The sequence below is a fragment of the Phalangium opilio genome, unplaced genomic scaffold (genome assembly GCF_054372755.1).
Source record: "Phalangium opilio isolate 3A_F unplaced genomic scaffold, DU_Popi_V2 ptg000086l_1, whole genome shotgun sequence".
Classification (NCBI taxonomy): Eukaryota; Metazoa; Arthropoda; class Arachnida; order Opiliones; family Phalangiidae; genus Phalangium; species Phalangium opilio.
The window spans coordinates 239,787-309,216 of NW_028324191.1; positions in this window are offsets into that span (position 1 = coordinate 239,787).

The window sequence follows — 69,430 nt, forward strand, 5'->3', positions numbered from 1 at the left end:
GTAGGTACTTTTGGGTACTTGTAGGTACTTGTGGGTACTTGTAGGTACTTGTGGGTACTTGTAGGTACTTGTAGGTACTTTTGGGTACTTGTAGGTACTTGTAGGTACTTGTGGGTGATTGTAGGTACTTGTGGGTACTTGTAGGTACTTTTGGGTACTTGTAGGTACTTCTGGGTACTTGTAGGTACTTGTGGGTGCTTGTGGGTACTTGTAGGTACTTGTGGGTACTTGTGGGTGCCTGAAGTTACTTGTAGGTACTTCTGGGTACTTGTAGGTACTTGTGGGTGCTTGTAGGTACTTGTGGGTGCTTGTAGGTGCTTGTGAGTACTTGTAGGTGCTTGTGGGTACTTGTAGGTGCTTGTGGGTACTTGTGGGTTCTTGTAGGTACTTGTAGGTACTTGTGGGTTCTTGTAGGTACTTGTGGGTACTTGTAGGTACTTGTGGGTACTTGTAGGTACTTGTGGGTACTTGTGGGTGCCTGTAGGTACTTGTGGGTACTTGTGGGTGCTTGTGGGTACTTGTAGGTACTTGTGGGTACTTGTGGGTGCCTGAAGTTACTTGTAGGTACTTCTGGGTACTTGTAGGTACTTGTGGGTGCTTGTAGGTACTTGTGGGTGCTTGTAGGTGCTTGTGAGTACTTGTAGGTGCTTGTGGGTACTTGTAGGTGCTTGTGGGTACTTGTGGGTTCTTGTAGGTACTTGTAGGTACTTGTGGGTTCTTGTAGGTACTTGTGGGTACTTGTAGGTACTTGTGGGTACTTGTAGGTACTTGTGGGTACTTGTGGGTGCCTGTAGGTACTTGTAGGTACTTGTGGGTACTTGTGGGTGCCTGTAGGTACTTGTGGTTGCTTGTAGGTGCTTGTGAGTACTTGTAGGTGCTTGTGGGTACTTGTAGTTACTTGTGGGTACTTGTAGTTACTTGTGGGTGATTGTAGGTACTTGTAGGTACTTTTGGGTACTTGTAGGTACTTCTGGGTACTTTTAGGTACTTCTGGGTACTTGAAGGTAGTTGTGTTTGCTTGTAGGTACTTGTGGGTATTTGTAGGTGCTTGTGGGTACTTGTAGTTACTTGTGGGTACTTGTAGTTACTTGTGGGTGATTGTAGGTACTTGTAGGTACTTTTGGGTACTTGTAGGTACTTTTGGGTACTTGTAGGTACTTGTGGGTACTTGTAGGTACTTGTGGGTACTTGTAGGTACTTGTAGGTACTTTTGGGTACTTGTAGGTACTTGTAGGTACTTGTGGGTGATTGTAGGTACTTGTGGGTACTTGTAGGTACTTTTGGGTACTTGTAGGTACTTCTGGGTACTTGTAGGTACTTGTGGGTGCTTGTGGGTACTTGTAGGTACTTGTGGGTACTTGTGGGTGCCTGAAGTTACTTGTAGGTACTTCTGGGTACTTGTAGGTACTTGTGGGTGCTTGTAGGTACTTGTGGGTGCTTGTAGGTGCTTGTGAGTACTTGTAGGTGCTTGTGGGTACTTGTAGGTGCTTGTGGGTACTTGTGGGTTCTTGTAGGTACTTGTAGGTACTTGTGGGTTCTTGTAGGTACTTGTGGGTACTTGTAGGTACTTGTGGGTACTTGTAGGTACTTGTGGGTACTTGTGGGTGCCTGTAGGTACTTGTGGGTACTTGTGGGTGCCTGTAGGTACTTGTAGGTACTTGTGGGTACTTGTGGGTGCCTGTAGGTACTTGTGGTTGCTTGTAGGTGCTTGTGAGTACTTGTAGGTGCTTGTGGGTACTTGTAGTTACTTGTGGGTACTTTTAGTTACTTGTGGGTGATTGTAGGTACTTGTAGGTACTTTTGGGTACTTGTAGGTACTTCTGGGTACTTGAAGGTAGTTGTGTTTGCTTGTAGGTACTTGTGGGTATTTGTAGGTACTTTTGGGTACTTGTAGGTACTTGTGGGTACTTGTAGGTACTTTTGGGTACTTGTAGGTGCTTGTGGGTGCTTGTAGGCACTTGTGGGTTTTTGTGGGTACTTGTGGGTGTCTGTAGGTTATTGTGGGTACTTGTGGGTGCTTGTAGGTACTTGTGGGTACTTGTGGGTGCTTGTGGGTACTTGTCGGTGCTTGTGGGTACGTGTGGGTACCTGTAGGTACTTCTGGGTACTTGTTGGTACCTGTAGGTACTTCTGGGTCCTTGTGGGTACCTGTAGGTACTTGTGGGTACTTGTAGTTACTTGTGGGTACTTGTAGGTACCTTTGGGTACTTGTAGGTACTTGTGGGTACTTGTAGGTACTTGTGGGTACTTGTGGGTGCCTGTAGGTACTTGTAGCTACTTGTGGGTACTTGTGGGTGCCTGTAGGTACTTGTGGTTGCTTGTAGGTGCTTGTGAGTACTTGTAGGTGCTTGTGGGTACTTGTAGTTACTTGTGGGTACTTGTAGTTACTTGTGGGTGATTGTAGGTACTTGTAGGTACTTTTGGGTACTTGTAGGTACTTGTAGGTACTTGTGGGTGATTGTAGGTACTTGTGGGTACTTGTAGGTACTTTTGGGTACTTGTAGGTACTTCTGGGTACTTGTAGGTACTTGTGGGTGCTTGTGGGTACTTGTAGGTACTTGTGGGTACTTGTGGGTGCCTGAAGTTACTTGTAGGTACTTCTGGGTACTTGTAGGTACTTGTGGGTGCTTGTAGGTACTTGTGGGTGCTTGTAGGTGCTTGTGAGTACTTGTAGGTGCTTGTGGGTACTTGTAGGTGCTTGTGGGTTCTTGTAGGTACTTGTAGGTACTTGTGGGTTCTTGTAGGTACTTGTGGGTACTTGTAGGTACTTGTGGGTACTTGTAGGTACTTGTGGGTACTTGTGGGTGCCTGTAGGTACTTGTGGGTACTTGTGGGTGCCTGTAGGTACTTGTAGGTACTTGTGGGTACTTGTGGGTGCCTGTAGGTACTTGTGGTTGCTTGTAGGTGCTTGTGAGTACTTGTAGGTGCTTGTGGGTACTTGTAGTTACTTGTGGGTACTTGTAGTTACTTGTGGGTGATTGTAGGTACTTGTAGGTACTTTTGGGTACTTGTAGGTACTTCTGGATACTTGAAGGTAGTTGTGTTTGCTTGTAGGTACTTGTGGGTATTTGTAGGTACTTTTGGGTACTTGTAGGTACTTGTGGGTACTTGTAGGTACTTTTGGGTACTTGTAGGTGCTTGTGGGTGCTTGTAGGCACTTGTGGGTTTTTGTGGGTACTTGTGGGTGCCTGTAGGTTATTGTGGGTACTTGTAGGTACTTGTGGGTGTCTGTAGGTTATTGTGGGTACTTGTGGGTGCTTGTAGGTACTTGTCGGTGCTTGTGGGTACGTGTGGGTACCTGTAGGTACTTCTGGGTACTTGTTGGTACCTGTAGGTACTTCTGGGTACTTGTGGGTACCTGTAGGTACTTGTGGGTACTTGTAGTTACTTGTGGGTACTTGTAGGTACCTTTGGGTACTTGTAGGTACTTGTGGGTACTTGTAGGTACTTGTGGGTACTTGTGGGTGCCTGTAGGTACTTGTAGCTACTTGTGGGTACTTGTGGGTGCCTGTAGGTACTTGTGGTTGCTTGTAGGTGCTTGTGAGTACTTGTAGGTGCTTGTGGGTACTTGTAGTTACTTGTGGGTACTTGTAGTTACTTGTGGGTGATTGTAGGTACTTGTAGGTACTTTTGGGTACTTGTAGGTACTTGTAGGTACTTGTGGGTGATTGTAGGTACTTGTGGGTACTTGTAGGTACTTTTGGGTACTTGTAGGTACTTCTGGGTACTTGTAGGTACTTGTGGGTGCTTGTGGGTACTTGTAGGTACTTGTGGGTACTTGTGGGTGCCTGAAGTTACTTGTAGGTACTTCTGGGTACTTGTAGGTACTTGTGGGTGCTTGTAGGTACTTGTGGGTGCTTGTAGGTGCTTGTGAGTACTTGTAGGTGCTTGTGGGTACTTGTAGGTGCTTGTGGGTACTTGTGGGTTCTTGTAGGTACTTGTAGGTACTTGTGGGTTCTTGTAGGTACTTGTGGGTTCTTGTAGGTACTTGTGGGTACTTGTAGGTACTTGTGGGTACTTGTAGGTACTTGTGGGTACTTGTGGGTGCCTGTAGGTACTTGTGGGTACTTGTGGGTGCCTGTAGGTACTTGTAGGTACTTGTGGGTACTTGTGGGTGCCTGTAGGTACTTGTGGTTGCTTGTAGGTGCTTGTGAGTACTTGTAGGTGCTTGTGGGTACTTGTAGTTACTTGTGGGTACTTGTAGTTACTTGTGGGTGATTGTAGGTACTTGTAGGTACTTTTGGGTACTTGTAGGTACTTCTGTGTACTTGAAGGTAGTTGTGTTTGCTTGTAGGTACTTGTGGGTATTTGTAGGTACTTTTGGGTACTTGTAGGTACTTGTGGGTACTTGTAGGTACTTTTGGGTACTTGTAGGTGCTTGTGGGTGCTTGTAGGCACTTGTGGGTTTTTGTGGGTACTTGTGGGTGCCTGTAGGTTATTGTGGGTACTTGTAGGTACTTGTGGGTGTCTGTAGGTTATTGTGGGTACTTGTGGGTGCTTGTAGGTACTTGTGGGTACTTGTGGGTGCTTGTGGGTACTTGTCGGTGCTTGTGGGTACGTGTGGGTACCTGTAGGTACTTCTGGGTACTTGTTGGTACCTGTAGGTACTTCTGGGTACTTGTGGGTACCTGTAGGTACTTGTGGGTACTTGTAGTTACTTGTGGGTACTTGTAGGTACCTTTGGGTACTTGTAGGTACTTGTGGGTACTTGTAGGTACTTGTAAGTACTTGTAGGTACTTGTGTTTGCTTGTAGGTACTTGTGGGTGCTTGTGGGTGCCTGTAGGTACTTGTGGGTACCTAAAGGTACTTCTGGGTACCTGTAGGTACTTGTGGGTACCTGTAGGTACTTGTGGGTACTTGTAGTTACTTGTGGGTACTTGTAGGTACTTGTGGGTACTTGTAGGTACTTGTAGGTACTTTTGGGTACTTGTAGGTACTTGTAGGTACTTGTGGGTGATTGTAGGTACTTGTGGGTACTTTTGGGTACTTGTAGGTACTTGTGGGTGCTTGTGGGTACTTGTAGGTACTTGTGGGTACTTGTGGGTACTTGTGGGTGCCTGAAGTTACTTGTAGGTACTTCTGGGTACTTGTAGGTACTTGTGGGTGCTTGTAGGTACTTGTGGGTGCTTGTAGGTGCTTGTGAGTACTTGTAGGTGCTTGTGGGTACTTGTAGGTGCTTGTGGGTACTTGTGGGTTCTTGTAGGTACTTGTAGGTACTTGTGGGTTCTTGTAGGTACTTGTGGGTACTTGTAGGTACTTGTGGGTACTTGTAGGTACTTGTGGGTACTTGTGGGTGCCTGTAGGTACTTGTAGGTACTTGTGGGTACTTGTGGGTGCCTGTAGGTACTTGTGGTTGCTTGTAGGTGCTTGTGAGTACTTGTAGGTGCTTGTGGGTACTTGTAGTTACTTGTGGGTACTTGTAGTTACTTGTGGGTGATTGTAGGTACTTGTAGGTACTTTTGGGTACTTGTAGGTACTTCTGGGTACTTGAAGGTAGTTGTGTTTGCTTGTAGATACTTGTGGGTATTTGTAGGTACTTTTGGGTACTTGTAGGTATTTGTGGGTACTTGTAGGTACTTTTGGGTACTTGTAGGTGCTTGTGGGTGCTTGTAGGCACTTGTGGGTTTTTGTGGGTACTTGTGGGTGCCTGTAGGTTATTGTGTGTACTTGTAGGTACTTGTGGGTGTCTGTAGGTTATTGTGGGTACTTGTGGGTGCTTGTAGGTACTTGTGGGTACTTGTGGGTGCTTGTGGGTACTTGTGGGTGCTTGTGGGTACGTGTGGGTACCTGTAGGTACTTCTGGGTACTTGTTGGTACCTGTAGGTACTTCTGGGTACTTGTGGGTACCTGTAGGTACTTGTGGGTACTTGTAGTTACTTGTGGGTACTTGTAGGTACTTGTGGGTGATTGTAGGTACTTGTGGGTACTTGTAGGTGCTTGTGGGTACTTGTGGGTTCTTGTGGGTGCTTGCAGGCACTTGTGGGTTTTTGTGGGTACTTGTGGGTGCTTGTAGGTACTTGTGGGTGTCTGTAGGTTATTGTGGGTACTTGTGGGTGTCTTAGGTACTTGTGGGTGCTTGTGGGTACTTATGGGTACTTGTGGGTGCTTGTGGGTACTTGTGGGTACCTGTAGGTACTTGTGGGTACTTGTAGTTACTTGTGGGTACTTGTAGGTACTTGTGGGTACTTGTAGGTACTTGTAGGTACTTTTGGGTACTTGTAGGTACTTGTAGGTACTTGTGGGTGATTGTAGGTACTTGTGGGTACTTTTGGGTACTTGTAGGTACTTGTGGGTGCTTGTGGGTACTTGTAGGTACTTGTGGGTACTTGTGGGTACTTGTGGGTGCCTGAAGTTACTTGTAGGTACTTCTGGGTACTTGTAGGTACTTGTGGGTGCTTGTAGGTACTTGTGGGTGCTTGTAGGTGCTTGTGAGTACTTGTAGGTGCTTGTGGGTACTTGTAGGTGCTTGTGGGTACTTGTGGGTTCTTGTAGGTACTTGTAGGTACTTGTGGGTTCTTGTAGGTACTTGTGGGTACTTGTAGGTACTTGTGGGTACTTGTAGGTACTTGTGGGTACTTGTGGGTGCCTGTAGGTACTTGTAGGTACTTGTGGGTACTTGTGGGTGCCTGTAGGTACTTGTGGTTGCTTGTAGGTGCTTGTGAGTACTTGTAGGTGCTTGTGGGTACTTGTAGTTACTTGTGGGTACTTGTAGTTACTTGTGGGTGATTGTAGGTACTTGTAGGTACTTTTGGGTACTTGTAGGTACTTCTGGGTACTTGAAGGTAGTTGTGTTTGCTTGTAGATACTTGTGGGTATTTGTAGGTACTTTTGGGTACTTGTAGGTATTTGTGGGTACTTGTAGGTAATTTTGGGTACTTGTAGGTGCTTGTGGGTGCTTGTAGGCACTTGTGGGTTTTTGTGGGTACTTGTGGGTGCCTGTAGGTTATTGTGTGTACTTGTAGGTACTTGTGGGTGTCTGTAGGTTATTGTGGGTACTTGTGGGTGCTTGTAGGTACTTGTGGGTACTTGTGGGTGCTTGTGGGTACTTGTGGGTGCTTGTGGGTACGTGTGGGTACCTGTAGGTACTTCTGGGTACTTGTTGGTACCTGTAGGTACTTCTGGGTACTTGTGGGTACCTGTAGGTACTTGTGGGTACTTGTAGTTACTTGTGGGTACTTGTAGGTACTTGTGGGTGATTGTAGGTACTTGTGGGTACTTGTAGGTGCTTGTGGGTACTTGTGGGTTCTTGTGGGTGCTTGCAGGCACTTGTGGGTTTTTGTGGGTACTTGTGGGTGCTTGTAGGTACTTGTGGGTGTCTGTAGGTTATTGTGGGTACTTGTGGGTGTCTTAGGTACTTGTGGGTGCTTGTGGGTACTTATGGGTACTTGTGGGTGCTTGTGGGTACTTGTGGGTACCTGTAGGTACTTGTGGGTACTTGTAGTTACTTGTGGGTACTTGTAGGTACTTGTGGGTACTTGTAGTTATTTGTGGGTACTTGTAGGTACTTGTGGGTGATTGTAGGTACTTGTGGGTACTTGTAGGTACTTGTAGGTACTTTTGGGTACTTGTAGGTACTTCTGGGTACTTGTAGGTACTTGAGGGTACTTGTAGGTACTTGTGGGTACTTGTAGGTACTTGTGGGTACTTGTAGGTACTTGTAGGTACTTGTGGGTGCTTGTGGGTACTTGTGGGTGCTTGTAGGTGCTTGTGAGTACTTGTAGGTGCTTGTGGGTGCTTGTAGGTGCTTGTGGGTGATTGTAGGTACTTGTGGGTGCTTGTAGGTACTTGTAGGTACTTTTGGGTACTTGTAGTTACTTGTAGGTACTTGTGGGTGATTGTAGGTACTTGTGGGTACTTGTAGGTACTTTTGGGTACTTGTAGGCACTTCTGGGTACTTGTGGGTACTTGTGGGTGCTTGTGGGTACTTGTAGGTACTTGTGGGTACTTGTGGGTGCCTGAAGTTACTTGTAGGTACTTCTGGGTACTTGTAGGTACTTGTGGGTGCTTGTAGGTACTTGTGGGTGCTTGTAGGTGCTTGTGAGTACTTGTAGGTGCTTGTGGGTACTTGTAGGTGCTTGTGGGTACTTGTGGGTTCTTGTAGGTACTTGTAGGTACTTGTGGGTTCTTGTAGGTACTTGTGGGTACTTGTGGGTACTTGTAGGTACTTGTGGGTACTTGTGGGTGCCTGTAGGTACTTGTAGGTACTTGTGGGTACTTGTAGGTGCTTGTGGGTACTTGTGGGTGCTTGTAGGCACTTGTGGGTTTTTGTGGGTACTTGTGGGTGCCTGTAGGTTATTGTGGGTACCTGTAGGTACTTGTAGGTACTTGTGGGTACTTGTAGTTACTTGTGGGTACTTGTAGTTACTTGTGGGTGATTGTAGGTACTTGTAGGTACTTTTGGGTACTTGTAGGTACTTCTGGGTACTTGAAGGTAGTTGTGTTTGCTTGTAGGTACTTGTGGGTATTTGTAGGTACTTTTGGGTACTTGTAGGTACTTGTGGGTACTTGTAGGTACTTTTGGGTACTTGTAGGTACTTTTGGGTACTTGTAGGTGCTTGTGGGTGCTTGTAGGCACTTGTGGGTTTTTGTGGGTACTTGTGGGTGCCTGTAGGTTATTGTGGGTACTTGTAGGTACTTGTGGGTGTCTGTAGGTTATTGTGGGTACTTGTGGGTGCTTGTAGGTACTTGTGGGTACTTGTGGGTGCTTCTGGGTACTTGTGGGTGCTTGTGGGTACGTGTGGGTACCTGTAGGTACTTCTGGGTACTTGTTGGTACCTGTAGGTACTTCTGGGTACTTGTAGGTACTTGTGGGTTCTTGTAGGTACTTGTGGGTACTTGTAGGTACTTGTGGGTACTTGTAGGTACTTGTAGGTACTTGTGGGTACTTGTGGGTGCCTGTAGGTACTTGTAGGTACTTGTGGGTACTTGTGGGTGCCTGTAGGTACTTGTGGTTGCTTGTAGGTGCTTGTGAGTACTTGTAGGTGCTTGTGGGTACTTGTAGGTGCTTTTGGGTACTTGTAGGTGCTTGTGGGTACTTGTAGGTGCTTTTGGGTACTTGTAGGTGCTTGTGGGTACTTGTAGGTGCTTGTGGGTACTTGTGGGTACTTGTAGTTACTTGTGGGTACTTGTAGTTACTTGTGGGTGATTGTAGGTACTTGTAGGTACTTTTGGGTACTTGTAGGTACTTCTGGGTACTTGAAGGTAGTTGCGTTTGCTTGTAGGTACTTTTGGGTACTTGTAGGTACTTGTGGGTACTTGTGGGTGCCTGTAGGTACTTGTGGGTACTTGTGGGTGCCTGTAGGTACTTGTAGGTACTTGTGGGTACTTGTGGGTGCCTGTAGGTACTTGTGGTTGCTTGTAGGTGCTTGTGAGTACTTGTAGGTGCTTGTGGGTACTTGTAGTTACTTGTGGGTACTTGTAGTTACTTGTGGGTGATTGTAGGTACTTGTAGGTACTTTTGGGTACTTGTAGGTACTTCTGTGTACTTGAAGGTAGTTGTGTTTGCTTGTAGGTACTTGTGGGTATTTGTAGGTACTTTTGGGTACTTGTAGGTACTTGTGGGTACTTGTAGGTACTTTTGGGTACTTGTAGGTGCTTGTGGGTGCTTGTAGGCACTTGTGGGTTTTTGTGGGTACTTGTGGGTGCCTGTAGGTTATTGTGGGTACTTGTAGGTACTTGTGGGTGTCTGTAGGTTATTGTGGGTACTTGTGGGTGCTTGTAGGTACTTGTGGGTACTTGTGGGTGCTTGTGGGTACTTGTCGGTGCTTGTGGGTACGTGTGGGTACCTGTAGGTACTTCTGGGTACTTGTTGGTACCTGTAGGTACTTCTGGGTACTTGTGGGTACCTGTAGGTACTTGTGGGTACTTGTAGTTACTTGTGGGTACTTGTAGGTACCTTTGGGTACTTGTAGGTACTTGTGGGTACTTGTAGGTACTTGTAAGTACTTGTAGGTACTTGTGTTTGCTTGTAGGTACTTGTGGGTGCTTGTGGGTGCCTGTAGGTACTTGTAGGTACTTCTGGGTGCTTGTAGGTGCTTGTGAGTACTTTTAGGTGCTTGTGGGTACTTGTAGGTGCTTGTGGGTACTTGTAGGTGCTTGTGGGTACTTGTGGGTTCTTGTGGGTGCTTGTAGGCACTTGTGGGTTTTTGTGGGTACTTGTGGGTGCCTGTAGGTTATTGTGGGTACTTGTAGGTACTTGTGGGTGTCTGTAGGTTATTGTGGGTACTTGTTGGTGCTTGTAGGTACTTGTGGGTACTTGTGGGTGCTTGTGGGTGCTTGTGGGTACTTGTGGGTACCTGTAGGTGCTTCTGGGTACTTGTGGGTACCTGTAGGTACTTGTGGGTACTTGTAGTTACTTGTGGGTACTTGTAGGTACTTGTGGGTGATTGTAGGTACTTGTGGGTACTTGTAGGTGCTTTTGGGTACTTGTGGATTCTTGTGGGTGCTTGCAGGCACTTGTGGGTTTTTGTGGGTACTTGTGGGTGCTTGTAGGTACTTGCGGGTACTTAAGGGTGTCTGTAGGTTATTGTGGGTACTTGTGGGTGCTTGTAGGTACTTGTGGGTACTTGTGGGTGCTTGTGGGTACTTATGGGTACTTGTGGGTGCTTGTGGGTACTTGTGGGTACCTGTAGGTACTTGTGGGTACCTAAAGGTACTTCTGGGTACCTGTAGGTACTTGTGGGTACCTGTAGGTACTTGTGGGTACTTGTAGTTACTTGTGGGTACTTGTAGGTACTTGTGGGTACTTGTAGGTACTTGTAGGTACTTTTGGGTACTTGTAGGTACTTGTAGGTACTTGTGGGTGATTGTAGGTACTTGTGGGTACTTTTGGGTACTTGTAGGTACTTGTGGGTGCTTGTGGGTACTTGTAGGTACTTGTGGGTACTTGTGGGTACTTGTGGGTGCCTGAAGTTACTTGTAGGTACTTCTGGGTACTTGTAGGTACTTGTGGGTGCTTGTAGGTACTTGTGGGTGCTTGTAGGTGCTTGTGAGTACTTGTAGGTGCTTGTGGGTACTTGTAGGTGCTTGTGGGTACTTGTGGGTTCTTGTAGGTACTTGTAGGTACTTGTGGGTTCTTGTAGGTACTTGTGGGTACTTGTAGGTACTTGTGGGTACTTGTAGGTACTTGTGGGTACTTGTGGGTGCCTGTAGGTACTTGTAGGTACTTGTGGGTACTTGTGGGTGCCTGTAGGTACTTGTGGTTGCTTGTAGGTGCTTGTGAGTACTTGTAGGTGCTTGTGGGTACTTGTAGTTACTTGTGGGTACTTGTAGTTACTTGTGGGTGATTGTAGGTACTTGTAGGTACTTTTGGGTACTTGTAGGTACTTCTGGGTACTTGAAGGTAGTTGTGTTTGCTTGTAGATACTTGTGGGTATTTGTAGGTACTTTTGGGTACTTGTAGGTATTTGTGGGTACTTGTAGGTACTTTTGGGTACTTGTAGGTGCTTGTGGGTGCTTGTAGGCACTTGTGGGTTTTTGTGGGTACTTGTGGGTGCCTGTAGGTTATTGTGTGTACTTGTAGGTACTTGTGGGTGTCTGTAGGTTATTGTGGGTACTTGTGGGTGCTTGTAGGTACTTGTGGGTACTTGTGGGTGCTTGTGGGTACTTGTGGGTGCTTGTGGGTACGTGTGGGTACCTGTAGGTACTTCTGGGTACTTGTTGGTACCTGTAGGTACTTCTGGGTACTTGTGGGTACCTGTAGGTACTTGTGGGTACTTGTAGTTACTTGTGGGTACTTGTAGGTACTTGTGGGTGATTGTAGGTACTTGTGGGTACTTGTAGGTGCTTGTGGGTACTTGTGGGTTCTTGTGGGTGCTTGCAGGCACTTGTGGGTTTTTGTGGGTACTTGTGGGTGCTTGTAGGTACTTGTGGGTGTCTGTAGGTTATTGTGGGTACTTGTGGGTGTCTTAGGTACTTGTGGGTGCTTGTGGGTACTTATGGGTACTTGTGGGTGCTTGTGGGTACTTGTGGGTACCTGTAGGTACTTGTGGGTACTTGTAGTTACTTGTGGGTACTTGTAGGTACTTGTGGGTACTTGTAGGTACTTGTAGGTACTTTTGGGTACTTGTAGGTACTTGTAGGTACTTGTGGGTGATTGTAGGTACTTGTGGGTACTTTTGGGTACTTGTAGGTACTTGTGGGTGCTTGTGGGTACTTGTAGGTACTTGTGGGTACTTGTGGGTACTTGTGGGTGCCTGAAGTTACTTGTAGGTACTTCTGGGTACTTGTAGGTACTTGTGGGTGCTTGTAGGTACTTGTGGGTGCTTGTAGGTGCTTGTGAGTACTTGTAGGTGCTTGTGGGTACTTGTAGGTGCTTGTGGGTACTTGTGGGTTCTTGTAGGTACTTGTAGGTACTTGTGGGTTCTTGTAGGTACTTGTGGGTACTTGTAGGTACTTGTGGGTACTTGTAGGTACTTGTGGGTACTTGTGGGTGCCTGTAGGTACTTGTAGGTACTTGTGGGTACTTGTGGGTGCCTGTAGGTACTTGTGGTTGCTTGTAGGTGCTTGTGAGTACTTGTAGGTGCTTGTGGGTACTTGTAGTTACTTGTGGGTACTTGTAGTTACTTGTGGGTGATTGTAGGTACTTGTAGGTACTTTTGGGTACTTGTAGGTACTTCTGGGTACTTGAAGGTAGTTGTGTTTGCTTGTAGATACTTGTGGGTATTTGTAGGTACTTTTGGGTACTTGTAGGTATTTGTGGGTACTTGTAGGTAATTTTGGGTACTTGTAGGTGCTTGTGGGTGCTTGTAGGCACTTGTGGGTTTTTGTGGGTACTTGTGGGTGCCTGTAGGTTATTGTGTGTACTTGTAGGTACTTGTGGGTGTCTGTAGGTTATTGTGGGTACTTGTGGGTGCTTGTAGGTACTTGTGGGTACTTGTGGGTGCTTGTGGGTACTTGTGGGTGCTTGTGGGTACGTGTGGGTACCTGTAGGTACTTCTGGGTACTTGTTGGTACCTGTAGGTACTTCTGGGTACTTGTGGGTACCTGTAGGTACTTGTGGGTACTTGTAGTTACTTGTGGGTACTTGTAGGTACTTGTGGGTGATTGTAGGTACTTGTGGGTACTTGTAGGTGCTTGTGGGTACTTGTGGGTTCTTGTGGGTGCTTGCAGGCACTTGTGGGTTTTTGTGGGTACTTGTGGGTGCTTGTAGGTACTTGTGGGTGTCTGTAGGTTATTGTGGGTACTTGTGGGTGTCTTAGGTACTTGTGGGTGCTTGTGGGTACTTATGGGTACTTGTGGGTGCTTGTGGGTACTTGTGGGTACCTGTAGGTACTTGTGGGTACTTGTAGTTACTTGTGGGTACTTGTAGGTACTTGTGGGTACTTGTAGTTATTTGTGGGTACTTGTAGGTACTTGTGGGTGATTGTAGGTACTTGTGGGTACTTGTAGGTACTTGTAGGTACTTTTGGGTACTTGTAGGTACTTCTGGGTACTTGTAGGTACTTGAGGGTACTTGTAGGTACTTGTGGGTACTTGTAATTACTTGTGGGTACTTGTAGGTACTTGTAGGTACTTGTGGGTGCTTGTGGGTACTTGTGGGTGCTTGTAGGTGCTTGTGAGTACTTGTAGGTGCTTGTGGGTGCTTGTAGGTGCTTGTGGGTGATTGTAGGTACTTGTGGGTGCTTGTAGGTACTTGTAGGTACTTTTGGGTACTTGTAGTTACTTGTAGGTACTTGTGGGTGATTGTAGGTACTTGTGGGTACTTGTAGGTACTTTTGGGTACTTGTAGGCACTTCTGGGTACTTGTGGGTACTTGTGGGTGCTTGTGGGTACTTGTAGGTACTTGTGGGTACTTGTGGGTGCCTGAAGTTACTTGTAGGTACTTCTGGGTACTTGTAGGTACTTGTGGGTGCTTGTAGGTACTTGTGGGTGCTTGTAGGTGCTTGTGAGTACTTGTAGGTGCTTGTGGGTACTTGTAGGTGCTTGTGGGTACTTGTGGGTTCTTGTAGGTACTTGTAGGTACTTGTGGGTTCTTGTAGGTACTTGTGGGTACTTGTGGGTACTTGTAGGTACTTGTGGGTACTTGTGGGTGCCTGTAGGTACTTGTAGGTACTTGTGGGTACTTGTAGGTGCTTGTGGGTACTTGTGGGTGCTTGTAGGCACTTGTGGGTTTTTGTGGGTACTTGTGGGTGCCTGTAGGTTATTGTGGGTACCTGTAGGTACTTGTAGGTACTTGTGGGTACTTGTAGTTACTTGTGGGTACTTGTAGTTACTTGTGGGTGATTGTAGGTACTTGTAGGTACTTTTGGGTACTTGTAGGTACTTCTGGGTACTTGAAGGTAGTTGTGTTTGCTTGTAGGTACTTGTGGGTATTTGTAGGTACTTTTGGGTACTTGTAGGTACTTGTGGGTACTTGTAGGTACTTTTGGGTACTTGTAGGTACTTTTGGGTACTTGTAGGTGCTTGTGGGTGCTTGTAGGCACTTGTGGGTTTTTGTGGGTACTTGTGGGTGCCTGTAGGTTATTGTGGGTACTTGTAGGTACTTGTGGGTGTCTGTAGGTTATTGTGGGTACTTGTGGGTGCTTGTAGGTACTTGTGGGTACTTGTGGGTGCTTCTGGGTACTTGTGGGTGCTTGTGGGTACGTGTGGGTACCTGTAGGTACTTCTGGGTACTTGTTGGTACCTGTAGGTACTTCTGGGTACTTGTAGGTACTTGTGGGTTCTTGTAGGTACTTGTGGGTACTTGTAGGTACTTGTGGGTACTTGTAGGTACTTGTAGGTACTTGTGGGTACTTGTGGGTGCCTGTAGGTACTTGTAGGTACTTGTGGGTACTTGTGGGTGCCTGTAGGTACTTGTGGTTGCTTGTAGGTGCTTGTGAGTACTTGTAGGTGCTTGTGGGTACTTGTAGGTGCTTTTGGGTACTTGTAGGTGCTTGTGGGTACTTGTAGGTGCTTTTGGGTACTTGTAGGTGCTTGTGGGTACTTGTAGGTGCTTGTGGGTACTTGTGGGTACTTGTAGTTACTTGTGGGTACTTGTAGTTACTTGTGGGTGATTGTAGGTACTTGTAGGTACTTTTGGGTACTTGTAGGTACTTCTGGGTACTTGAAGGTAGTTGCGTTTGCTTGTAGGTACTTTTGGGTACTTGTAGGTACTTGTGGGTACTTGTAGGTACTTTTGGGTACTTGTAGGTACTTGTGTTTGCTTGTAGGTACTTGTGGGTGCTTGTGGGTGCCTGTAGGTACTTGTAGGTACTTGTGGGTGCTTGTAGGTACTTGTGGGTGCTTGTAGGTACTTGTGGGTGCTTGTAGGTGCTTGTGAGTACTTGTAGGTGCTTGTGGGTACTTGTAGGTGCTTTTGGGTACTTGTAGGTGCTTGTGGGTACTTGTGGGTGCTTGTAGGCACTTGTGGGTTTTTGTGGGTACTTGTGGGTGCCTGTAGGTTATTGTGGGTACTTGTAGTTACTTGTGGGTGATTGTAGGTACTTGTAGGTACTTTTGGGTACTTGTAGGTACTTCTGGGTACTTGAAGGTAGTTGCGTTTGCTTGTAGGTACTTTTGGGTACTTGTAGGTACTTGTGGGTACTTGTAGGTACTTTTGGGTACTTGTGTTTGCTTGTAGGTACTTGTGGGTGCTTGTGGGTGCCTGTAGGTACTTGTAGGTACTTGTGGGTGCTTGTAGGTACTTGTGGGTGCTTGTAGGTACTTGTGGGTGCTTGTAGGTGCTTGTGAGTACTTGTAGGTACTTGTGGGTACTTGTAGGTACTTTTGGGTACTTGTAGGTACTTGTGTTTGCTTGTAGGTACTTGTGGGTGCTTGTGGGTGCCTGTAGGTACTTGTAGGTACTTGTGGGTGCTTGTAGGTACTTGTGGGTGCTTGTAGGTACTTGTGGGTGCTTGTAGGTGCTTGTGAGTACTTGTAGGTGCTTGTGGGTACTTGTAGGTGCTTTTGGGTACTTGTAGGTGCTTGTGGGTACTTGTGGGTGCTTGTAGGCACTTGTGGGTTTTTGTGGGTACTTGTGGGTGCCTGTAGGTTATTGTGGGTACTTGTAGGTATTTGTGGGTGTCTGTAGGTTATTGTGGGTACTTGTGGGTGCTTGTAGGAACTTGTGGGTACTTGTTGGTAAGTGTAGGTACTTCTGGGTACTTGTGGGTACCTGTAGGTACTTGTGGGTACTTGTAGTTACTTGTGGGTACTTGTAGGTACTTGTGGGTGATTGTAGGTACTTGTGGGTACTTGTAGGTGCTTGTGGGTACCTGTGGGATCTTGTGGGTGCTTGCAGGCACTTGTGGGTTTTTGTGGGTGCTTGTAGGTACTTGTGGGTACTTGTGGGTGTCTATAGGTTATTGTGGGTACTTGTGGGTGTCTTAGGTACTTGTGGGTGCTTGTGGGTACTTATGGGTACTTGTGGGTGCTTGTGGGTACTTGTGGGTACCTGTAGGTACTTGTGGGTACCTGTAGGTACTTCTGGGTACTTGTGGGTACCTGTAGGTACTTGTGGGTACCTGTAGGTACTTGTGGGTACTTGTAGTTACTTGTGGGTACTTGTAGGTACTTGTGGGTACTTGTAGTTATTTGTGGGTACTTGTAGGTACTTGTGGGTGATTGTAGGTGCTTGTGGGTACTTGTAGGTGCTTGTAGGTACTTGTAGGTGCTTGTGGGTACTTGTAGGTGCTTGTGGGTACTTGTGGGTTCTTGTAGGTACTTGTAGGTACTTGTGGGTTCTTGTAGGTACTTGTGGGTACTTGTAGGTACTTGTGGGTACTTGTAGGTACTTGTGGGTACTTGTGGGTGCCTGTAGGTACTTGTAGGTGCTTGTGGGTACTTGTGGGTGCTTGTAGGCACTTGTGGGTTTTTGTGGGTACTTGTGGGTGCCTGTAGGTTATTGTGGGTACCTGTAGGTACTTGTAGGTACTTGTGGGTACTTTTAGTTACTTGTGGGTACTTGTAGTTACTTGTGGGTGATTGTAGGTACTTGTAGGTACTTTTGGGTACTTGTAGGTACTTCTGGGTACTTGAAGGTAGTTGTGTTTGCTTGTAGGTACTTGTGGGTATTTGTAGGTACTTTTGGGTACTTGTAGGTACTTGTGGGTACTTGTAGGTACTTTTGGGTACTTGTAGGTACTTTTGGGTACTTGTAGGTGATTGTGGGTGCTTGTAGGCACTTGTGGGTTTTTGTGGGTACTTGTGGGTGCCTGTAGGTTATTGTGGGTACTTGTGGGTGCTTGTAGGTACTTGTGGGTACTTGTGGGTGCTTCTGGGTACTTGTGGGTGCTTGTGGGTACGTGTGGGTACCTGTAGGTACTTCTGGGTACTTGTTGGTACCTGTAGGTACTTCTGGGTACTTGTAGGTACTTGTGGGTTCTTGTAGGTACTTGTGGGTACTTGTAGGTACTTGTGGGTACTTGTAGGTACTTGTAGGTACTTGTGGGTACTTGTGGGTGCCTGTAGGTACTTGTAGGTACTTGTGGGTACTTGTGGGTGCCTGTAGGTACTTGTGGTTGCTTGTAGGTGCTTGTGAGTACTTGTAGGTGCTTGTGGGTACTTGTAGGTGCTTTTGGGTACTTGTAGGTGCTTGTGGGTACTTGTAGGTGCTTGTGGGTACTTGTGGGTGCTTGTAGGCACTTGTGGGTTTTTGTGGGTACTTGTGGGTGCCTGTAGGTTATTGTGGGTACCTGTAGGTACTTGTAGGTACTTGTGGGTACTTGTAGTTACTTGTGGGTACTTGTAGTTACTTGTGGGTGATTGTAGGTACTTGTAGGTACTTTTGGGTACTTGTAGGTACTTCTGGGTACTTGAAGGTAGTTGCGTTTGCTTGTAGGTACTTTTGGGTACTTGTAGGTACTTGTGGGTACTTGTAGGTACTTTTGGGTACTTGTAGGTACTTGTGTTTGCTTGTAGGTACTTGTGGGTGCTTGTGGGTGCCTGTAGGTACTTGTAGGTACTTGTGGGTACTTGTAGGTACTTGTGGGTACTTGTAGGTACTTGTAGGTACTTGTGGGTACTTGTGGGTGCCTGTAGGTACTTGTAGGTACTTGTGGGTACTTGTGGGTGCCTGTAGGTACTTGTGGTTGCTTGTAGGTGCTTGTGAGTACTTGTAGGTGCTTGTGGGTACTTGTAGGTGCTTTTGGGTACTTGTAGGTGCTTGTGGGTACTTGTAGGTGCTTTTGGGTACTTGTAGGTGCTTGTGGGTACTTGTAGGTGCTTGTGGGTACTTGTGGGTACTTGTAGTTACTTGTGGGTACTTGTAGTTACTTGTGGGTGATTGTAGGTACTTGTAGGTACTTTTGGGTACTTGTAGGTACTTCTGGGTACTTGAAGGTAGTTGCGTTTGCTTGTAGGTACTTTTGGGTACTTGTAGGTACTTGTGGGTACTTGTAGGTACTTTTGGGTACTTGTAGGTACTTGTGTTTGCTTGTAGGTACTTGTGGGTGCTTGTGGGTGCCTGTAGGTACTTGTAGGTACTTGTGGGTGCTTGTAGGTACTTGTGGGTGCTTGTAGGTACTTGTGGGTGCTTGTAGGTGCTTGTGAGTACTTGTAGGTGCTTGTGGGTACTTGTAGGTGCTTTTGGGTACTTGTAGGTGCTTGTGGGTACTTGTGGGTGCTTGTAGGCACTTGTGGGTTTTTGTGGGTACTTGTGGGTGCCTGTAGGTTATTGTGGGTACTTGTAGTTACTTGTGGGTGATTGTAGGTACTTGTAGGTACTTTTGGGTACTTGTAGGTACTTCTGGGTACTTGAAGGTAGTTGCGTTTGCTTGTAGGTACTTTTGGGTACTTGTAGGTACTTGTGGGTACTTGTAGGTACTTTTGGGTACTTGTGTTTGCTTGTAGGTACTTGTGGGTGCTTGTGGGTGCCTGTAGGTACTTGTAGGTACTTGTGGGTGCTTGTAGGTACTTGTGGGTGCTTGTAGGTACTTGTGGGTGCTTGTAGGTGCTTGTGAGTACTTGTAGGTACTTGTGGGTACTTGTAGGTACTTTTGGGTACTTGTAGGTACTTGTGTTTGCTTGTAGGTACTTGTGGGTGCTTGTGGGTGCCTGTAGGTACTTGTAGGTACTTGTGGGTGCTTGTAGGTACTTGTGGGTGCTTGTAGGTACTTGTGGGTGCTTGTAGGTGCTTGTGAGTACTTGTAGGTGCTTGTGGGTACTTGTAGGTGCTTTTGGGTACTTGTAGGTGCTTGTGGGTACTTGTGGGTGCTTGTAGGCACTTGTGGGTTTTTGTGGGTACTTGTGGGTGCCTGTAGGTTATTGTGGGTACTTGTAGGTATTTGTGGGTGTCTGTAGGTTATTGTGGGTACTTGTGGGTGCTTGTAGGAACTTGTGGGTACTTGTTGGTAAGTGTAGGTACTTCTGGGTACTTGTGGGTACCTGTAGGTACTTGTGGGTACTTGTAGTTACTTGTGGGTACTTGTAGGTACTTGTGGGTGATTGTAGGTACTTGTGGGTACTTGTAGGTGCTTGTGGGTACCTGTGGGATCTTGTGGGTGCTTGCAGGCACTTGTGGGTTTTTGTGGGTGCTTGTAGGTACTTGTGGGTACTTGTGGGTGTCTATAGGTTATTGTGGGTACTTGTGGGTGTCTTAGGTACTTGTGGGTGCTTGTGGGTACTTATGGGTACTTGTGGGTGCTTGTGGGTACTTGTGGGTACCTGTAGGTACTTGTGGGTACCTGTAGGTACTTCTGGGTACTTGTGGGTACCTGTAGGTACTTGTGGGTACCTGTAGGTACTTGTGGGTACTTGTAGTTACTTGTGGGTACTTGTAGGTACTTGTGGGTACTTGTAGTTATTTGTGGGTACTTGTAGGTACTTGTGGGTGATTGTAGGTGCTTGTGGGTACTTGTAGGTGCTTGTAGGTACTTGTAGGTGCTTGTGGGTACTTGTAGGTGCTTGTGGGTACTTGTGGGTTCTTGTAGGTACTTGTAGGTACTTGTGGGTTCTTGTAGGTACTTGTGGGTACTTGTAGGTACTTGTGGGTACTTGTAGGTACTTGTGGGTACTTGTGGGTGCCTGTAGGTACTTGTAGGTGCTTGTGGGTACTTGTGGGTGCTTGTAGGCACTTGTGGGTTTTTGTGGGTACTTGTGGGTGCCTGTAGGTTATTGTGGGTACCTGTAGGTACTTGTAGGTACTTGTGGGTACTTTTAGTTACTTGTGGGTACTTGTAGTTACTTGTGGGTGATTGTAGGTACTTGTAGGTACTTTTGGGTACTTGTAGGTACTTCTGGGTACTTGAAGGTAGTTGTGTTTGCTTGTAGGTACTTGTGGGTATTTGTAGGTACTTTTGGGTACTTGTAGGTACTTGTGGGTACTTGTAGGTACTTTTGGGTACTTGTAGGTACTTTTGGGTACTTGTAGGTGATTGTGGGTGCTTGTAGGCACTTGTGGGTTTTTGTGGGTACTTGTGGGTGCCTGTAGGTTATTGTGGGTACTTGTGGGTGCTTGTAGGTACTTGTGGGTACTTGTGGGTGCTTCTGGGTACTTGTGGGTGCTTGTGGGTACGTGTGGGTACCTGTAGGTACTTCTGGGTACTTGTTGGTACCTGTAGGTACTTCTGGGTACTTGTAGGTACTTGTGGGTTCTTGTAGGTACTTGTGGGTACTTGTAGGTACTTGTGGGTACTTGTAGGTACTTGTAGGTACTTGTGGGTACTTGTGGGTGCCTGTAGGTACTTGTAGGTACTTGTGGGTACTTGTGGGTGCCTGTAGGTACTTGTGGTTGCTTGTAGGTGCTTGTGAGTACTTGTAGGTGCTTGTGGGTACTTGTAGGTGCTTTTGGGTACTTGTAGGTGCTTGTGGGTACTTGTAGGTGCTTGTGGGTACTTGTGGGTGCTTGTAGGCACTTGTGGGTTTTTGTGGGTACTTGTGGGTGCCTGTAGGTTATTGTGGGTACCTGTAGGTACTTGTAGGTACTTGTGGGTACTTGTAGTTACTTGTGGGTACTTGTAGTTACTTGTGGGTGATTGTAGGTACTTGTAGGTACTTTTGGGTACTTGTAGGTACTTCTGGGTACTTGAAGGTAGTTGCGTTTGCTTGTAGGTACTTTTGGGTACTTGTAGGTACTTGTGGGTACTTGTAGGTACTTTTGGGTACTTGTAGGTACTTGTGTTTGCTTGTAGGTACTTGTGGGTGCTTGTGGGTGCCTGTAGGTACTTGTAGGTACTTGTGGGTGCTTGTAGGTACTTGTGGGTGCTTGTAGGTACTTGTGGGTGCTTGTAGGTGCTTGTGAGTACTTGTAGGTGCTTGTGGGTACTTGTAGGTGCTTTTGGGTACTTGTAGGTGCTTGTGGGTACTTGTGGGTGCTTGTAGGCACTTGTGGGTTTTTGTGGGTACTTGTGGGTGCCTTTAGGTTATTGTGGGTACTTGTAGTTACTTGTGGGTGATTGTAGGTACTTGTAGGTACTTTTGGGTACTTGTAGGTACTTCTGGGTACTTGAAGGTAGTTGCGTTTGCTTGTAGGTACTTTTGGGTACTTGTAGGTACTTGTGGGTACTTGTAGGTACTTTTGGGTACTTGTAGGTACTTGTGTTTGCTTGTAGGTACTTGTGGGTGCTTGTGGGTGCCTGTAGGTACTTGTAGGTACTTGTGGGTGCTTGTAGGTACTTGTGGGTGCTTGTAGGTACTTGTGGGTGCTTGTAGGTGCTTGTGAGTACTTGTAGGTGCTTGTGGGTACTTGTAGGTGCTTTTGGGTACTTGTAGGTGCTTGTGGGTACTTGTGGGTGCTTGTAGGCACTTGTGGGTTTTTGTGGGTACTTGTGGGTGCCTGTAGGTTATTGTGGGTACTTGTAGGTATTTGTGGGTGTCTGTAGGTTATTGTGGGTACTTGTGGGTGCTTGTAGGAACTTGTGGGTACTTGTTGGTACCTGTAGGTACTTCTGGGTACTTGTGGGTACCTGTAGGTACTTGTGGGTACTTGTAGTTACTTGTGGGTACTTGTAGGTACTTGTGGGTGATTGTAGGTACTTGTGGGTACTTGTAGGTGCTTGTGGGTACCTGTGGGTTCTTGTGGGTGCTTGCAGGCACTTGTGGGTTTTTGTGGGTGCTTGTAGGTACTTGTGGGTACTTGTGGGTGTCTGTAGGTTATTGTGGGTACTTGTGGGTGTCTTAGGTACTTGTGGGTGCTTGTGGGTACTTATGGGTACTTGTGGGTGCTTGTGGGTACTTGTGGGTACCTGTAGGTACTTGTGGGTACCTGTAGGTACTTCTGGGTACTTGTGGGTACCTGTAGGTACTTGTGGGTACCTGTAGGTACTTGTGGGTACTTGTAGTTACTTGTGGGTACTTGTAGGTACTTGTGGGTACTTGTAGTTATTTGTGGGTACTTGTAGGTACTTGTGGGTGATTGTAGGTGCTTGTGGGTACTTGTAGGTGCTTGTAGGTACTTGTAGGTGCTTGTGGGTACTTGTAGGTGCTTGTGGGTACTTGTGGGTTCTTGTAGGTACTTGTAGGTACTTGTGGGTTCTTGTAGGTACTTGTGGGTACTTGTAGGTACTTGTGGGTACTTGTAGGTACTTGTGGGTACTTGTGGGTGCCTGTAGGTACTTGTCGGTACTTGTGGGTGCCTGTAGGTACTTGTGGTTGCTTGTAGGTGCTTGTGAGTACTTGTAGGTGCTTGTGGGTACTTGTAGGTGCTTTTGGGTACTTGTAGGTGCTTGTGGGTACTTGTAGGTGCTTGTGGGTACTTGTGGGTGCTTGTAGGCACTTGTGGGTTTTTGTGGGTACTTGTGGGTGCCTGTAGGTTATTGTGGGTACCTGTAGGTACTTGTGGGTACTTGTAGTTACTTGTGGGTACTTGTAGTTACTTGTGGGTACTTGTAGTTACTTGTGGGTGATTGTAGGTACTTGTAGGTACTTTTGGGTACTTGTAGGTACTTTTGGGTACTTGTAGGTACTTCTGGGTACTTGAAGGTAGTTGTGTTTGCTTGTAGGTACTTGTGGGTACTTGTAGGTACTTTTGGGTACTTGTAGGTGCTTGTGGGTACTTGTAGGTGCTTGTGGGTACTTGTAGGTGCTTGTGGGTACTTGTGGGTTCTTATAGGTACTTGTAGGTACTTGTGGGTTCTTGTAGGTACTTGTGGGTACTTGTAGGTACTTGTGGGTACTTGTAGGTACTTGTGGGTACTTGTGGGTGCCTGTAGGGACTTGTAGGTACTTGTGGGTACTTGTGGGTGCCTGTAGGTACTTGTGTTTGCTTGTAGGTACTTGTGGGTGCTTGTGGGTGCCTGTAGGTACTTGTAGGTACTTGTGGGTGCTTGTAGGTACTTGTGGGTGCTTGTAGGTACTTGTGGGTGCTTGTAGGTGCTTGTGAGTACTTGTAGGTGCTTGTGGGTACTTGTAGGTGCTTTTGGGTACTTGTAGGTGCTTGTGGGTACTTGTGGGTGCTTGTAGGCACTTGTGGGTTTTTGTGGGTACTTGTGGGTGCCTGTAGGTTATTGTGGGTACTTGTAGTTACTTGTGGGTGATTGTAGGTACTTGTAGGTACTTTTGGGTACTTGTAGGTACTTCTGGGTACTTGAAGGTAGTTGCGTTTGCTTGTAGGTACTTTTGGGTACTTGTAGGTACTTGTGGGTACTTGTAGGTACTTTTGGGTACTTGTAGGTACTTGTGTTTGCTTGTAGGTACTTGTGGGTGCTTGTGGGTGCCTGTAGGTACTTGTAGGTACTTGTGGGTGCTTGTAGGTACTTGTGGGTGCTTGTAGGTACTTGTGGGTGCTTGTAGGTGCTTGTGAGTACTTGTAGGTGCTTGTGGGTACTTGTAGGTGCTTTTGGGTACTTGTAGGTGCTTGTGGGTACTTGTGGGTGCTTGTAGGCACTTGTGGGTTTTTGTGGGTACTTGTGGGTGCCTGTAGGTTATTGTGGGTACTTGTAGGTATTTGTGGGTGTCTGTAGGTTATTGTGGGTACTTGTGGGTGCTTGTAGGAACTTGTGGGTACTTGTTGGTAAGTGTAGGTACTTCTGGGTACTTGTGGGTACCTGTAGGTACTTGTGGGTACTTGTAGTTACTTGTGGGTACTTGTAGGTACTTGTGGGTGATTGTAGGTACTTGTGGGTACTTGTAGGTGCTTGTGGGTACTTATGGGTACTTGTGGGTGCTTGTGGGTACTTGTGGGTACCTGTAGGTACTTGTGGGTACCTGTAGGTACTTCTGGGTACTTGTGGGTACCTGTAGGTACTTGTGGGTACCTGTAGGTACTTGTGGGTACTTGTAGTTACTTGTGGGTACTTGTAGGTACTTGTGGGTACTTGTAGTTATTTGTGGGTACTTGTAGGTACTTGTGGGTGATTGTAGGTGCTTGTGGGTACTTGTAGGTGCTTGTAGGTACTTGTAGGTGCTTGTGGGTACTTGTAGGTGCTTGTGGGTACTTGTGGGTTCTTGTAGGTACTTGTAGGTACTTGTGGGTTCTTGTAGGTACTTGTGGGTACTTGTAGGTACTTGTGGGTACTTGTAGGTACTTGTGGGTACTTGTGGGTGCCTGTAGGTACTTGTCGGTACTTGTGGGTGCCTGTAGGTACTTGTGGTTGCTTGTAGGTGCTTGTGAGTACTTGTAGGTGCTTGTGGGTACTTGTAGGTGCTTTTGGGTACTTGTAGGTGCTTGTGGGTACTTGTAGGTGCTTGTGGGTACTTGTGGGTGCTTGTAGGCACTTGTGGGTTTTTGTGGGTACTTGTGGGTGCCTGTAGGTTATTGTGGGTACCTGTAGGTACTTGTGGGTACTTGTAGTTACTTGTGGGTACTTGTAGTTACTTGTGGGTACTTGTAGTTACTTGTGGGTGATTGTAGGTACTTGTAGGTACTTTTGGGTACTTGTAGGTACTTTTGGGTACTTGTAGGTACTTCTGGGTACTTGAAGGTAGTTGTGTTTGCTTGTAGGTACTTGTGGGTACTTGTAGGTACTTTTGGGTACTTGTAGGTGCTTGTGGGTACTTGTAGGTGCTTGTGGGTACTTGTAGGTGCTTGTGGGTACTTGTGGGTTCTTATAGGTACTTGTAGGTACTTGTGGGTTCTTGTAGGTACTTGTGGGTACTTGTAGGTACTTGTGGGTACTTGTAGGTACTTGTGGGTACTTGTGGGTGCCTGTAGGGACTTGTAGGTACTTGTGGGTACTTGTGGGTGCCTGTAGGTACTTGTGGTTGCTTGTAGGTGCTTGTGAGTACTTGTAGGTGCTTGTGGGTACTTGTAGGTGCTTTTGGGTACTTGTAGGTGCTTGTGGGTACTTGTAGGTACTTTTGGGTACTTGTAGGTACTTGTGTTTGCTTGTAGGTACTTGTGGGTGCTTGTGGGTGCCTGTAGGTACTTGTAGGTACTTGTGGGTGCTTGTAGGTACTTGTGGGTGCTTGTAGGTACTTGTGGGTGCTTGTAGGTGCTTGTGAGTACTTGTAGGTGCTTGTGGGTTTTTGTAGGTGCTTTTGGGTACTTGTAGGTGCTTGTGGGTACTTGTGGGTGCTTGTAGGCACTTGTGGGTTTTTGTGGGTACTTGTGGGTGCCTGTAGGTTATTGTGGGTACTTGTAGTTACTTGTGGGTGATTGTAGGTACTTGTAGGTACTTTTGGGTACTTGTAGGTACTTCTGGGTACTTGAAGGTAGTTGCGTTTGCTTGTAGGTACTTTTGGGTACTTGTAGGTACTTGTGGGTACTTGTAGGTACTTTTGGGTACTTGTAGGTACTTGTGTTTGCTTGTAGGTACTTGTGGGTGCTTGTGGGTGCCTGTAGGTACTTGTAGGTACTTGTGGGTGCTTGTAGGTACTTGTGGGTGCTTGTAGGTACTTGTGGGTGCTTGTAGGTGCTTGTGAGTACTTGTAGGTGCTTGTGGGTACTTGTAGGTGCTTTTGGGTACTTGTAGGTGCTTGTGGGTACTTGTGGGTGCTTGTAGGCACTTGTGGGTTTTTGTGGGTACTTGTGGGTGCCTGTAGGTTATTGTGGGTACTTGTAGGTATTTGTGGGTGTCTGTAGGTTATTGTGGGTACTTGTGGGTGCTTGTTGGTAAGTGTAGGTACTTCTGGGTACTTGTGGGTACCTGTAGGTACTTGTGGGTACTTGTAGTTACTTGTGGGTACTTGTAGGTACTTGTGGGTGATTGTAGGTACTTGTGGGTACTTGTAGGTGCTTGTGGGTACCTGTGGGATCTTGTGGGTGCTTGCAGGCACTTGTGGGTTTTTGTGGGTGCTTGTAGGTACTTGTGGGTACTTGTGGGTGTCTGTAGGTTATTGTGGGTACTTGTGGGTGTCTTAGGTACTTGTGGGTGCTTGTGGGTACTTATGGGTACTTGTGGGTGCTTGTGGGTACTTGTGGGTACCTGTAGGTACTTGTGGGTACCTGTAGGTACTTCTGGGTACTTGTGGGTACCTGTAGGTACTTGTGGGTACCTGTAGGTACTTGTGGGTACTTGTAGTTACTTGTGGGTACTTGTAGGTACTTGTGGGTACTTGTAGTTATTTGTGGGTACTTGTAGGTACTTGTGGGTGATTGTAGGTGCTTGTGGGTACTTGTAGGTGCTTGTAGGTACTTGTAGGTGCTTGTGGGTACTTGTAGGTGCTTGTGGGTACTTGTGGGTTCTTGTAGGTACTTGTAGGTACTTGTGGGTTCTTGTAGGTACTTGTGGGTACTTGTAGGTACTTGTGGGTACTTGTAGGTACTTGTGGGTACTTGTGGGTGCCTGTAGGTACTTGTGGGTGCCTGTAGGTACTTGTAGGTACTTGTGGGTACTTGTGGGTGCCTGTAGGTACTTGTGGTTGCTTGTAGGTGCTTGTGAGTACTTGTAGGTGCTAGTGGGTACTTGTAGGTGCTTGTGGGTACTTGTAGGTGCTTGTGGGTACTTGTAGGTGCTTGTGCGTACTTGTAGGTCCTTTTGGGTACTTGTGGGTGCTTGTAGGCACTTGTGGGTACTTGTAGATACTTGTGGGTACTTGTAGTTACTTGTGGATGATTGTAGGTACTTGTAGGTACTTTTGGGTACTTGTAGGTACTTCTGGGTACTTGAAGGTAGTTGTGTTTGCTTGTAGGTACTTGTGGGTACTTGTAGGTACTTTTGGGTACTTGTAGGTACTTGTGGGTACTTGTAGGTACTTGTGGGTACTTGTAGGTACTTGTGTTTGCTTGTAGGTACTTGTGGGTGCTTGTGGGTGCCTGTAGGTACTTGTAGGTACTTGTAGGTACTTGTGGGTGCTTGTAGGTACTTGTGGGTGCTTGTAGGTGCTTGTGAGTACTTGTAGGTGCTTGTGGTTACTTGTAGGTGCTTTTGGGTACTTGTAGGTGCTTGTGGCTACTTGTAGGTGCTTGTGGGTACTTGTGGGTGCTTGTAGGCACTTGTGGGTTTTTGTGGGTACTTGTGGGTGCCTGTAGGTTATTTTGGGTACCTGTAGGTACTTGTAGGTACTTGTGGGTACTTGTAGTTACTTGTGGGTACTTTAACTTACTTGTGGGTACTTGTAGTTACTTGTCGGTACTTGTAGGTACTTGTGGGTGATTGTAGGTACTTGTAGGTACTTTTGGGTACTTGTAGGTACTTCTGGGTACTTGTGGGTACTTGAAGGTACTTGTGTTTGCTTGTAGGTACTCGTGGGTGCTTCTACGTACTTGTGGGTGCTTCTAGGTACTTGTGGGTGCTTGTAGGTACTTGTGGGTGCTTGTAGGTGCTTGTAGGTGCTTGTAGGTGCTTGTGGGTGCTTGTAGGTACTTGTGGGTGCTTGTAGGTACTTGTGGGTACTTGTGCGTGCTTGTAGGTACTTGTGGGTGCTTGTGGGTGTTTGTTGGTATTTGTAGGTGCTTGTAGGTACTTGTGGGTGCTTGTAGGAACTTGTGGGTGCTTGTAGGAACTTGTGGGTGCTTGTAGGTAATTCTGGGTACTTGTAGGTACTTGTGGGTACTTGTAGATACTTGTGGATGCTTGTAGGTACTTGTGGGTGCTTGTAGGTACTTGTGGGTGCTTGTAGATACTTGTGGGTACTTGTAGGTACTTTTGGGTACTTGTAGGTACTTGTGGGTACTTTTAGGTACTTGTGGGTACTTGTAGGTACTTGTGTTTGCTTGTAGGTACTTGTGGGTGCTTGTGGGTGCCTGTAGGTACTTGTAGGTACTTGTGGGTGCTTGTAGGTACTTGTGGGTGCTTGTAGGTACTTGTGGGTGCTTGTAGGTGCTTGTGAGTACTTGTAGGTGCTTGTGGGTACTTGTAGGTGCTTTTGGGTACTTGTAGGTGCTTGTGGCTACTTGTAGGTGCTTGTGGGTACTTGTGGGTGCTTGTAGGCACTTGTGGGTTTTTAAGGGTACTTGTGGGTGCCTGTAGGTTATTGTGGGTACCTGTAGGTACTTGTAGGTACTTGTGGGTACTTGTAGTTACTTGTGGGTACCTTTAGTTACTTGTGGGTACTTGTAGTTACTTGTGGGTACTTGTAGGTACTTGTGGGTGATTGTAGGTACTTGTAGGTACTTTTGGGTACTTGTAGGTACTTCTGGGTACTTGTGGGTACTTGAAGGTACTTGTGTTTGCTTGTAGGTACTTGTGGGTGCTTCTAGGTACTTGTGGGTGCTTGTAGGTACTTGTGGGTGCTTGTAGGTGCTTGTGGGTACTTGTGGGTTTTTGTAGGTACTTGTAGGTACTTGTGGGTTCTTGTAGGTACTTGCGGGTACTTGTAGGTACTTGTGGGTACTTGTGGGTGCCTGTAGGTACTTGTAGGTACTTGTGGGTACTTGTGGGTGCCTGTAGGTACTTGTGGTTGCTTGTAGGTGCTTGTGAGTACTTGTAGGTGCTTGTGGGTACTTGTAGGTACTTGTGGGTACTTGTAGGTGCTTTTGGGTACTTGTAGGTGCTTGTGGGTACTTGTAGGTCCTTTTGGGTACTTGTGGGTGCTTGTAGGCACTTGTGGGTACTTGTAGATACTTGTGGGTACTTGTAGTTACTTGTGGGTGATTGTAGGTACTTGTAGGTACTTTTGGGTACTTGTAGGTACTTCTGGGTACTTGAAGGTAGTTGTGTTTGCTTGTAGGTACTTGTGGGTACTTGTAGGTACTTTTGGGTACTTGTAGGTACTTGTGGGTACTTGTAGGTACTTGTGGGTACTTGTAGGTACTTGTGTTTGCTTGTAGGTACTTGTGGGTGCTTGTGGGTGCCTGTAGGTACTTGTAGGTACTTGTAGGTACTTGTGGGTGCTTGTAGGTACTTGTGGGTGCTTGTAGGTGCTTGTGAGTACTTGTAGGTGCTTGTGGGTACTTGTAGGTGCTTTTGGGTACTTGTAGGTGCTTGTGGCTACTTGTAGGTGCTTGTGGGTACTTGTGGGTGCTTGTAGGCACTTGTGGGTTTTTGTGGGTACTTGTGGGTGCCTGTAGGTTATTTTGGGTACCTGTAGGTACTTGTAGGTACTTGTGGGTACTTGTAGTTACTTGTGGGTACTTTAACTTACTTGTGGGTACTTGTAGTTACTTGTCGGTACTTGTAGGTACTTGTGGGTGATTGTAGGTACTTGTAGGTACTTTTGGGTACTTGTAGGTACTTCTGGGTACTTGTGGGTACTTGAAGGTACTTGTGTTTGCTTGTAGGTACTCGTGGGTGCTTCTACGTACTTGTGGGTGCTTCTAGGTACTTGTGGGTACTTGTAGGTACTTGTGGGTGCTTGTAGGTGCTTGTAGGTGCTTGTAGGTGCTTGTGGGTGCTTGTAGGTACTTGTGGGTGCTTGTAGGTACTTGTGGGTACTTGTGCGTGCTTGTAGGTACTTGTGGGTGCTTGTGGGTGTTTGTTGGTATTTGTAGGTGCTTGTAGGTACTTGTGGGTGCTTGTAGGAACTTGTGGGTGCTTGTAGGAACTTGTGGGTGCTTGTAGGTAATTCTGGGTACTTGTAGGTACTTGTGGGTACTTGTAGATACTTGTGGATGCTTGTAGGTACTTGTGGGTGCTTGTAGGTACTTGTGGGTGCTTGTAGGTACTTGTGGGTACTTGTAGGTACTTTTGGGTACTTGTAGGTACTTGTAGGTACTTGTGGGTACTTGTAGGTACTTTTGGGTACTTGTAGGTACTTGTGGGTACTTTTAGGTACTTGTGGGTACTTGTAGGTACTTGTGTTTGCTTGTAGGTACTTGTGGGTGCTTGTGGGTGCCTGTAGGTACTTGTAGGTACTTGTGGGTGCTTGTAGGTACTTGTGGGTGCTTGTAGGTACTTGTGGGTGCTTGTAGGTGCTTGTGAGTACTTGTAGGTGCTTGTGGGTACTTGTAGGTGCTTTTGGGTACTTGTAGGTGCTTGTGGCTACTTGTAGGTGCTTGTGGGTACTTGTGGGTGCTTGTAGGCACTTGTGGGTTTTTGTGGGTACTTGTGGGTGCCTGTAGGTTATTGTGGGTACCTGTAGGTACTTGTAGGTACTTGTGGGTACTTGTAGTTACTTGTGGGTACCTTTAGTTACTTGTGGGTACTTGTAGTTACTTGTCGGTACTTGTAGGTACTTGTGGGTGATTGTAGGTACTTGTAGGTACTTTTGGGTACTTGTAGGTACTTCTGGGTACTTGTGGGTACTTGAAGGTACTTGTGTTTGCTTCTAGGTACTCGTGGGTGCTTCTACGTACTTGTGGGTGCTTCTAGGTACTTGTGGGTACTTGTAGGTACTTGTGGGTGCTTGTAGGTGCTTGTAGGTGCTTGTAGGTGCTTGTGGGTGCTTGTAGGTACTTGTGGGTGCTTGTAGGTACTTGTGGGTACTTGTGCGTGCTTGTAGGTACTTGTGGGTGCTTGTGGGTGTTTGTTGGTATTTGTAGGTGCTTGTAGGTACTTGTGGGTGCTTGTAGGAACTTGTGGGTGCTTGTAGGAACTTGTGGGTGCTTGTAGGTAATTCTGGGTACTTGTAGGTACTTGTGGGTACTTGTAGATACTTGTGGATGCTTGTAGGTACTTGTGGGTGCTTGTAGGTACTTGTGGGTGCTTGTAGGTACTTGTGGGTACTTGTAGGTACTTTTGGGTACTTGTAGGTACTTGTGGGTACTTTTAGGTACTTGTGGGTACTTGTAGGTACTTGTGTTTGCTTGTAGGTACTTGTGGGTGCTTGTGGGTGCCTGTAGGTACTTGTAGGTACTTGTGGGTGCTTGTAGGTACTTGTGGGTGCTTGTAGGTACTTGTGGGTGCTTGTAGGTGCTTGTGAGTACTTGTAGGTGCTTGTGGGTACTTGTAGGTGCTTTTGGGTACTTGTAGGTGCTTGTGGCTACTTGTAGGTGCTTGTGGGTACTTGTGGGTGCTTGTAGGCACTTGTGGGTTTTTGTGGGTACTTGTGGGTGCCTGTAGGTTATTGTGGGTACCTGTAGGTACTTGTAGGTACTTGTGGGTACTTGTAGTTACTTGTGGGTACCTTTAGTTACTTGTGGGTACTTGTAGTTACTTGTGGGTACTTGTAGGTACTTGTGGGTGATTGTAGGTACTTGTAGGTACTTTTGGGTACTTGTAGGTACTTCTGGGTACTTGTGGGTACTTGAAGGTACTTGTGTTTGCTTGTAGGTACTTGTGGGTGCTTCTAGGTACTTGTGGGTGCTTGTAGGTACTTGTGGGTGCTTGTAGGTGCTTGTGGGTACTTGTGGGTTTTTGTAGGTACTTGTAGGTACTTGTGGGTTCTTGTAGGTACTTGCGGGTACTTGTAGGTACTTGTGGGTACTTGTGGGTACTTGTGGGTGCCTGTAGGTACTTGTAGGTACTTGTGGGTACTTGTGGGTGCCTGTAGGTACTTGTGGTTGCTTGTAGGTGCTTGTGAGTACTTGTAGGTGCTTGTGGGTACTTGTAGGTACTTGTGGGTACTTGTAGGTGCTTTTGGGTACTTGTAGGTGCTTGTGGGTACTTGTAGGTGCTTTTGGGTACTTGTGGGTGCTTGTAGGCACTTGTGGGTACTTGTAGTTACTTGTGGGTACTTGTAGTTACTTGTGGGTGATTGTAGGTACTTGTAGGTACTTTTGGGTACTTGTAGGTACTTCTGGGTACTTGAAGGTAGTTGTGTTTGCTTGTAGGTACTTGTGGGTACTTGTAGGTAATTTTGGGTACTTGTAGGTACTTGTGGGTACTTGTAGGTACTTGTGGGTACTTGTAGGTACTTGTGTTTGCTTGTAGGTACTTGTGGGTGCTTGTGGGTGCCTGTAGGTACTTGTAGGTACTTGTAGGTACTTGTGGGTACTTGTAGATACTTGTGGATGCTTGTAGGTACTTGTGGGTGCTTGTAGGTACTTGTGGGTGCTTGTAGGTACTTGTGGGTACTTGTAGGTACTTTTGGGTACTTGTTGGTACTTGTGGGTACTTTTAGGTACTTGTGGGTACTTGTAGGTACTTGTGTTTGCTTGTAGGTACTTGTGGGTGCCTGTGGGTGCCTGTAGGTACTTGTAGGTACTTGTAGGTACTTGTAGGTACTTGTGGGTGCTTGTAGGTACTTGTGGGTGCTTGTAGGTGCTTGTGAGTACTTGTAGGTGCTTGTGGTTACTTGTAGGTGCTTTTGGGTACTTGTAGGTGCTTGTGGCTACTTGTAGGTGCTTGTGGGTACTTGTGGGTGCTTGTAGGCACTTGTGGGTTTTTGTGGGTACTTGTGGGTGCCTGTAGGTTATTTTGGGTACCTGTAGGTACTTGTAGGTACTTGTGGGTACTTGTAGTTACTTGTGGGTACTTTAACTTACTTGTGGGTACTTGTAGTTACTTGTCGGTACTTGTAGGTACTTGTGGGTGATTGTAGGTACTTGTAGGTACTTTTGGGTACTTGTAGGTACTTCTGGGTACTTGTGGGTACTTGAAGGTACTTGTGTTTGCTTGTAGGTACTCGTGGGTGCTTCTACGTACTTGTGGGTGCTTCTAGGTACTTGTGGGTGCTTGTAGGTACTTGTGGGTGCTTGTAGGTGCTTGTAGGTGCTTGTAGGTGCTTGTGGGTGCTTGTAGGTACTTGTGGGTGCTTGTAGGTACTTGTGGGTACTTGTGCGTGCTTGTAGGTACTTGTGGGTGCTTGTGGGTGTTTGTTGGTATTTGTAGGTGCTTGTAGGTACTTGTGGGTGCTTGTAGGAACTTGTGGGTGCTTGTAGGAACTTGTGGGTGCTTGTAGGTAATTCTGGGTACTTGTAGGTACTTGTGGGTACTTGTAGATACTTGTGGATGCTTGTAGGTACTTGTGGGTGCTTGTAGGTACTTGTGGGTGCTTGTAGATACTTGTGGGTACTTGTAGGTACTTTTGGGTACTTGTAGGTACTTGTGGGTACTTTTAGGTACTTGTGGGTACTTGTAGGTACTTGTGTTTGCTTGTAGGTACTTGTGGGTGCTTGTGGGTGCCTGTAGGTACTTGTAGGTACTTGTGGGTGCTTGTAGGTACTTGTGGGTGCTTGTAGGTACTTGTGGGTGCTTGTAGGTGCTTGTGAGTACTTGTAGGTGCTTGTGGGTACTTGTAGGTGCTTTTGGGTACTTGTAGGTGCTTGTGGCTACTTGTAGGTGCTTGTGGGTACTTGTGGGTGCTTGTAGGCACTTGTGGGTTTTTGTGGGTACTTGTGGGTGCCTGTAGGTTATTGTGGGTACCTGTAGGTACTTGTAGGTACTTGTGGGTACTTGTAGTTACTTGTGGGTACCTTTAGTTACTTGTGGGTACTTGTAGTTACTTGTGGGTACTTGTAGGTACTTGTGGGTGATTGTAGGTACTTGTAGGTACTTTTGGGTACTTGTAGGTACTTCTGGGTACTTGTGGGTACTTGAAGGTACTTGTGTTTGCTTGTAGGTACTTGTGGGTGCTTCTAGGTACTTGTGGGTGCTTGTAGGTACTTGTGGGTGCTTGTAGGTGCTTGTGGGTACTTGTGGGTTTTTGTAGGTACTTGTAGGTACTTGTGGGTTCTTGTAGGTACTTGCGGGTACTTGTAGGTACTTGTGGGTACTTGTGGGTACTTGTGGGTGCCTGTAGGTACTTGTAGGTACTTGTGGGTACTTGTGGGTGCCTGTAGGTACTTGTGGTTGCTTGTAGGTGCTTGTGAGTACTTGTAGGTGCTTGTGGGTACTTGTAGGTACTTGTGGGTACTTGTAGGTGCTTTTGGGTACTTGTAGGTGCTTGTGGGTACTTGTAGGTCCTTTTGGGTACTTGTGGGTGCTTGTAGGCACTTGTGGGTACTTGTAGATACTTGTGGGTACTTGTAGTTACTTGTGGGTGATTGTAGGTACTTGTAGGTACTTTTGGGTACTTGTAGGTACTTCTGGGTACTTGAAGGTAGTTGTGTTTGCTTGTAGGTACTTGTGGGTACTTGTAGGTACTTTTGGGTACTTGTAGGTACTTGTGGGTACTTGTAGGTACTTGTGGGTACTTGTAGGTACTTGTGTTTGCTTGTAGGTACTTGTGGGTGCTTGTGGGTGCCTGTAGGTACTTGTAGGTACTTGTAGGTACTTGTGGGTGCTTGTAGGTACTTGTGGGTGCTTGTAGGTGCTTGTGAGTACTTGTAGGTGCTTGTGGGTACTTGTAGGTGCTTTTGGGTACTTGTAGGTGCTTGTGGCTACTTGTAGGTGCTTGTGGGTACTTGTGGGTGCTTGTAGGCACTTGTGGGTTTTTGTGGGTACTTGTGGGTGCCTGTAGGCTATTTTGGGTACCTGTAGGTACTTGTAGGTACTTGTGGGTACTTGTAGTTACTTGTGGGTACTTTAACTTACTTGTGGGTACTTGTAGTTACTTGTCGGTACTTGTAGGTACTTGTGGGTGATTGTAGGTACTTTTGGGTACTTGTAGGTACTTCTGGGTACTTGTGGGTACTTGAAGGTACTTGTGTTTGCTTGTAGGTACTCGTGGGTGCTTCTACGTACTTGTGGGTGCTTCTAGGTACTTGTGGGTACTTGTAGGTACTTGTGGGTGCTTGTAGGTGCTTGTAGGTGCTTGTAGGTGCTTGTGGGTGCTTGTAGGTACTTGTGGGTGCTTGTAGGTACTTGTGGGTACTTGTGCGTGCTTGTAGGTACTTGTGGGTGCTTGTGGGTGTTTGTTGGTATTTGTAGGTGCTTGTAGGTACTTGTGGGTGCTTGTAGGAACTTGTGGGTGCTTGTAGGAACTTGTGGGTGCTTGTAGGTAATTCTGGGTACTTGTAGGTACTTGTGGGTACTTGTAGATACTTGTGGATGCTTGTAGGTACTTGTGGGTGCTTGTAGGTACTTGTGGGTGCTTGTAGGTACTTGTGGGTACTTGTAGGTACTTTTGGGTACTTGTAGGTACTTGTGGGTACTTTTAGGTACTTGTGGGTACTTGTAGGTACTTGTGTTTGCTTGTAGGTACTTGTGGGTGCTTGTGGGTGCCTGTAGGTACTTGTAGGTACTTGTGGGTGCTTGTAGGTACTTGTGGGTGCTTGTAGGTACTTGTGGGTGCTTGTAGGTGCTTGTGAGTACTTGTAGGTGCTTGTGGGTACTTGTAGGTGCTTTTGGGTACTTGTAGGTGCTTGTGGCTACTTGTAGGTGCTTGTGGGTACTTGTGGGTGCTTGTAGGCACTTGTGGGTTTTTGTGGGTACTTGTGGGTGCCTGTAGGTTATCGTGGGTACCTGTAGGTACTTGTAGGTACTTGTGGGTACTTGTAGTTACTTGTGGGTACCTTTAGTTACTTGTGGGTACTTGTAGTTACTTGTGGGTACTTGTAGGTACTTGTGGGTGATTGTAGGTACTTGTAGGTACTTTTGGGTACTTGTAGGTACTTCTGGGTACTTGTGGGTACTTGAAGGTACTTGTGTTTGCTTGTAGGTACTTGTGGGTGCTTCTAGGTACTTGTGGGTGCTTGTAGGTACTTGTGGGTGCTTGTAGGTGCTTGTGGGTACTTGTGGGTTTTTGTAGGTACTTGTAGGTACTTGTGGGTTCTTGTAGGTACTTGCGGGTACTTGTAGGTACTTGTGGGTACTTGTGGGTACTTGTGGGTGCCTGTAGGTACTTGTAGGTACTTGTGGGTACTTGTGGGTGCCTGTAGGTACTTGTGGTTGCTTGTAGGTGCTTGTGAGTACTTGTAGGTGCTTGTGGGTACTTGTAGGTACTTGTGGGTACTTGTAGGTGCTTTTGGGTACTTGTAGGTGCTTGTGGGTACTTGTAGGTGCTTTTGGGTACTTGTGGGTGCTTGTAGGCACTTGTGGGTACTTGTAGTTACTTGTGGGTACTTGTAGTTACTTGTGGGTGATTGTAGGTACTTGTAGGTACTTTTGGGTACTTGTAGGTACTTCTGGGTACTTGAAGGTAGTTGTGTTTGCTTGTAGGTACTTGTAGGTACTTTTGGGTACTTGTAGGTACTTGTGGGTACTTGTAGGTACTTGTGGGTACTTGTAGGTACTTGTGTTTGCTTGTAGGTACTTGTGGGTGCTTGTGGGTGCCTGTAGGTACTTGTAGGTACTTGTAGGTACTTGTGGGTACTTGTAGATACTTGTGGATGCTTGTAGGTACTTGTGGGTGCTTGTAGGTACTTGTGGGTGCTTGTAGGTACTTGTGGGTACTTGTAGGTACTTTTGGGTACTTGTAGGTACTTGTGGGTACTTTTAGGTACTTGTGGGTACTTGTAGGTACTTGTGTTTGCTTGTAGGTACTTGTGGGTGCTTGTGGGTGCCTGTAGGTACTTGTAGGTACTTGTGGGTGCTTGTAGGTACTTGTGGGTGCTTGTAGGTACTTGTGGGTGCTTGTAGGTGCTTGTGAGTACTTGTAGGTGCTTGTGGGTACTTGTAGGTGCTTTTGGGTACTTGTAGGTGCTTGTGGCTACTTGTAGGTGCTTGTGGGTACTTGTAGGTGCTTGTGGGTACTTGTGGGTGCTTGTAGGCACTTGTGGGTTTTTGTGGGTACTTGTGGGTGCCTGTAGGTTATTGTGGGTACCTGTAGGTACTTGTAGGTACTTGTGGGTACTTGTAGTTACTTGTGGGTACCTTTAGTTACTTGTGGGTACTTGTAGTTACTTGTGGGTACTTGTAGGTACTTGTGGGTGATTGTAGGTACTTGTAGGTACTTTTGGGTACTTGTAGTTACTTCTGGGTACTTGTGGGTACTTGAAGGTACTTGTGTTTGCTTGTAGGTACTTGTGGGTGCTTCTAGGTACTTGTGGGTGCTTGTAGGTACTTGTGGGTGCTTGTAGGTGCTTGTGGGTACTTGTGGGTTTTTGTAGGTACTTGTAGGTACTTGTGGGTTCTTGTAGGTACTTGCGGGTACTTGTAGGTACTTGTGGGTACTTGTGGGTACTTGTGGGTGCCTGTAGGTACTTGTAGGTACTTGTGGGTGCCTGTAGGTACTTGTGGTTGCTTGTAGGTGCTTGTGAGTACTTGTAGGTGCTTGTGGGTACTTGTAGGTACTTGTGGGTACTTGTAGGTGCTTTTGGGTACTTGTAGGTGCTTGTGGGTACTTGTAGGTGCTTTTGGGTACTTGTGGGTGCTTGTAGGCACTTGTGGGTACTTGTAGTTACTTGTGGGTACTTGTAGTTACTTGTGGGTGATTGTAGGTACTTGTAGGTACTTTTGGGTACTTGTAGGTACTTCTGGGTACTTGAAGGTAGTTGTGTTTGCTTGTAGGTACTTGTGGGTACTTGTAGGTACTTTTGGGTACTTGTAGGTACTTGTGGGTACTTGTAGGTACTTGTGGGTACTTGTAGGTACTTGTGTTTGCTTGTAGGTACTTGTGGGTGCTTGTGGGTGCCTGTAGGTACTTGTAGGTACTTGTAGGTACTTGTGGGTACTTGTAGATACTTGTGGATGCTTGTAGGTACTTGTGGGTGCTTGTAGGTACTTGTGGGTGCTTGTAGGTACTTGTGGGTACTTGTAGGTACTTTTGGGTACTTGTAGGTACTTGTGGGTACTTTTAGGTACTTGTGGGTACTTGTAGGTACTTGTGTTTGCTTGTAGGTACTTGTGGGTGCTTGTGGGTGCCTGTAGGTACTTGTAGGTACTTGTGGGTGCTTGTAGGTACTTGTGGGTGCTTGTAGGTACTTGTGGGTGCTTGTAGGTGCTTGTGAGTACTTGTAGGTGCTTGTGGGTACTTGTAGGTGCTTTTGGGTACTTGTAGGTGCTTGTGGCTACTTGTAGGTGCTTGTGGGTACTTGTGGGTGCTTGTAGGCACTTGTGGGTTTTTGTGGGTAATTGTGGGTGCCTGTAGGTTATTGTGGGTACCTGTAGGTACTTGTAGGTACTTGTGGGTACTTGTAGTTACTTGTGGGTACCTTTAGTTACTTGTGGGTACTTGTAGTTACTTGTGGGTACTTGTAGGTACTTGTGGGTGATTGTAGGTACTTGTAGGTACTTTTGGGTACTTGTAGGTACTTCTGGGTACTTGTGGGTACTTGAAGGTACTTGTGTTTGCTTGTAGGTACTTGTGGGTGCTTCTAGGTACTTGTGGGTGCTTGTAGGTACTTGTGGGTGCTTGTAGGTGCTTGTGGGTACTTGTGGGTTTTTGTAGGTACTTGTAGGTACTTGTGGGTTCTTGTAGGTACTTGCGGGTACTTGTAGGTACTTGTGGGTACTTGTGGGTACTTGTGGGTGCCTGTAGGTACTTGTAGGTACTTGTGGGTACTTGTGGGTGCCTGTAGGTACTTGTGGTTGCTTGTAGGTGCTTGTGAGTACTTGTAGGTGCTTGTGGGTACTTGTAGGTACTTGTGGGTACTTGTAGGTGCTTTTGGGTACTTGTAGGTGCTTGTGGGTACTTGTAGGTGCTTTTGGGTACTTGTGGGTGCTTGTAGGCACTTGTGGGTACTTGTAGTTACTTGTGGGTACTTGTAGTTACTTGTGGGTGATTGTAGGTACTTGTAGGTACTTTTGGGTACTTGTAGGTACTTCTGGGTACTTGAAGGTAGTTGTGTTTGCTTGTAGGTACTTGTGGGTACTTGTAGGTACTTTTGGGTACTTGTAGGTACTTGTGGGTACTTGTAGGTACTTGTGGGTACTTGTAGGTACTTGTGTTTGCTTGTAGGTACTTGTGGGTGCTTGTGGGTGCCTGTAGGTACTTGTAGGTACTTGTAGGTACTTGTGGGTACTTGTAGATACTTGTGGATGCTTGTAGGTACTTGTGGGTGCTTGTAGGTACTTGTGGGTGCTTGTAGGTACTTGTGGGTACTTGTAGGTACTTTTGGGTACTTGTAGGTACTTGTGGGTACTTTTAGGTACTTGTGGGTACTTGTAGGTACTTGTGTTTGCTTGTAGGTACTTGTGGGTGCTTGTGGGTGCTTGTGGGTGCCTGTAGGTACTTGTAGGTGCTTGTGGGTACTTGTAGGTGCTTTTGGGTACTTGTAGGTGCTTGTGGCTACTTGTAGGTGCTTGTGGGTACTTGTAGGTGCTTGTGGGTACTTGTGGGTGCTTGTAGGCACTTGTGGGTTTTTGTGGGTACTTGTGGGTGCCTGTAGGTTATTGTGGGTACCTGTAGGTACTTGTAGGTACTTGTGGGTACTTGTAGTTACTTGTGGGTACCTTTAGTTACTTGTGGGTACTTGTAGTTACTTGTGGGTACTTGTAGGTACTTGTGGGTGATTGTAGGTACTTGTAGGTACTTTTGGGTACTTGTAGGTACTTCTGGGTACTTGTGGGTACTTGAAGGTACTTGTGTTTGCTTGTAGGTACTTGTGGGTGCTTCTAGGTACTTGTGGGTGCTTGTAGGTACTTGTGGGTGCTTGTAGGTGCTTGTGGGTACTAGTGGGTTTTTGTAGGTACTTGTAGGTACTTGTGGGTTCTTGTAGGTACTTGCGGGTACTTGTAGGTACTTGTGGGTACTTGTGGGTACTTGTGGGTGCCTGTAGGTACTTGTAGGTACTTGTGGGTGCCTGTAGGTACTTGTGGTTGCTTGTAGGTGCTTGTGAGTACTTGTAGGTGCTTGTGGGTACTTGTAGGTACTTGTGGGTACTTGTAGGTGCTTTTGGGTACTTGTAGGTGCTTGTGGGTACTTGTAGGTGCTTTTGGGTACTTGTGGGTGCTTGTAGGCACTTGTGGGTACTTGTAGTTACTTGTGGGTACTTGTAGTTACTTGTGGGTGATTGTAGGTACTTGTAGGTACTTTTGGGTACTTGTAGGTACTTCTGGGTACTTGAAGGTAGTTGTGTTTGCTTGTAGGTACTTGTGGGTACTTGTAGGTACTTTTGGGTACTTGTAGGTACTTGTGGGTACTTGTAGGTACTTGTGGGTACTTGTAGGTACTTGTGTTTGCTTGTAGGTACTTGTGGGTGCTTGTGGGTGCCTGTAGGTACTTGTAGGTACTTGTAGGTACTTGTGGGTACTTGTAGATACTTGTGGATGCTTGTAGGTACTTGTGGGTGCTTGTAGGTACTTGTGGGTGCTTGTAGGTACTTGTGGGTACTTGTAGGTACTTTTGGGTACTTGTAGGTACTTGTGGGTACTTTTAGGTACTTGTGGGTACTTGTAGGTACTTGTGTTTGCTTGTAGGTACTTGTGGGTGCTTGTGGGTGCCTGTAGGTACTTGTAGGTACTTGTGGGTGCTTGTAGGTACTTGTGGGTGCTTGTAGGTACTTGTGGGTGCTTGTAGGTGCTTGTGAGTACTTGTAGGTGCTTGTGGGTACTTGTAGGTGCTTTTGGGTACTTGTAGGTGCTTGTGGCTACTTGTAGGTGCTTGTGGGTACTTGTGGGTGCTTGTAGGCACTTGTGGCTTTTTGTGGGTAATTGTGGGTGCCTGTAGGTTATTGTGGGTACCTGTAGGTACTTGTAGGTACTTGTGGGTACTTGTAGTTACTTGTGGGTACCTTTAGTTACTTGTGGGTACTTGTAGTTACTTGTGGGTACTTGTAGGTACTTGTGGGTGATTGTAGGTACTTGTAGGTACTTTTGGGTACTTGTAGGTACTTCTGGGTACTTGTGGGTACTTGAAGGTACTTGTGTTTGCTTGTAGGTACTTGTGGGTGCTTCTAGGTACTTGTGGGTGCTTGTAGGTACTTGTGGGTGCTTGTAGGTGCTTGTGGGTACTTGTGGGTTTTTGTAGGTACTTGTAGGTACTTGTGGGTTCTTGTAGGTACTTGCGGGTACTTGTAGGTACTTGTGGGTACTTGTGGGTACTTGTGGGTGCCTGTAGGTACTTGTAGGTACTTGTGGGTACTTGTGGGTGCCTGTAGGTACTTGTGGTTGCTTGTAGGTGCTTGTGAGTACTTGTAGGTGCTTGTGGGTACTTGTAGGTACTTGTGGGTACTTGTAGGTGCTTTTGGGTACTTGTAGGTGCTTGTGGGTACTTGTAGGTGCTTTTGGGTACTTGTGGGTGCTTGTAGGCACTTGTGGGTACTTGTAGTTACTTGTGGGTACTTGTAGTTACTTGTGGGTGATTGTAGGTACTTGTAGGTACTTTTGGGTACTTGTAGGTACTTCTGGGTACTTGAAGGTAGTTGTGTTTGCTTGTAGGTACTTGTGGGTACTTGTAGGTACTTTTGGGTACTTGTAGGTACTTGTGGGTACTTGTAGGTACTTGTGGGTACTTGTAGGTACTTGTGTTTGCTTGTAGGTACTTGTGGGTGCTTGTGGGTGCCTGTAGGTACTTGTAGGTACTTGTAGGTACTTGTGGGTATTTGTAGATACTTGTGGATGCTTGTAGGTACTTGTGGGTGCTTGTAGGTACTTGTGGGTGCTTGTAGGTACTTGTGGGTACTTGTAGGTACTTTTGGGTACTTGTAGGTACTTGTGGGTACTTTTAGGTACTTGTGGGTACTTGTAGGTACTTGTGTTTGCTTGTAGGTACTTGTGGGTGCTTGTGGGTGCTTGTGGGTGCCTGTAGGTACTTGTAGGTGCTTTTGGGTACTTGTAGGTGCTTGTGGGTACTTGTAGGTGCTTTTGGGTACTTGTGGGTGCTTGTAGGCACTTGTGGGTACTTGTAGTTACTTGTGGGTACTTGTAGTTACTTGTGGGTGATTGTAGGTACTTGTAGGTACTTTTGGGTACTTGTAGGTACTTCTGGGTACTTGAAGGTAGTTGTGTTTGCTTGTAGGTACTTGTGGGTACTTGTAGGTACTTTTGGGTACTTGTAGGTACTTGTGGGTACTTGTAGGTACTTGTGGGTACTTGTAGGTACTTGTGTTTGCTTGTAGGTACTTGTGGGTGCTTGTGGGTGCCTGTAGGTACTTGTAGGTACTTGTAGGTACTTGTGGGTACTTGTAGATACTTGTGGATGCTTGTAGGTACTTGTGGGTGCTTGTAGGTACTTGTGGGTGCTTGTAGGTACTTGTGGGTACTTGTAGGTACTTTTGGGTACTTGTAGGTACTTGTGGGTACTTTTAGGTACTTGTGGGTACTTGTAGGTACTTGTGTTTGCTTGTAGGTACTTGTGGGTGCTTGTGGGTGCCTGTAGGTACTTGTAGGTACTTGTGGGTGCTTGTAGGTACTTGTGGGTGCTTGTAGGTACTTGTGGGTGCTTGTAGGTGCTTGTGAGTACTTGTAGGTGCTTGTGGGTACTTGTAGGTGCTTTTGGGTACTTGTAGGTGCTTGTGGCTACTTGTAGGTGCTTGTGGGTACTTGTGGGTGCTTGTAGGCACTTGTGGGTTTTGTGGGTAATTGTGGGTGCCTGTAGGTTATTGTGGGTACCTGTAGGTACTTGTAGGTACTTGTGGGTACTTGTAGTTACTTGTGGGTACCTTTAGTTACTTGTGGGTACTTGTAGTTACTTGTGGGTACTTGTAGGTACTTGTGGGTGATTGTAGGTACTTGTAGGTACTTTTGGGTACTTGTAGGTACTTCTGGGTACTTGTGGGTACTTGAAGGTACTTGTGTTTGCTTGTAGGTACTTGTGGGTGCTTCTAGGTACTTGTGGGTGCTTGTAGGTACTTGTGGGTGCTTGTAGGTGCTTGTGGGTACTTGTGGGTTTTTGTAGGTACTTGTAGGTACTTGTGGGTTCTTGTAGGTACTTGCGGGTACTTGTAGGTACTTGTGGGTACTTGTGGGTACTTGTGGGTGCCTGTAGGTACTTGTAGGTACTTGTGGGTACTTGTGGGTGCCTGTAGGTACTTGTGGTTGCTTGTAGGTGCTTGTGAGTACTTGTAGGTGCTTGTGGGTACTTGTAGGTACTTGTGGGTACTTGTAGGTGCTTTTGGGTACTTGTAGGTGCTTGTGGGTACTTGTAGGTGCTTTTGGGTACTTGTGGGTGCTTGTAGGCACTTGTGGGTACTTGTAGTTACTTGTGGGTACTTGTAGTTACTTGTGGGTGATTGTAGGTACTTGTAGGTACTTTTGGGTACTTGTAGGTACTTCTGGGTACTTGAAGGTAGTTGTGTTTGCTTGTAGGTACTTGTGGGTACTTGTAGGTACTTTTGGGTACTTGTAGGTACTTGTGGGTACTTGTAGGTACTTGTGGGTACTTGTAGGTACTTGTGTTTGCTTGTAGGTACTTGTGGGTGCTTGTGGGTGCCTGTAGGTACTTGTAGGTACTTGTAGGTACTTGTGGGTACTTGTAGATACTTGTGGATGCTTGTAGGTACTTGTGGGTGCTTGTAGGTACTTGTGGGTGCTTGTAGGTACTTGTGGGTACTTGTAGGTACTTTTGGGTACTTGTAGGTACTTGTGGGTACTTTTAGGTACTTGTGGGTACTTGTAGGTACTTGTGTTTGCTTGTAGGTACTTGTGGGTGCTTGTGGGTGCTTGTGGGTGCCTGTAGGTACTTGTAGGTGCTTGTGGGTACTTGTAGGTGCTTTTGGGTACTTGTAGGTGCTTGTGGCTACTTGTAGGTGCTTGTGGGTACTTGTAGGTGCTTGTGGGTACTTGTGGGTGCTTGTAGGCACTTGTGGGTTTTTGTGGGTACTTGTGGGTGCCTGTAGGTTATTGTGGGTACCTGTAGGTACTTGTAGGTACTTGTGGGTACTTGTAGTTACTTGTGGGTACCTTTAGTTACTTGTGGGTACTTGTAGTTACTTGTGGGTACTTGTAGGTACTTGTGGGTGATTGTAGGTACTTGTAGGTACTTTTGGGTACTTGTAGGTACTTCTGGGTACTTGTGGGTACTTGAAGGTACTTGTGTTTGCTTGTAGGTACTTGTGGGTGCTTCTAGGTACTTGTGGGTGCTTGTAGGTACTTGTGGGTGCTTGTAGGTGCTTGTGGGTACTAGTGGGTTTTTGTAGGTACTTGTAGGTACTTGTGGGTTCTTGTAGGTACTTGCGGGTACTTGTAGGTACTTGTGGGTACTTGTGGGTACTTGTGGGTGCCTGTAGGTACTTGTAGGTACTTGTGGGTGCCTGTAGGTACTTGTGGTTGCTTGTAGGTGCTTGTGAGTACTTGTAGGTGCTTGTGGGTACTTGTAGGTACTTGTGGGTACTTGTAGGTGCTTTTGGGTACTTGTAGGTGCTTGTGGGTACTTGTAGGTGCTTTTGGGTACTTGTGGGTGCTTGTAGGCACTTGTGGGTACTTGTAGTTACTTGTGGGTACTTGTAGTTACTTGTGGGTGATTGTAGGTACTTGTAGGTACTTTTGGGTACTTGTAGGTACTTCTGGGTACTTGAAGGTAGTTGTGTTTGCTTGTAGGTACTTGTGGGTACTTGTAGGTACTTTTGGGTACTTGTAGGTACTTTTGGGTACTTGTAGGTACTTGTGGGTACTTGTAGGTACTTGTGGGTACTTGTAGGTACTTGTGTTTGCTTGTAGGTACTTGTGGGTGCTTGTGGGCGCCTGTAGGTACTTGTAGGTACTTGTAGGTACTTGTGGGTACTTGTAGATACTTGTGGATGCTTGTAGGTACTTGTGGGTGCTTGTAGGTACTTGTGGGTGCTTGTAGGTACTTGTGGGTACTTGTAGGTACTTTTGGGTACTTGTAGGTACTTGTGGGTACTTTTAGGTACTTGTGGGTACTTGTAGGTACTTGTGTTTGCTTGTAGGTACTTGTGGGTGCTTGTGGGTGCCTGTAGGTACTTGTAGGTACTTGTGGGTGCTTGTAGGTACTTGTGGGTGCTTGTAGGTACTTGTGGGTGCTTGTAGGTGCTTGTGAGTACTTGTAGGTGCTTGTGGGTACTTGTAGGTGCTTTTGGGTACTTGTAGGTGCTTGTGGCTACTTGTAGGTGCTTGTGGGTACTTGTGGGTGCTTGTAGGCACTTGTGGGTTTTTGTGGGTAATTGTGGGTGCCTGTAGGTTATTGTGGGTACCTGTAGGTACTTGTAGGTACTTGTGGGTACTTGTAGTTACTTGTGGGTACCTTTAGTTACTTGTGGGTACTTGTAGTTACTTGTGGGTACTTGTAGGTACTTGTGGGTGATTGTAGGTACTTGTAGGTACTTTTGGGTACTTGTAGGTACTTCTGGGTACTTGAAGGTACTTGTGTTTGCTTGTAGGTACTTGTGGGTGCTTCTAGGTACTTGTGGGTGCTTGTAGGTACTTGTGGGTGCTTGTAGGTGCTTGTGGGTACTTGTGGGTTTTTGTAGGTACTTGTAGGTACTTGTGGGTTCTTGTAGGTACTTGCGGGTACTTGTAGGTACTTGTGGGTACTTGTGGGTACTTGTGGGTGCCTGTAGGTACTTGTAGGTACTTGTGGGTACTTGTGGGTGCCTGTAGGTACTTGTGGTTGCTTGTAGGTGCTTGTGAGTACTTGTAGGTGCTTGTGGGTACTTGTAGGTACTTGTGGGTACTTGTAGGTGCTTTTGGGTACTTGTAGGTGCTTGTGGGTACTTGTAGGTGCTTTTGGGTACTTGTGGGTGCTTGTAGGCACTTGTGGGTACTTGTAGTTACTTGTGGGTACTTGTAGTTACTTGTGGGTGATTGTAGGTACTTGTAGGTACTTTTGGGTACTTGTAGGTACTTCTGGGTACTTGAAGGTAGTTGTGTTTGCTTGTAGGTACTTGTGGGTACTTGTAGGTACTTTTGGGTACTTGTAGGTACTTGTGGGTACTTGTAGGTACTTGTGGGTACTTGTAGGTACTTGTGTTTGCTTGTAGGTACTTGTGGGTGCTTGTGGGTGCCTGTAGGTACTTGTAGGTACTTGTAGGTACTTGTGGGTACTTGTAGATACTTGTGGATGCTTGTAGGTACTTGTGGGTGCTTGTAGGTACTTGTGGGTGCTTGTAGGTACTTGTGGGTACTTGTAGGTACTTTTGGGTACTTGTAGGTACTTGTGGGTACTTTTAGGTACTTGTGGGTACTTGTAGGTACTTGTGTTTGCTTGTAGGTACTTGTGGGTGCTTGTGGGTGCTTGTGGGTGCCTGTAGGTACTTGTAGGTGCTTGTGGGTACTTGTAGGTGCTTTTGGGTACTTGTAGGTGCTTGTGGCTACTTGTAGGTGCTTGTGGGTACTTGTAGGTGCTTGTGGGTACTTGTGGGTGCTTGTAGGCACTTGTGGGTTTTTGTGGGTACTTGTGGGTGCCTGTAGGTTATTGTGGGTACCTGTAGGTACTTGTAGGTACTTGTGGGTACTTGTAGTTACTTGTGGGTACCTTTAGTTACTTGTGGGTACTTGTAGTTACTTGTGGGTACTTGTAGGTACTTGTGGGTGATTGTAGGTACTTGTAGGTACTTTTGGGTACTTGTAGGTACTTCTGGGTACTTGTGGGTACTTGAAGGTACTTGTGTTTGCTTGTAGGTACTTGTGGGTGCTTCTAGGTACTTGTGGGTGCTTGTAGGTACTTGTGGGTGCTTGTAGGTGCTTGTGGGTACTAGTGGGTTTTTGTAGGTACTTGTAGGTACTTGTGGGTTCTTGTAGGTACTTGCGGGTACTTGTAGGTACTTGTGGGTACTTGTGGGTACTTGTGGGTGCCTGTAGGTACTTGTAGGTACTTGTGGGTGCTTGTGGGCGCCTGTAGGTACTTGTAGGTACTTGTAGGTACTTGTGGGTACTTGTAGATACTTGTGGATGCTTGTAGGTACTTGTGGGTGCTTGTAGGTACTTGTGGGTGCTTGTAGGTACTTGTGGGTACTTGTAGGTACTTTTGGGTACTTGTAGGTACTTGTGGGTACTTTTAGGTACTTGTGGGTACTTGTAGGTACTTGTGTTTGCTTGTAGGTACTTGTGGGTGCTTGTGGGTGCCTGTAGGTACTTGTAGGTACTTGTGGGTGCTTGTAGGTACTTGTGGGTGCTTGTAGGTACTTGTGGGTGCTTGTAGGTGCTTGTGAGTACTTGTAGGTGCTTGTGGGTACTTGTAGGTGCTTTTGGGTACTTGTAGGTGCTTGTGGCTACTTGTAGGTGCTTGTGGGTACTTGTGGGTGCTTGTAGGCACTTGTGGGTTTTTGTGGGTAATTGTGGGTGCCTGTAGGTTATTGTGGGTACCTGTAGGTACTTGTAGGTACTTGTGGGTACTTGTAGTTACTTGTGGGTACCTTTAGTTACTTGTGGGTACTTGTAGTTACTTGTGGGTACTTGTAGGTACTTGTGGGTGATTGTAGGTACTTGTAGGTACTTTTGGGTACTTGTAGGTACTTCTGGGTACTTGAAGGTACTTGTGTTTGCTTGTAGGTACTTGTGGGTGCTTCTAGGTACTTGTGGGTGCTTGTAGGTACTTGTGGGTGCTTGTAGGTGCTTGTGGGTACTTGTGGGTTTTTGTAGGTACTTGTAGGTACTTGTGGGTTCTTGTAGGTACTTGCGGGTACTTGTAGGTACTTGTGGGTACTTGTGGGTACTTGTGGGTGCCTGTAGGTACTTGTAGGTACTTGTGGGTACTTGTGGGTGCCTGTAGGTACTTGTGGTTGCTTGTAGGTGCTTGTGAGTACTTGTAGGTGCTTGTGGGTACTTGTAGGTACTTGTGGGTACTTGTAGGTGCTTTTGGGTACTTGTAGGTGCTTGTGGGTACTTGTAGGTGCTTTTGGGTACTTGTGGGTGCTTGTAGGCACTTGTGGGTACTTGTAGTTACTTGTGGGTACTTGTAGTTACTTGTGGGTGATTGTAGGTACTTGTAGGTACTTTTGGGTACTTGTAGGTACTTCTGGGTACTTGAAGGTAGTTGTGTTTGCTTGTAGGTACTTGTGGGTACTTGTAGGTACTTTTGGGTACTTGTAGGTACTTGTGGGTACTTGTAGGTACTTGTGGGTACTTGTAGGTACTTGTGTTTGCTTGTAGGTACTTGTGGGTGCTTGTGGGTGCCTGTAGGTACTTGTAGGTACTTGTAGGTACTTGTGGGTACTTGTAGATACTTGTGGATGCTTGTAGGTACTTGTGGGTGCTTGTAGGTACTTGTGGGTGCTTGTAGGTACTTGTGGGTACTTGTAGGTACTTTTGGGTACTTGTAGGTACTTGTGGGTACTTTTAGGTACTTGTGGGTACTTGTAGGTACTTGTGTTTGCTTGTAGGTACTTGTGGGTGCTTGTGGGTGCTTGTGGGTGCCTGTAGGTACTTGTAGGTGCTTGTGGGTACTTGTAGGTGCTTTTGGGTACTTGTAGGTGCTTGTGGCTACTTGTAGGTGCTTGTGGGTACTTGTAGGTGCTTGTGGGTACTTGTGGGTGCTTGTAGGCACTTGTGGGTTTTTGTGGGTACTTGTGGGTGCCTGTAGGTTATTGTGGGTACCTGTAGGTACTTGTAGGTACTTGTGGGTACTTGTAGTTACTTGTGGGTACCTTTAGTTACTTGTGGGTACTTGTAGTTACTTGTGGGTACTTGTAGGTACTTGTGGGTGATTGTAGGTACTTGTAGGTACTTTTGGGTACTTGTAGGTACTTCTGGGTACTTGTGGGTACTTGAAGGTACTTGTGTTTGCTTGTAGGTACTTGTGGGTGCTTCTAGGTACTTGTGGGTGCTTGTAGGTACTTGTGGGTGCTTGTAGGTGCTTGTGGGTACTAGTGGGTTTTTGTAGGTACTTGTAGGTACTTGTGGGTTCTTGTAGGTACTTGCGGGTACTTGTAGGTACTTGTGGGTACTTGTGGGTACTTGTGGGTGCCTGTAGGTACTTGTAGGTACTTGTGGGTGCCTGTAGGTACTTGTGGTTGCTTGTAGGTGCTTGTGAGTACTTGTAGGTGCTTGTGGGTACTTGTAGGTACTTGTGGGTACTTGTAGGTGCTTTTGGGTACTTGTAGGTGCTTGTGGGTACTTGTAGGTGCTTTTGGGTACTTGTGGGTGCTTGTAGGCACTTGTGGGTACTTGTAGTTACTTGTGGGTACTTGTAGTTACTTGTGGGTGATTGTAGGTACTTGTAGGTACTTTTGGGTACTTGTAGGTACTTCTGGGTACTTGAAGGTAGTTGTGTTTGCTTGTAGGTACTTGTGGGTACTTGTAGGTACTTTTGGGTACTTGTAGGTACTTGTGGGTACTTGTAGGTACTTGTGGGTACTTGTAGGTACTTGTGTTTGCTTGTAGGTACTTGTGGGTGCTTGTGGGTGCCTGTAGGTACTTGTAGGTACTTGTAGGTACTTGTGGGTACTTGTAGATACTTGTGGATGCTTGTAGGTACTTGTGGGTGCTTGTAGGTACTTGTGGGTGCTTGTAGGTACTTGTGGGTACTTGTAGGTACTTTTGGGTACTTGTAGGTACTTGTGGGTACTTTTAGGTACTTGTGGGTACTTGTAGGTACTTGTGTTTGCTTGTAGGTACTTGTGGGTGCTTGTGGGTGCCTGTAGGTACTTGTAGGTACTTGTGGGTGCTTGTAGGTACTTGTGGGTGCTTGTAGGTACTTGTGGGTGCTTGTAGGTGCTTGTGAGTACTTGTAGGTGCTTGTGGGTACTTGTAGGTGCTTTTGGGTACTTGTAGGTGCTTGTGGCTACTTGTAGGTGCTTGTGGGTACTTGTGGGTGCTTGTAGGCACTTGTGGGTTTTTGTGGGTAATTGTGGGTGCCTGTAGGTTATTGTGGGTACCTGTAGGTACTTGTAGGTACTTGTGGGTACTTGTAGTTACTTGTGGGTACCTTTAGTTACTTGTGGGTACTTGTAGTTACTTGTGGGTACTTGTAGGTACTTGTGGGTGATTGTAGGTACTTGTAGGTACTTTTGGGTACTTGTAGGTACTTCTGGGTACTTGTGGGTACTTGAAGGTACTTGTGTTTGCTTGTAGGTACTTGTGGGTGCTTCTAGGTACTTGTGGGTGCTTGTAGGTACTTGTGGGTGCTTGTAGGTGCTTGTGAGTACTTGTAGGTGCTTGTGGGTACTTGTAGGTACTTGTGGGTACTTGTAGGTGCTTTTGGGTACTTGTAGGTGCTTGTGGGTACTTGTAGGTCCTTTTGGGTACTTGTGGGTGCTTGTAGGCACTTGTGGGTACTTGTAGATACTTGTGGGTACTTGTAGTTACTTGTGGGTGATTGTAGGTACTTGTAGGTACTTTTGGGTACTTGTAGGTACTTCTGGGTACTTGAAGGTAGTTGTGTTTGCTTGTAGGTACTTGTGGGTACTTGTAGGTACTTTTGGGTACTTGTAGGTACTTGTGGGTACTTGTAGGTACTTGTGGGTACTTGTAGGTACTTGTGTTTGCTTGTAGGTACTTGTGGGTGCTTGTGGGTGCCTGTAGGTACTTGTAGGTACTTGTAGGTACTTGTGGGTGCTTGTAGGTACTTGTGGGTGCTTGTAGGTGCTTGTGAGTACTTGTAGGTGCTTGTGGGTACTTGTAGGTGCTTTTGGGTACTTGTAGGTGCTTGTGGCTACTTGTAGGTGCTTGTGGGTACTTGTGGGTGCTTGTAGGCACTTGTGGGTTTTTGTGGGTACTTGTGGGTGCCTGTAGGTTATTTTGGGTACCTGTAGGTACTTGTAGGTACTTGTGGGTACTTGTAGTTACTTGTGGGTACTTTAACTTACTTGTGGGTACTTGTAGTTACTTGTCGGTACTTGTAGGTACTTGTGGGTGATTGTAGGTACTTTTGGGTACTTGTGGGTACTTGAAGGTACTTGTGTTTGCTTGTAGGTACTCGTGGGTGCTTCTACGTACTTGTGGGTGCTTCTAGGTACTTGTGGGTACTTGTAGGTACTTGTGGGTGCTTGTAGGTGCTTGTAGGTGCTTGTAGGTGCTTGTGGGTGCTTGTAGGTACTTGTGGGTGCTTGTAGGTACTTGTGGGTACTTGTGCGTGCTTGTAGGTACTTGTGGGTGCTTGTGGGTGTTTGTTGGTATTTGTAGGTGCTTGTAGGTACTTGTGGGTGCTTGTAGGAACTTGTGGGTGCTTGTAGGAACTTGTGGGTGCTTGTAGGTAATTCTGGGTACTTGTAGGTACTTGTGGGTACTTGTAGATACTTGTGGATGCTTGTAGGTACTTGTGGGTGCTTGTAGGTACTTGTGGGTGCTTGTAGGTACTTGTGGGTACTTGTAGGTACTTTTGGGTACTTGTAGGTACTTGTGGGTACTTTTAGGTACTTGTGGGTACTTGTAGGTACTTGTGTTTGCTTGTAGGTACTTGTGGGTGCTTGTGGGTGCCTGTAGGTACTTGTAGGTACTTGTGGGTGCTTGTAGGTACTTGTGGGTGCTTGTAGGTACTTGTGGGTGCTTGTAGGTGCTTGTGAGTACTTGTAGGTGCTTGTGGGTACTTGTAGGTGCTTTTGGGTACTTGTAGGTGCTTGTGGCTACTTGTAGGTGCTTGTGGGTACTTGTGGGTGCTTGTAGGCACTTGTGGGTTTTTGTGGGTACTTGTGGGTGCCTGTAGGTTATTGTGGGTACCTGTAGGTACTTGTAGGTACTTGTGGGTACTTGTAGTTACTTGTGGGTACCTTTAGTTACTTGTGGGTACTTGTAGTTACTTGTGGGTACTTGTAGGTACTTGTGGGTGATTGTAGGTACTTGTAGGTACTTTTGGGTACTTGTAGGTACTTCTGGGTACTTGTGGGTACTTGAAGGTACTTGTGGGTGCTTGTAGGTACTTGTGGGTGCTTGTAGGTGCTTGTGAGTACTTGTAGGTGCTTGTGGGTACTTGTAGGTACTTGTGGGTACTTGTAGGTGCTTTTGGGTACTTGTAGGTGCTTGTGGGTACTTGTAGGTCCTTTTGGGTACTTGTGGGTGCTTGTAGGCACTTGTGGGTACTTGTAGATACTTGTGGGTACTTGTAGTTACTTGTGGGTGATTGTAGGTACTTGTAGGTACTTTTGGGTACTTGTAGGTACTTCTGGGTACTTGAAGGTAGTTGTGTTTGCTTGTAGGTACTTGTGGGTACTTGTAGGTACTTTTGGGTACTTGTAGGTACTTGTGGGTACTTGTAGGTACTTGTGGGTACTTGTAGGTACTTGTGTTTGCTTGTAGGTACTTGTGGGTGCTTGTGGGTGCCTGTAGGTACTTGTAGGTACTTGTAGGTACTTGTGGGTGCTTGTAGGTACTTGTGGGTGCTTGTAGGTGCTTGTGAGTACTTGTAGGTGCTTGTGGGTACTTGTAGGTGCTTTTGGGTACTTGTAGGTGCTTGTGGCTACTTGTAGGTGCTTGTGGGTACTTGTGGGTGCTTGTAGGCACTTGTGGGTTTTTGTGGGTACTTGTGGGTGCCTGTAGGTTATTTTGGGTACCTGTAGGTACTTGTAGGTACTTGTGGGTACTTGTAGTTACTTGTGGGTACTTTAACTTACTTGTGGGTACTTGTAGTTACTTGTCGGTACTTGTAGGTACTTGTGGGTGATTGTAGGTACTTTTGGGTACTTGTAGGTACTTCTGGGTACTTGTGGGTACTTGAAGGTACTTGTGTTTGCTTGTAGGTACTCGTGGGTGCTTCTACGTACTTGTGGGTGCTTCTAGGTACTTGTGGGTACTTGTAGGTACTTGTGGGTGCTTGTAGGTGCTTGTAGGTGCTTGTGGGTGCTTGTAGGTACTTGTGGGTGCTTGTAGGTACTTTTGGGTACTTGTAGGTACTTGTGGGTACTTGTAGGTACTTGTGGGTACTTGTAGGTACTTGTGTTTGCTTGTAGGTACTTGTGGGTGCTTGTGGGTGCCTGTAGGTACTTGTAGGTACTTGTAGGTACTTGTGGGTACTTGTAGATACTTGTGGATGCTTGTAGGTACTTGTGGGTGCTTGTAGGTACTTGTGGGTGCTTGTAGGTACTTGTGGGTACTTGTAGGTACTTTTGGGTACTTGTAGGTACTTGTGGGTACTTTTAGGTACTTGTGGGTACTTGTAGGTACTTGTGTTTGCTTGTAGGTACTTGTGGGTGCTTGTGGGTGCCTGTAGGTACTTGTAGGTACTTGTGGGTGCTTGTAGGTACTTGTGGGTGCTTGTAGGTACTTGTGGGTGCTTGTAGGTGCTTGTGAGTACTTGTAGGTGCTTGTGGGTACTTGTAGGTGCTTTTGGGTACTTGTAGGTGCTTGTGGCTACTTGTAGGTGCTTGTGGGTACTTGTGGGTGCTTGTAGGCACTTGTGGGTTTTGTGGGTAATTGTGGGTGCCTGTAGGTTATTGTGGGTACCTGTAGGTACTTGTAGGTACTTGTGGGTACTTGTAGTTACTTGTGGGTACCTTTAGTTACTTGTGGGTACTTGTAGTTACTTGTGGGTACTTGTAGGTACTTGTGGGTGATTGTAGGTACTTGTAGGTACTTTTGGGTACTTGTAGGTACTTCTGGGTACTTGTGGGTACTTGAAGGTACTTGTGTTTGCTTGTAGGTACTTGTGGGTGCTTCTAGGTACTTGTGGGTGCTTGTAGGTACTTGTGGGTGCTTGTAGGTGCTTGTGGGTACTTGTGGGTTTTTGTAGGTACTTGTAGGTACTTGTGGGTTCTTGTAGGTACTTGCGGGTACTTGTAGGTACTTGTGGGTACTTGTGGGTACTTGTGGGTGCCTGTAGGTACTTGTAGGTACTTGTGGGTACTTGTGGGTGCCTGTAGGTACTTGTGGTTGCTTGTAGGTGCTTGTGAGTACTTGTAGGTGCTTGTGGGTACTTGTAGGTACTTGTGGGTACTTGTAGGTGCTTTTGGGTACTTGTAGGTGCTTGTGGGTACTTGTAGGTGCTTTTGGGTACTTGTGGGTGCTTGTAGGCACTTGTGGGTACTTGTAGTTACTTGTGGGTACTTGTAGTTACTTGTGGGTGATTGTAGGTACTTGTAGGTACTTTTGGGTACTTGTAGGTACTTCTGGGTACTTGAAGGTAGTTGTGTTTGCTTGTAGGTACTTGTGGGTACTTGTAGGTACTTTTGGGTACTTGTAGGTACTTGTGGGTACTTGTAGGTACTTGTGGGTACTTGTAGGTACTTGTGTTTGCTTGTAGGTACTTGTGGGTGCTTGTGGGTGCCTGTAGGTACTTGTAGGTACTTGTAGGTACTTGTGGGTACTTGTAGATACTTGTGGATGCTTGTAGGTACTTGTGGGTGCTTGTAGGTACTTGTGGGTGCTTGTAGGTACTTGTGGGTACTTGTAGGTACTTTTGGGTACTTGTAGGTACTTGTGGGTACTTTTAGGTACTTGTGGGTACTTGTAGGTACTTGTGTTTGCTTGTAGGTACTTGTGGGTGCTTGTGGGTGCTTGTGGGTGCCTGTAGGTACTTGTAGGTGCTTGTGGGTACTTGTAGGTGCTTTTGGGTACTTGTAGGTGCTTGTGGCTACTTGTAGGTGCTTGTGGGTACTTGTAGGTGCTTGTGGGTACTTGTGGGTGCTTGTAGGCACTTGTGGGTTTTTGTGGGTACTTGTGGGTGCCTGTAGGTTATTGTGGGTACCTGTAGGTACTTGTAGGTACTTGTGGGTACTTGTAGTTACTTGTGGGTACCTTTAGTTACTTGTGGGTACTTGTAGTTACTTGTGGGTACTTGTAGGTACTTGTGGGTGATTGTAGGTACTTGTAGGTACTTTTGGGTACTTGTAGGTACTTCTGGGTACTTGTGGGTACTTGAAGGTACTTGTGTTTGCTTGTAGGTACTTGTGGGTGCTTCTAGGTACTTGTGGGTGCTTGTAGGTACTTGTGGGTGCTTGTAGGTGCTTGTGGGTACTAGTGGGTTTTTGTAGGTACTTGTAGGTACTTGTGGGTTCTTGTAGGTACTTGCGGGTACTTGTAGGTACTTGTGGGTACTTGTGGGTACTTGTGGGTGCCTGTAGGTACTTGTAGGTACTTGTGGGTGCCTGTAGGTACTTGTGGTTGCTTGTAGGTGCTTGTGAGTACTTGTAGGTGCTTGTGGGTACTTGTAGGTACTTGTGGGTACTTGTAGGTGCTTTTGGGTACTTGTAGGTGCTTGTGGGTACTTGTAGGTGCTTTTGGGTACTTGTGGGTGCTTGTAGGCACTTGTGGGTACTTGTAGTTACTTGTGGGTACTTGTAGTTACTTGTGGGTGATTGTAGGTACTTGTAGGTACTTTTGGGTACTTGTAGGTACTTCTGGGTACTTGAAGGTAGTTGTGTTTGCTTGTAGGTACTTGTGGGTACTTGTAGGTACTTTTGGGTACTTGTAGGTACTTTTGGGTACTTGTAGGTACTTGTGGGTACTTGTAGGTACTTGTGGGTACTTGTAGGTACTTGTGTTTGCTTGTAGGTACTTGTGGGTGCTTGTGGGTGCCTGTAGGTACTTGTAGGTACTTGTAGGTACTTGTGGGTACTTGTAGATACTTGTGGATGCTTGTAGGTACTTGTGGGTGCTTGTAGGTACTTGTGGGTGCTTGTAGGTACTTGTGGGTACTTGTAGGTACTTTTGGGTACTTGTAGGTACTTGTGGGTACTTTTAGGTACTTGTGGGTACTTGTAGGTACTTGTGTTTGCTTGTAGGTACTTGTGGGTGCTTGTGGGTGCCTGTAGGTACTTGTAGGTACTTGTGGGTGCTTGTAGGTACTTGTGGGTGCTTGTAGGTACTTGTGGGTGCTTGTAGGTGCTTGTGAGTACTTGTAGGTGCTTGTGGGTACTTGTAGGTGCTTTTGGGTACTTGTAGGTGCTTGTGGCTACTTGTAGGTGCTTGTGGGTACTTGTGGGTGCTTGTAGGCACTTGTGGGTTTTTGTGGGTAATTGTGGGTGCCTGTAGGTTATTGTGGGTACCTGTAGGTACTTGTAGGTACTTGTGGGTACTTGTAGTTACTTGTGGGTACCTTTAGTTACTTGTGGGTACTTGTAGTTACTTGTGGGTACTTGTAGGTACTTGTGGGTGATTGTAGGTACTTGTAGGTACTTTTGGGTACTTGTAGGTACTTCTGGGTACTTGTGGGTACTTGAAGGTACTTGTGTTTGCTTGTAGGTACTTGTGGGTGCTTCTAGGTACTTGTGGGTGCTTGTAGGTACTTGTGGGTGCTTGTAGGTGCTTGTGGGTACTTGTGGGTTTTTGTAGGTACTTGTAGGTACTTGTGGGTTCTTGTAGGTACTTGCGGGTACTTGTAGGTACTTGTGGGTACTTGTGGGTACTTGTGGGTGCCTGTAGGTACTTGTAGGTACTTGTGGGTACTTGTGGGTGCCTGTAGGTACTTGTGGTTGCTTGTAGGTGCTTGTGAGTACTTGTAGGTGCTTGTGGGTACTTGTAGGTACTTGTGGGTACTTGTAGGTGCTTTTGGGTACTTGTAGGTGCTTGTGGGTACTTGTAGGTGCTTTTGGGTACTTGTGGGTGCTTGTAGGCACTTGTGGGTACTTGTAGTTACTTGTGGGTACTTGTAGTTACTTGTGGGTGATTGTAGGTACTTGTAGGTACTTTTGGGTACTTGTAGGTACTTCTGGGTACTTGAAGGTAGTTGTGTTTGCTTGTAGGTACTTGTGGGTACTTGTAGGTACTTTTGGGTACTTGTAGGTACTTGTGGGTACTTGTAGGTACTTGTGGGTACTTGTAGGTACTTGTGTTTGCTTGTAGGTACTTGTGGGTGCTTGTGGGTGCCTGTAGGTACTTGTAGGTACTTGTAGGTACTTGTGGGTACTTGTAGATACTTGTGGATGCTTGTAGGTACTTGTGGGTGCTTGTAGGTACTTGTGGGTGCTTGTAGGTACTTGTGGGTACTTGTAGGTACTTTTGGGTACTTGTAGGTACTTGTGGGTACTTTTAGGTACTTGTGGGTACTTGTAGGTACTTGTGTTTGCTTGTAGGTACTTGTGGGTGCTTGTGGGTGCTTGTGGGTGCCTGTAGGTACTTGTAGGTGCTTGTGGGTACTTGTAGGTGCTTTTGGGTACTTGTAGGTGCTTGTGGCTACTTGTAGGTGCTTGTGGGTACTTGTAGGTGCTTGTGGGTACTTGTGGGTGCTTGTAGGCACTTGTGGGTTTTTGTGGGTACTTGTGGGTGCCTGTAGGTTATTGTGGGTACCTGTAGGTACTTGTAGGTACTTGTGGGTACTTGTAGTTACTTGTGGGTACCTTTAGTTACTTGTGGGTACTTGTAGTTACTTGTGGGTACTTGTAGGTACTTGTGGGTGATTGTAGGTACTTGTAGGTACTTTTGGGTACTTGTAGGTACTTCTGGGTACTTGTGGGTACTTGAAGGTACTTGTGTTTGCTTGTAGGTACTTGTGGGTGCTTCTAGGTACTTGTGGGTGCTTGTAGGTACTTGTGGGTGCTTGTAGGTGCTTGTGGGTACTAGTGGGTTTTTGTAGGTACTTGTAGGTACTTGTGGGTTCTTGTAGGTACTTGCGGGTACTTGTAGGTACTTGTGGGTACTTGTGGGTACTTGTGGGTGCCTGTAGGTACTTGTAGGTACTTGTGGGTGCCTGTAGGTACTTGTGGTTGCTTGTAGGTGCTTGTGAGTACTTGTAGGTGCTTGTGGGTACTTGTAGGTACTTGTGGGTACTTGTAGGTGCTTTTGGGTACTTGTAGGTGCTTGTGGGTACTTGTAGGTGCTTTTGGGTACTTGTGGGTGCTTGTAGGCACTTGTGGGTACTTGTAGTTACTTGTGGGTACTTGTAGTTACTTGTGGGTGATTGTAGGTACTTGTAGGTACTTTTGGGTACTTGTAGGTACTTCTGGGTACTTGAAGGTAGTTGTGTTTGCTTGTAGGTACTTGTGGGTACTTGTAGGTACTTTTGGGTACTTGTAGGTACTTGTGGGTACTTGTAGGTACTTGTGGGTACTTGTAGGTACTTGTGTTTGCTTGTAGGTACTTGTGGGTGCTTGTGGGTGCCTGTAGGTACTTGTAGGTACTTGTAGGTACTTGTGGGTACTTGTAGATACTTGTGGATGCTTGTAGGTACTTGTGGGTGCTTGTAGGTACTTGTGGGTGCTTGTAGGTACTTGTGGGTACTTGTAGGTACTTTTGGGTACTTGTAGGTACTTGTGGGTACTTTTAGGTACTTGTGGGTACTTGTAGGTACTTGTGTTTGCTTGTAGGTACTTGTGGGTGCTTGTGGGTGCCTGTAGGTACTTGTAGGTACTTGTGGGTGCTTGTAGGTACTTGTGGGTGCTTGTAGGTACTTGTGGGTGCTTGTAGGTGCTTGTGAGTACTTGTAGGTGCTTGTGGGTACTTGTAGGTGCTTTTGGGTACTTGTAGGTGCTTGTGGCTACTTGTAGGTGCTTGTGGGTACTTGTGGGTGCTTGTAGGCACTTGTGGGTTTTTGTGGGTAATTGTGGGTGCCTGTAGGTTATTGTGGGTACCTGTAGGTACTTGTAGGTACTTGTGGGTACTTGTAGTTACTTGTGGGTACCTTTAGTTACTTGTGGGTACTTGTAGTTACTTGTGGGTACTTGTAGGTACTTGTGGGTGATTGTAGGTACTTGTAGGTACTTTTGGGTACTTGTAGGTACTTCTGGGTACTTGTGGGTACTTGAAGGTACTTGTGTTTGCTTGTAGGTACTTGTGGGTGCTTCTAGGTACTTGTGGGTGCTTGTAGGTACTTGTGGGTGCTTGTAGGTGCTTGTGAGTACTTGTAGGTGCTTGTGGGTACTTGTAGGTACTTGTGGGTACTTGTAGGTGCTTTTGGGTACTTGTAGGTGCTTGTGGGTACTTGTAGGTCCTTTTGGGTACTTGTGGGTGCTTGTAGGCACTTGTGGGTACTTGTAGATACTTGTGGGTACTTGTAGTTACTTGTGGGTGATTGTAGGTACTTGTAGGTACTTTTGGGTACTTGTAGGTACTTCTGGGTACTTGAAGGTAGTTGTGTTTGCTTGTAGGTACTTGTGGGTACTTGTAGGTACTTTTGGGTACTTGTAGGTACTTGTGGGTACTTGTAGGTACTTGTGGGTACTTGTAGGTACTTGTGTTTGCTTGTAGGTACTTGTGGGTGCTTGTGGGTGCCTGTAGGTACTTGTAGGTACTTGTAGGTACTTGTGGGTGCTTGTAGGTACTTGTGGGTGCTTGTAGGTGCTTGTGAGTACTTGTAGGTGCTTGTGGGTACTTGTAGGTGCTTTTGGGTACTTGTAGGTGCTTGTGGCTACTTGTAGGTGCTTGTGGGTACTTGTGGGTACTTGTGGGTGCTTGTAGGCACTTGTGGGTTTTTGTGGGTACTTGTGGGTGCCTGTAGGTTATTTTGGGTACCTGTAGGTACTTGTAGGTACTTGTGGGTACTTGTAGTTACTTGTGGGTACTTTAACTTACTTGTGGGTACTTGTAGTTACTTGTCGGTACTTGTAGGTACTTGTGGGTGATTGTAGGTACTTTTGGGTACTTGTAGGTACTTCTGGGTACTTGTGGGTACTTGAAGGTACTTGTGTTTGCTTGTAGGTACTCGTGGGTGCTTCTACGTACTTGTGGGTGCTTCTAGGTACTTGTGGGTACTTGTAGGTACTTGTGGGTGCTTGTAGGTGCTTGTAGGTGCTTGTAGGTGCTTGTGGGTGCTTGTAGGTACTTGTGGGTGCTTGTAGGTACTTGTGGGTACTTGTGCGTGCTTGTAGGTACTTGTGGGTGCTTGTGGGTGTTTGTTGGTATTTGTAGGTGCTTGTAGGTACTTGTGGGTGCTTGTAGGAACTTGTGGGTGCTTGTAGGAACTTGTGGGTGCTTGTAGGTAATTCTGGGTACTTGTAGGTACTTGTGGGTACTTGTAGATACTTGTGGATGCTTGTAGGTACTTGTGGGTGCTTGTAGGTACTTGTGGGTGCTTGTAGGTACTTGTGGGTACTTGTAGGTACTTTTGGGTACTTGTAGGTACTTGTGGGTACTTTTAGGTACTTGTGGGTACTTGTAGGTACTTGTGTTTGCTTGTAGGTACTTGTGGGTGCTTGTGGGTGCCTGTAGGTACTTGTAGGTACTTGTGGGTGCTTGTAGGTACTTGTGGGTGCTTGTAGGTACTTGTGGGTGCTTGTAGGTGCTTGTGAGTACTTGTAGGTGCTTGTGGGTACTTGTAGGTGCTTTTGGGTACTTGTAGGTGCTTGTGGCTACTTGTAGGTGCTTGTGGGTACTTGTGGGTGCTTGTAGGCACTTGTGGGTTTTTGTGGGTACTTGTGGGTGCCTGTAGGTTATTGTGGGTACCTGTAGGTACTTGTAGGTACTTGTGGGTACTTGTAGTTACTTGTGGGTACCTTTAGTTACTTGTGGGTACTTGTAGTTACTTGTGGGTACTTGTAGGTACTTGTGGGTGATTGTAGGTACTTGTAGGTACTTTTGGGTACTTGTAGGTACTTCTGGGTACTTGTGGGTACTTGAAGGTACTTGTGTTTGCTTGTAGGTACTTGTGGGTGCTTCTAGGTACTTGTGGGTGCTTGTAGGTACTTGTGGGTGCTTGTAGGTGCTTGTGAGTACTTGTAGGTGCTTGTGGGTACTTGTAGGTACTTGTGGGTACTTGTAGGTGCTTTTGGGTACTTGTAGGTGCTTGTGGGTACTTGTAGGTCCTTTTGGGTACTTGTGGGTGCTTGTAGGCACTTGTGGGTACTTGTAGATACTTGTGGGTACTTGTAGTTACTTGTGGGTGATTGTAGGTACTTGTAGGTACTTTTGGGTACTTGTAGGTACTTCTGGGTACTTGAAGGTAGTTGTGTTTGCTTGTAGGTACTTGTGGGTACTTGTAGGTACTTTTGGGTACTTGTAGGTACTTGTGGGTACTTGTAGGTACTTGTGGGTACTTGTAGGTACTTGTGTTTGCTTGTAGGTACTTGTGGGTGCTTGTGGGTGCCTGTAGGTACTTGTAGGTACTTGTAGGTACTTGTGGGTGCTTGTAGGTACTTGTGGGTGCTTGTAGGTGCTTGTGAGTACTTGTAGGTGCTTGTGGGTACTTGTAGGTGCTTTTGGGTACTTGTAGGTGCTTGTGGCTACTTGTAGGTGCTTGTGGGTACTTGTGGGTGCTTGTAGGCACTTGTGGGTTTTTGTGGGTACTTGTGGGTGCCTGTAGGTTATTTTGGGTACCTGTAGGTACTTGTAGGTACTTGTGGGTACTTGTAGTTACTTGTGGGTACTTTAACTTACTTGTGGGTACTTGTAGTTACTTGTCGGTACTTGTAGGTACTTGTGGGTGATTGTAGGTACTTTTGGGTACTTGTAGGTACTTCTGGGTACTTGTGGGTACTTGAAGGTACTTGTGTTTGCTTGTAGGTACTCGTGGGTGCTTCTACGTACTTGTGGGTGCTTCTAGGTACTTGTGGGTACTTGTAGGTACTTGTGGGTGCTTGTAGGTGCTTGTAGGTGCTTGTAGGTGCTTGTGGGTGCTTGTAGGTACCTGTGGGTGCTTGTAGGTACTTGTGGGTACTTGTGCGTGCTTGTAGGTACTTGTGGGTGCTTGTGGGTGTTTGTTGGTATTTGTAGGTGCTTGTAGGTACTTGTGGGTGCTTGTAGGAACTTGTGGGTGCTTGTAGGAACTTGTGGGTGCTTGTAGGTAATTCTGGGTACTTGTAGGTACTTGTGGGTACTTGTAGATACTTGTGGATGCTTGTAGGTACTTGTGGGTGCTTGTAGGTACTTGTGGGTGCTTGTAGGTACTTGTGGGTACTTGTAGGTACTTTTGGGTACTTGTAGGTACTTGTGGGTACTTTAAGTACTTGTGGGTACTTGTAGGTACTTGTGTTTGCTTGTAGGTACTTGTGGGTGCTTGTGGGTGCCTGTAGGTACTTGTAGGTACTTGTGGGTGCTTGTAGGTACTTGTGGGTGCTTGTAGGTACTTGTGGGTGCTTGTAGGTGCTTGTGAGTACTTGTAGGTGCTTGTGGGTACTTGTAGGTGCTTTTGGGTACTTGTAGGTGCTTGTGGCTACTTGTAGGTGCTTGTGGGTACTTGTGGGTGCTTGTAGGCACTTGTGGGTTTTTGTGGGTACTTGTGGGTGCCTGTAGGTTATTGTGGGTACCTGTAGGTACTTGTAGGTACTTGTAGGTACTTGTAGGTACTTGTAGGTACTTGTGGGTACTTGTAGTTACTTGTGGGTACCTTTAGTTACTTGTGGGTACTTGTAGTTACTTGTGGGTACTTGTAGGTACTTGTGGGTGATTGTAGGTACTTGTAGGTACTTTTGGGTACTTGTAGGTACTTCTGGGTACTTGTGGGTACTTGAAGGTACTTGTGTTTGCTTGTAGGTACTTGTGGGTGCTTCTAGGTACTTGTGGGTGCTTGTAGGTACTTGTGGGTGCTTGTAGGTGCTTGTGGGTACTTGTGGGTTTTTGTAGGTACTTGTAGGTACTTGTGGGTTCTTGTAGGTACTTGCGGGTACTTGTAGGTACTTGTGGGTACTTGTGGGTACTTGTGGGTGCCTGTAGGTACTTGTAGGTACTTGTGGGTACTTGTGGGTGCCTGTAGGTACTTGTGGTTGCTTGTAGGTGCTTGTGAGTACTTGTAGGTGCTTGTGGGTACTTGTAGGTACTTGTGGGTACTTGTAGGTGCTTTTGGGTACTTGTAGGTGCTTGTGGGTACTTGTAGGTGCTTTTGGGTACTTGTGGGTGCTTGTAGGCACTTGTGGGTACTTGTAGTTACTTGTGGGTACTTGTAGTTACTTGTGGGTGATTGTAGGTACTTGTAGGTACTTTTGGGTACTTGTAGGTACTTCTGGGTACTTGAAGGTAGTTGTGTTTGCTTGTAGGTACTTGTAGGTACTTTTGGGTACTTGTAGGTACTTGTGGGTACTTGTAGGTACTTGTGGGTACTTGTAGGTACTTGTGTTTGCTTGTAGGTACTTGTGGGTGCTTGTGGGTGCCTGTAGGTACTTGTAGGTACTTGTAGGTACTTGTGGGTACTTGTAGATACTTGTGGATGCTTGTAGGTACTTGTGGGTGCTTGTAGGTACTTGTGGGTGCTTGTAGGTACTTGTGGGTACTTGTAGGTACTTTTGGGTACTTGTAGGTACTTGTGGGTACTTTTAGGTACTTGTGGGTACTTGTAGGTACTTGTGTTTGCTTGTAGGTACTTGTGGGTGCTTGTGGGTGCCTGTAGGTACTTGTAGGTACTTGTGGGTGCTTGTAGGTACTTGTGGGTGCTTGTAGGTACTTGTGGGTGCTTGTAGGTGCTTGTGAGTACTTGTAGGTGCTTGTGGGTACTTGTAGGTGCTTTTGGGTACTTGTAGGTGCTTGTGGCTACTTGTAGGTGCTTGTGGGTACTTGTAGGTGCTTGTGGGTACTTGTGGGTGCTTGTAGGCACTTGTGGGTTTTTGTGGGTACTTGTGGGTGCCTGTAGGTTATTGTGGGTACCTGTAGGTACTTGTAGGTACTTGTGGGTACTTGTAGTTACTTGTGGGTACCTTTAGTTACTTGTGGGTACTTGTAGTTACTTGTGGGTACTTGTAGGTACTTGTGGGTGATTGTAGGTACTTGTAGGTACTTTTGGGTACTTGTAGGTACTTCTGGGTACTTGTGGGTACTTGAAGGTACTTGTGTTTGCTTGTAGGTACTTGTGGGTGCTTCTAGGTACTTGTGGGTGCTTGTAGGTACTTGTGGGTGCTTGTAGGTGCTTGTGGGTACTTGTGGGTTTTTGTAGGTACTTGTAGGTACTTGTGGGTTCTTGTAGGTACTTGCGGGTACTTGTAGGTACTTGTGGGTACTTGTGGGTACTTGTGGGTGCCTGTAGGTACTTGTAGGTACTTGTGGGTGCCTGTAGGTACTTGTGGTTGCTTGTAGGTGCTTGTGAGTACTTGTAGGTGCTTGTGGGTACTTGTAGGTACTTGTGGGTACTTGTAGGTGCTTTTGGGTACTTGTAGGTGCTTGTGGGTACTTGTAGGTGCTTTTGGGTACTTGTGGGTGCTTGTAGGCACTTGTGGGTACTTGTAGTTACTTGTGGGTACTTGTAGTTACTTGTGGGTGATTGTAGGTACTTGTAGGTACTTTTGGGTACTTGTAGGTACTTCTGGGTACTTGAAGGTAGTTGTGTTTGCTTGTAGGTACTTGTGGGTACTTGTAGGTACTTTTGGGTACTTGTAGGTACTTGTGGGTACTTGTAGGTACTTGTGGGTACTTGTAGGTACTTGTGTTTGCTTGTAGGTACTTGTGGGTGCTTGTGGGTGCCTGTAGGTACTTGTAGGTACTTGTAGGTACTTGTGGGTACTTGTAGATACTTGTGGATGCTTGTAGGTACTTGTGGGTGCTTGTAGGTACTTGTGGGTGCTTGTAGGTACTTGTGGGTACTTGTAGGTACTTTTGGGTACTTGTAGGTACTTGTGGGTACTTTTAGGTACTTGTGGGTACTTGTAGGTACTTGTGTTTGCTTGTAGGTACTTGTGGGTGCTTGTGGGTGCCTGTAGGTACTTGTAGGTACTTGTGGGTGCTTGTAGGTACTTGTGGGTGCTTGTAGGTACTTGTGGGTGCTTGTAGGTGCTTGTGAGTACTTGTAGGTGCTTGTGGGTACTTGTAGGTGCTTTTGGGTACTTGTAGGTGCTTGTGGCTACTTGTAGGTGCTTGTGGGTACTTGTGGGTGCTTGTAGGCACTTGTGGGTTTTTGTGGGTAATTGTGGGTGCCTGTAGGTTATTGTGGGTACCTGTAGGTACTTGTAGGTACTTGTGGGTACTTGTAGTTACTTGTGGGTACCTTTAGTTACTTGTGGGTACTTGTAGTTACTTGTGGGTACTTGTAGGTACTTGTGGGTGATTGTAGGTACTTGTAGGTACTTTTGGGTACTTGTAGGTACTTCTGGGTACTTGTGGGTACTTGAAGGTACTTGTGTTTGCTTGTAGGTACTTGTGGGTGCTTCTAGGTACTTGTGGGTGCTTGTAGGTACTTGTGGGTGCTTGTAGGTGCTTGTGGGTACTTGTGGGTTTTTGTAGGTACTTGTAGGTACTTGTGGGTTCTTGTAGGTACTTGCGGGTACTTGTAGGTACTTGTGGGTACTTGTGGGTACTTGTGGGTGCCTGTAGGTACTTGTAGGTACTTGTGGGTACTTGTGGGTGCCTGTAGGTACTTGTGGTTGCTTGTAGGTGCTTGTGAGTACTTGTAGGTGCTTGTGGGTACTTGTAGGTACTTGTGGGTACTTGTAGGTGCTTTTGGGTACTTGTAGGTGCTTGTGGGTACTTGTAGGTGCTTTTGGGTACTTGTGGGTGCTTGTAGGCACTTGTGGGTACTTGTAGTTACTTGTGGGTACTTGTAGTTACTTGTGGGTGATTGTAGGTACTTGTAGGTACTTTTGGGTACTTGTAGGTACTTCTGGGTACTTGAAGGTAGTTGTGTTTGCTTGTAGGTACTTGTGGGTACTTGTAGGTACTTTTGGGTACTTGTAGGTACTTGTGGGTACTTGTAGGTACTTGTGGGTACTTGTAGGTACTTGTGTTTGCTTGTAGGTACTTGTGGGTGCTTGTGGGTGCCTGTAGGTACTTGTAGGTACTTGTGGGTGCTTGTAGGTACTTGTGGGTGCTTGTAGGTACTTGTGGGTGCTTGTAGGTGCTTGTGAGTACTTGTAGGTGCTTGTGGGTACTTGTAGGTGCTTTTGGGTACTTGTAGGTGCTTGTGGCTACTTGTAGGTGCTTGTGGGTACTTGTAGGTGCTTGTGGGTACTTGTGGGTGCTTGTAGGCACTTGTGGGTTTTTGTGGGTACTTGTGGGTGCCTGTAGGTTATTGTGGGTACCTGTAGGTACTTGTAGGTACTTGTGGGTACTTGTAGTTACTTGTGGGTACCTTTAGTTACTTGTGGGTACTTGTAGTTACTTGTGGGTACTTGTAGGTACTTGTGGGTGATTGTAGGTACTTGTAGGTACTTTTGGGTACTTGTAGGTACTTCTGGGTACTTGTGGGTACTTGAAGGTACTTGTGTTTGCTTGTAGGTACTTGTGGGTGCTTCTAGGTACTTGTGGGTGCTTGTAGGTACTTGTGGGTGCTTGTAGGTGCTTGTGGGTACTTGTGGGTTTTTGTAGGTACTTGTAGGTACTTGTGGGTTCTTGTAGGTACTTGCGGGTACTTGTAGGTACTTGTGGGTACTTGTGGGTACTTGTGGGTGCCTGTAGGTACTTGTAGGTACTTGTGGGTGCCTGTAGGTACTTGTGGTTGCTTGTAGGTGCTTGTGAGTACTTGTAGGTGCTTGTGGGTACTTGTAGGTACTTGTGGGTACTTGTAGGTGCTTTTGGGTACTTGTAGGTGCTTGTGGGTACTTGTAGGTGCTTTTGGGTACTTGTGGGTGCTTGTAGGCACTTGTGGGTACTTGTAGTTACTTGTGGGTACTTGTAGTTACTTGTGGGTGATTGTAGGTACTTGTAGGTACTTTTGGGTACTTGTAGGTACTTCTGGGTACTTGAAGGTAGTTGTGTTTGCTTGTAGGTACTTGTGGGTACTTGTAGGTACTTTTGGGTACTTGTAGGTACTTGTGGGTACTTGTAGGTACTTGTGGGTACTTGTAGGTACTTGTGTTTGCTTGTAGGTACTTGTGGGTGCTTGTGGGTGCCTGTAGGTACTTGTAGGTACTTGTAGGTACTTGTGGGTACTTGTAGATACTTGTGGATGCTTGTAGGTACTTGTGGGTGCTTGTAGGTACTTGTGGGTGCTTGTAGGTACTTGTGGGTACTTGTAGGTACTTTTGGGTACTTGTAGGTACTTGTGGGTACTTTTAGGTACTTGTGGGTACTTGTAGGTACTTGTGTTTGCTTGTAGGTACTTGTGGGTGCTTGTGGGTGCCTGTAGGTACTTGTAGGTACTTGTGGGTGCTTGTAGGTACTTGTGGGTGCTTGTAGGTACTTGTGGGTGCTTGTAGGTGCTTGTGAGTACTTGTAGGTGCTTGTGGGTACTTGTAGGTGCTTTTGGGTACTTGTAGGTGCTTGTGGCTACTTGTAGGTGCTTGTGGGTACTTGTGGGTGCTTGTAGGCACTTGTGGGTTTTTGTGGGTAATTGTGGGTGCCTGTAGGTTATTGTGGGTACCTGTAGGTACTTGTAGGTACTTGTGGGTACTTGTAGTTACTTGTGGGTACCTTTAGTTACTTGTGGGTACTTGTAGTTACTTGTGGGTACTTGTAGGTACTTGTGGGTGATTGTAGGTACTTGTAGGTACTTTTGGGTACTTGTAGGTACTTCTGGGTACTTGTGGGTACTTGAAGGTACTTGTGTTTGCTTGTAGGTACTTGTGGGTGCTTCTAGGTACTTGTGGGTGCTTGTAGGTACTTGTGGGTGCTTGTAGGTGCTTGTGGGTACTTGTGGGTTTTTGTAGGTACTTGTAGGTACTTGTGGGTTCTTGTAGGTACTTGCGGGTACTTGTAGGTACTTGTGGGTACTTGTGGGTACTTGTGGGTGCCTGTAGGTACTTGTAGGTACTTGTGGGTACTTGTGGGTGCCTGTAGGTACTTGTGGTTGCTTGTAGGTGCTTGTGAGTACTTGTAGGTGCTTGTGGGTACTTGTAGGTACTTGTGGGTACTTGTAGGTGCTTTTGGGTACTTGTAGGTGCTTGTGGGTACTTGTAGGTGCTTTTGGGTACTTGTGGGTGCTTGTAGGCACTTGTGGGTACTTGTAGTTACTTGTGGGTACTTGTAGTTACTTGTGGGTGATTGTAGGTACTTGTAGGTACTTTTGGGTACTTGTAGGTACTTCTGGGTACTTGAAGGTAGTTGTGTTTGCTTGTAGGTACTTGTGGGTACTTGTAGGTACTTTTGGGTACTTGTAGGTACTTGTGGGTACTTGTAGGTACTTGTGGGTACTTGTAGGTACTTGTGTTTGCTTGTAGGTACTTGTGGGTGCTTGTGGGTGCCTGTAGGTACTTGTAGGTACTTGTAGGTACTTGTGGGTACTTGTAGATACTTGTGGATGCTTGTAGGTACTTGTGGGTGCTTGTAGGTACTTGTGGGTGCTTGTAGGTACTTGTGGGTACTTGTAGGTACTTTTGGGTACTTGTAGGTACTTGTGGGTACTTTTAGGTACTTGTGGGTACTTGTAGGTACTTGTGTTTGCTTGTAGGTACTTGTGGGTGCTTGTGGGTGCTTGTGGGTGCCTGTAGGTACTTGTAGGTGCTTGTGGGTACTTGTAGGTGCTTTTGGGTACTTGTAGGTGCTTGTGGCTACTTGTAGGTGCTTGTGGGTACTTGTAGGTGCTTGTGGGTACTTGTGGGTGCTTGTAGGCACTTGTGGGTTTTTGTGGGTACTTGTGGGTGCCTGTAGGTTATTGTGGGTACCTGTAGGTACTTGTAGGTACTTGTGGGTACTTGTAGTTACTTGTGGGTACCTTTAGTTACTTGTGGGTACTTGTAGTTACTTGTGGGTACTTGTAGGTACTTGTGGGTGATTGTAGGTACTTGTAGGTACTTTTGGGTACTTGTAGGTACTTCTGGGTACTTGTGGGTACTTGAAGGTACTTGTGTTTGCTTGTAGGTACTTGTGGGTGCTTCTAGGTACTTGTGGGTGCTTGTAGGTACTTGTGGGTGCTTGTAGGTGCTTGTGGGTACTAGTGGGTTTTTGTAGGTACTTGTAGGTACTTGTGGGTTCTTGTAGGTACTTGCGGGTACTTGTAGGTACTTGTGGGTACTTGTGGGTACTTGTGGGTGCCTGTAGGTACTTGTAGGTACTTGTGGGTGCCTGTAGGTACTTGTGGTTGCTTGTAGGTGCTTGTGAGTACTTGTAGGTGCTTGTGGGTACTTGTAGGTACTTGTGGGTACTTGTAGGTGCTTTTGGGTACTTGTAGGTGCTTGTGGGTACTTGTAGGTGCTTTTGGGTACTTGTGGGTGCTTGTAGGCACTTGTGGGTACTTGTAGTTACTTGTGGGTACTTGTAGTTACTTGTGGGTGATTGTAGGTACTTGTAGGTACTTTTGGGTACTTGTAGGTACTTCTGGGTACTTGAAGGTAGTTGTGTTTGCTTGTAGGTACTTGTGGGTACTTGTAGGTACTTTTGGGTACTTGTAGGTACTTGTGGGTACTTGTAGGTACTTGTGGGTACTTGTAGGTACTTGTGTTTGCTTGTAGGTACTTGTGGGTGCTTGTGGGTGCCTGTAGGTACTTGTAGGTACTTGTAGGTACTTGTGGGTACTTGTAGATACTTGTGGATGCTTGTAGGTACTTGTGGGTGCTTGTAGGTACTTGTGGGTGCTTGTAGGTACTTGTGGGTACTTGTAGGTACTTTTGGGTACTTGTAGGTACTTGTGGGTACTTTTAGGTACTTGTGGGTACTTGTAGGTACTTGTGTTTGCTTGTAGGTACTTGTGGGTGCTTGTGGGTGCCTGTAGGTACTTGTAGGTACTTGTGGGTGCTTGTAGGTACTTGTGGGTGCTTGTAGGTACTTGTGGGTGCTTGTAGGTGCTTGTGAGTACTTGTAGGTGCTTGTGGGTACTTGTAGGTGCTTTTGGGTACTTGTAGGTGCTTGTGGCTACTTGTAGGTGCTTGTGGGTACTTGTGGGTGCTTGTAGGCACTTGTGGGTTTTTGTGGGTAATTGTGGGTGCCTGTAGGTTATTGTGGGTACCTGTAGGTACTTGTAGGTACTTGTGGGTACTTGTAGTTACTTGTGGGTACCTTTAGTTACTTGTGGGTACTTGTAGTTACTTGTGGGTACTTGTAGGTACTTGTGGGTGATTGTAGGTACTTGTAGGTACTTTTGGGTACTTGTAGGTACTTCTGGGTACTTGTGGGTACTTGAAGGTACTTGTGTTTGCTTGTAGGTACTTGTGGGTGCTTCTAGGTACTTGTGGGTGCTTGTAGGTACTTG